The sequence below is a fragment of the Cryptomeria japonica genome, chromosome 3 (genome assembly GCF_030272615.1).
Source record: "Cryptomeria japonica chromosome 3, Sugi_1.0, whole genome shotgun sequence".
Lineage (NCBI taxonomy): Eukaryota > Viridiplantae > Streptophyta > Pinopsida > Cupressales > Cupressaceae > Cryptomeria > Cryptomeria japonica.
In genome coordinates this window covers 131,547,974-131,620,062 of record NC_081407.1, presented here as the reverse complement: position 1 = coordinate 131,620,062, position 72,089 = coordinate 131,547,974, and positions in this window count along the sequence as shown.

Below are 72,089 nucleotides of genomic sequence, written 5' to 3'. Positions count from 1 at the left end.
TATGAGAGTGGTTTTATTTGTTTTGCATAAGTATCTTTGTAAAACAACTGAGTTAATAGGTGTCTTTATAAACCTTTAACTCATCTTGTTACTTTTAATGAAAATGAGTGCATATAGAATTAGTTTGAGCTGTTTGCAGACATAGGGAGGGTATCTAGGAGATTTTAGTTGACTTTTGAGAGCTTTTAGGGAGAAGTTTGGAGTATCTTTGTGTTTGGTAAAGTCAAGCTTGACTTTTGACCCATTTGGAGACATTTTGGAGGGAATTTAGGAACTATTCTTGGGCCTTTTTGAGGACATCCTAGTTGAGATAGTTGAGGCTCCTATCTTCTTGGGATTTGGGGGGGAGTTTGTAGTGACTCCATATAGTAATATTTTTGACTTATTGTATTCAATTTTGGATTATGCATATTTGGGCCTTAGTGACTTTTGACAATCCTTTGTCCAGTTTTGGCATATTTTTGTAACTCATATGATTTGATATTTATAGAAGCTACCTTGGAGACTTGTGAATATTTTATTACCATCTTTTCTTGCAAGAGTTGTGTGTTTCAAGTGTTTGATCAAGTTGTTAGTGGGTAAGTACACAAAGTTGTGTCCACTTAGTGTGGAAGTTTTACACTTAGAAAAAATGGGCAAATTGCATGGAGTACATGAGAAACGAAATGAGATTCTGAACCAAAATTTGAAACGCGATCCCAAGCCTAGATCTAAGAAATGAGATCCTGTTTCAAAAGAAAACCCATTTCAAAAACAAAACAAAATCCCGTTTCCCTTTTTTTTGTTTTTTTTGAAATTTTAAAGGTTTTTTTTTAATAGAAAAAAAAAACCAAGCTATGTATACATGAAATATAACATTTAAGTATAAGTCACATTTATCTATCTTTTCTTTCCTTTGTTATACTTTAATTTATATTTCATGTATATGTTAGGATTAATGATAGCCCCAAAGACACTGAGAGGGGGGGTTGAATTAGTGTTTGACCGGTTTACAAAATATTTAAACTTATTAAGAACTTTGCATCTCAAAATAGTGTACTAGTAAACAAGAATTAATGTAGTAAATAAGAAAAACAAAGACATCATAGAGAATACACCATAACACAAGATATTGCAAATTTGTAGAAGCAAGACTTCATCGGTGAATGATAAAAGATCAAAGGTGACAAGAAAGGCACATTCTATTTTGGAAACCTTTTAGTATGTTTAATGTTGTATTTTACTAATGAGATTCCCAGTACAGGACCCAAAGAATTTGGTTATGACATACCAGTAGGAAAACAAATATAGGAAGCTTTCACCAGCATGGAAACTGCAAAAGACAACAACATAGTTGAATACTTTAAAACTTTCCAAACTACGATGAGAGCTATAGAAAGATTACCATGGAGTATAGTAGAAAAGTATGATAAAGAAATCTGTTTTGTTATCAAGAAAGATGAGACATGGATGGAAGTTGTACTACCTAGGACTATATGGGTAACTGAAATGGGATATGAGGTAGATCTAAACATTCTTGAGACATATGATAAGGCATTTCTAGAAGCACCTATAGAACCATCAGAACAAATTTTTGGTAGTGCAGAAACCATTGAAGGTAAGGCAAAAATATTGAAGCAAAGGAAGAAAAGAGAAAAATACATTAGAGATGCTTCAAAGAAAATAAAGGAGATCAAAGAAAATGTAATGAACTTTACTAGGTTATCATCTAGTGACCTTGAAGGACTACAACCAAGAGGCACACATTTCATCAGTTGACACATCTTCTGGAACCGATAGCGACAAGGTAGCTGAGTTCAAGAGAGTAGAAAGAAGGAAGAGAAAACCTTCACCAGTATCCTCTCCTTCACCTAAGAGAACAAGGACATTGAGGAAGAAACAACAGGTAGTAAGAGAACCAGCTAAGAAGTTATCTCCTCAGAAGAAATAGAAACTGGTCACACCTTCATTGGATGATTTGTTAAATGAAATAATTGATGATGCAAATTTGGCTAATGTGAGAAAATTGTACAATTCATTTAATTACTCTGACAAGGAAAGCATTGAGAATAGTATTATTTTATACTTGGCAATATTTAAGAAATTCTTAATTGAAGTTGTGAATGATTTACCAAGTGAACTTTATAGAAGATTGGATGCAAAAAGGTTAGCAGTTATAGAGTTGGATAAAAAGTTAAAAATTGAGAAACTTCTAGCTGTTCATCTTGTGAACTCTAGAGAGGAAATTGATGATTTAATATTTGAGGCTAATAGGTCCATTTTTGTTCGTGGGCACCGATAGGTAAGTTTAATGGCAGGTAGAGTAAATGAGATTGCAGAGGAGACTGCTAATAAATGGGACATATTCTTTGTGGAGAAAGAAAAAAAAGAGGAAAGGAACCGACCTAAAAAAACATTCAGAGTATATCGGAAGGACAAGGATAAGGATGAAGGAAATATTGGTGGAATTTAGAACATAAAGATAGCATATAATCTATCACCCCCCTTGGATACTACACTGGTACATACTGATGATCCATCGGTTGCTGATATTGAAGGTATCACACATGATGATACAAATCCCGATTCTGAGATATTATTCACCATGAAGTTGGACACTCAAAAAGTAAATATTGTTGTGGATAAGGATAGTATAGAGGTTAATACTGATAATGCTGAGAAATTGGTAGAGACTATTGAGGTTGAGATTCCCACTCAAACTGAGAAACCATCAGATACAGGTAATCCTACCAAAGGGAAATATGTTGACACAAGGCCACTAGAGATAGAGGTACCAATAGTTGTTCACACTAAAAAACCTACTAAGGCAGAGAAACCAAAAATCATTGAGATACCTAAATAATCAAATAAGCCTTTACTGGTTGAAATCCAAATTCAGAATGATCCACCAGAGATGAACACAAGAAAAATGGTTACTAATGATGGAAGCATAGAGGTAATTAAGGTAACTGGTCAGACATCTGACACTTCAAAAAGTGAATTCAAACCTACAAATGTTACTGAGGTACTTCTAGACTCAATCAAGAAGATAACAGACTACAATGCATTGGCCAACAAGGTAATTGATGACACTTTACCAGTTTTGAAGTTGATTGCACCAAATTGTAACACTAATCACATCAATGATTCTATAAGAAAAATGGATACACTATCAAAATTCATTGTTTATAATGTAATAACCATTGACAAGGCGAATGAAGACACCTTTAGGGAGAAAGTTGAAAAGGAGAAAGAAAAATTATTTGGAGACACAATAAAGAAGTACACAAAACAAATGAACACTCTGTTACAGGCACTGAATTCTACAATTCTGGAATACAAGGAGCTCTACAAAGAAACATGTAAACCCCATCTTTTGACAAAGGACTTAAAGGAAATTAGCACAATACAGAAAGAAATAGATATCATAGCTGATGGAATAATTGCTTCATCTAGACCTTTATCAGTTATTGAACAGGAAATAGAAGGTTTTGAGGAAAAACTGGAGAAACTTGAGAAAGAGAAGGCAAGGATTAAGTCTAAAGCTAGAGAACTAAAATACAAACTTGGTCCCAAGTTTTACAATCTTCTCTCTCTAAGAAATGAAATATATAAGGCATTAATTCAAGGAGAGTTATCACTAGAAGAACACATGCACTATCTCACCAAAAAGATCCAACAAACTCAAGCAACCCTGACTGACAACAAAACATTCATGCAGAGTCTAAATTTGGTTTTGGTAGACATCTTTTAGATTGTGACCACCCGGCTACAAAATTTGAGGTGAAAATTTTGCACTCATTTGACTATTTTTGATAACCTTTGTCATTAATGTCAAAGGGGGAGTAGTGGAGAGAAAAATATTTCTTCAGAGAAGATCAATTGCTGAGGGGGAGCACATCCTTTTGGAAACTTTTTGGACTTCAGTTTTTGGAACAGTTTTTGGATTTTTCTCATGAGTGTTGCCATCAATGCTAAAGGGGGAGATTGTTGGCATTGTACACTCTAATGAGAATAGTTGATGTTGTCATTGATGACAACCATCTAGCAACCAATTGGAAAGCCACTGGCAGTTAATGACACTAGCATAGACTTCTACATACACCAGCAGGCACTTCACCGACAACGACAACATTGCATACCGACACCTGAGGTAGAGCATCATGGAAAACCAACCAACCATCAAGGATCATGCTGATCCAATCATTTGAACAATATTTTAGAGGCAATTCTCATGTAACAACACAACTTTTCATTGAATCAATAACAAATATGTCAGGTTCCACAATCTTATCAAAGATATTTAAAACCTTTGCATTCCATAAACTTAAACATTCAATAAATAACCTTAAATTAATCACAAAACTTTCACAATATTGTTATAATACTCATACCAATCAATCATGAGTCCATCCAATTCATGCTTCCAATCACCCTCCAAATGTGTCCCAGTGGTGATAGTTTTGATACCCTGCATTCTGTTACTCACATCTTTCCAACCCGACAACAATTTTGAATCACTCTAGTGGAGACATAGATAAATAGTCTAACTAAAACATATCAAACATTCAAGAAAATCCAACAGTGAAATAAATATTTATGACCTCTGCACCGAGACCATTTTGACTGTTATAGAAAACAAGAATTGTGCATGTACCGTCTGCCTAGGGCATCAAATATCTCCCAAAATACAAACCCATTTGATGTGAAATAAAATCCATCTGAAATCCACTTGAATATACTCTCAAGATAACTAAGATTTATATTTTTCCCATGGTTAAAATCTGAAATATGATCAAACCCTTGCACACACCTCTGTAAATGAGGGTTTGCAAACCGTTTTTACAAAAAACTAACATAACTCATTCATTCCTTCATAAAAAAACACCAAACAAAAGCCAAAAGAATGTTAACTCATTTCCCTATCTTTTCATAATAATTATACACCATTTATAGGCCTTACATGGCCATACAAGGCCTGGAAATAGAGAAAATAACTGTTTTAGGATTCCAAAACAAAAGTTTTTGAGTTCCCAATTTCAATCAAAATGTACTCCTTCTTTCCTCTTCAGTTTGGATCAACATTACATCATTTAAATAGTGATTCCCATACTTTTTAATGCTCATAACTACCCTTTAACCAATTTGGAACTCCTCATTTATGCATTTTACATCCTTATTACCCTTTTTTGGGTCTTTTAACACATTTTGGAACACTTCAACCTCATGAGGACCTTTTGGACAATTTAAGAAAAATGGCTTACATAGCCTTACATTATGATTTACAATGACTCAAATAAACCTTATAAACTCAAACATTATTCAAATTACTCATGACATCACTCTTGAACTCATGGAAGCTCCTGAGACTAGGTGCTCTTGCACAAACACCCCAACCGACAACGAATAAACTTTTGTTTATTGTATTTTAATGTAATTATATTTTGTAAAAAGTAGACATGGTATATTGTAATAGACTCATATATGTATGTTGTAAAGAAAGATAGAGAGATTTTTATATGTGTGATGGATAGGATAAGAAGATAGATGATATTTTGACAGCGAAGGTTTCGGTTATAGATTGAGCTTAAACCAATAATGAACCTGGCATAGTTGATGCTGATTTGAAGCAGTACATTGTATTGGATTTCATAATCCACTTTTCTAGTCAGTATGATTCTTATTGATTAGTGAGCTCTAGGCAGTTGGCCTTCCTACATGTGCAGGCCCCTCATTGTAAGTAATATTTATTCATTGGCCAGTGAGTGAGTATTGTGGGTCACAAATCTCACTGAGGTTTTTCCCACAATATTCACTCATTGGCCAATGAATAAATATTACTTACAATGAGGGGCTTGCATATGTAGGAAGGCTAACTACCTAGAGCTCACTGCTTAATAAGAGTTACACTGACTACAAAAGTGGATTATGAAATCCAATACAATGTACTGCTTCAAATCAGCATCAACTATGCTAGGTTCAATATCAGTTTAAGCTCAGTCTATAACCAAAACCTTCGCTGTCAAAATATCATCTGTCCTGTTATCCTATCCATCACACATATAAAAAATCTCTATATCTTTCTTTACAAGATCTCATACATATATGAGTCTATTACAATATACCATGTTGGCTTTTTACAAAAGATAATTACATTAAAATACAATAAACAAAAGTCTATTCCCTGTCGGCTGGGATATCGAGATGCAATGTTGCCACTGCTAGTGAAGTGCCTACCGATGTATGTAGAAGTCTATGCCGGTGTCATTAACTGGTCGTGGCTTTCCAGTTGGTTTCTAGATGGTTTCCATCAATCACAACATCAACTATTCTCATAAGAGTGTATAATGCCAACAATATATATTGGAAGTATGTTTGAGAGTGGTTTCAGATCTCTAAGAGCTATAATGCAAATTCTAGATTTTAGAAGACCTTATAAATTTTTAGACTCTCAAATTTTAGTAATCAGTAGTTCAATATTTGTTAACTCTTTTTATCTCAATCTCTTAATATTCCTTGAGCTCTAGACTCATCTCCCTCTATATATATAATGGCAAGATGTTTGAAAGTGATTTCAAATCTCCAGGAATGATTTTTGTAAATTCTACATTTTAGAAGATCTTATAGCAGGCTCCTATTAGCATATTCTATCTCTCTTTATCTTTCTTCAGCTCTAGATTCATCTCTCTCCATAGAAATCTTCCTCTACCCCTTCTCTACCTCTATATCTCACTTTTTTCTCTCTCACATCCCTAACTCTCTACTATTTATCTCCTCTCTCTCTACACACCTCCCCTCACTCTCTACCTATCTCTATTTTTCTACATATATACCTCTCTCTCTCTCTCTATGTACCTTTTTTACCCTCCCTACCAACTTATCTTTCTCTACATACATATCTCTTCCACTTGAGATATATATATCTCTCTCTCTAACCCTCCCTCCTTCCCTCTCTACTTTTATCTCCCTTGTATCTCCTCTCTACCTCTCTATCTCACTCTTTCCTTTCTCTCCTAGAATCTAGACTTATCTCTACCTCTCTCTCACATACTTAACTCTCTATCTCATCTCTCTCTATACTTCCCCTTACTCCCTACCTACCTTTATTTCTCTACACATACTATCTATATCTCTCTACATACCTTTCACTCCCTCCCTACCATCATCTCTCTCCCTCTATCTCTTCACCCTTCCCTCATTCCCTCTCTAATTTTATATCCCTTATATTCCCTCTCTACCTCTCTATCTCACTTTGTCCCCTCTCTCTCAAAATCTAAAACTATGTCTCTACCTCTCTCTCACATCTTTAATTCTTTACTCTTTATCTCCATTCTCTTTATACACCTCCCCTTACCCCCTACACACCTATATTTCTCTATATATACCTCTCTATCTCTTTCTAAATATACCATCTCTCTCTCCCAACCAACTTATCATTCTCTACATATATCATAATAGGTCCTACTAAGGGGTCTTATGTCATAATACATTCAAGTAAGAGGTATAATGTCATAATAGGTCCTCTTAAGGGGTCTTATGACATAATAGGTCGTATTATGATGTAATAGGTCATATTATGTCATAATAAGATGTATTATGTCATAATATGACCTATTATGTCACAATGAGACCTATCATGACATAATAAGTTGTATTATGACATTATAGGTCCTATTATCTCACATTAGGTCCTATTATGACATAATACCCCTTAATAGGTCCTAGTAAGGGGTATAAAGTCATAGTAGGTCCTCTTAAGGTGTTTTATGACATAATATGACCTATGATGTCATAATAGGAACTACTACATCATCATAGATCTTATAATGTCATTTCTAGTCCTACTATGGCATAATACCCTTTAATAGGTCCTACTAAGGGGTATAATGTCATAATAGGTCCTTTTAAGGGGTCTTATGACATAATATGACCTATTATAACATGACAGGTCCTATTAATGGGTCTTATGTCATTATAAGAAATATTATGTCATAATAGGTCTTATTATGTGATAATCGATCCTATTATTTCATAGTAGATCCTACTAATGGGTCCTATGTCATAATAGGTTCTATTTATTGGTATAATGTAATAATAGGTCCTCTTAAGGGGTCTTATGACATAACAGTGACATAATAGGTCGTATTATATCACAATAGGATCTATTATGTAACAATAGGACATATTATGACACAAAAGGACCTATTATATCACAATGGGACCTATTATGTCATAATGTGACCTATTATGACATAATAGGTTGTATTATGACATTATAGGTCTTATTATGTCACAATAGGTCATGCTATGGCATAATAACCCTTAACTCTCTCTAAATGTACCATCTCTTTCTCCCAACCAACTTATCTTTCTCTACATATGTCATAATAGGTCCTACTAAAGGGTCTTATGTCATAATAGGTCCTAGTAAGAGGTATAATGTCATAATAGTGTTGGAAAATGCACACTCTAATGAGAAATTGTAGGTGATTGAAGGTATTGTCATTGATGGCAACCCTACAATCATGTGACACAGGCAGGAACCGGCACTGACATATACTACATCGGCACATACTTCACCGGAACTGAAAAGAAGATTACCGACACCCTGGCCGATAGGAATTTTGTTTAAATATATTTTGTATTTAATTTTAGAAACCTTTTGTAAGCCAACTTGGTGAATTGTAAAATGATTCATATAAGTATGAGATCATTGTAAATCATTTATAGAGTGAAATATAGAAGGATATTGTGTAGACCTAGTATGTGAATTGTAAGGAAGATTTTGGATAAGGGTTTATGATTATTGCAGAGCTTAAACCGGTACTGAATCTAGCATAGCAAATGCTGATCTAAAGCAGTACATGACATTGGATTTGTATAATCCAATTTTGTAAGTCAGTGTGACTTCTTTTGTAACTGAACAGTGAGCTCTAGGAACTTGGCCTTCCTACATGTGCATGTCCGTATTGTAAACAGTAATATTCCCTTATTGTCAAGTAAGTGAATATTGTGGGTCACAAATCCCACCAAGGTTTTTCCCACACTAGGTTTCCTCATTAAAAATATTGTGTTATGGTGTATTTTTATGTTGTGGTTATTGTTCTTATTTATTGCATTATTTTTGGTTTACCAATACACAATTCTAAAATGCTTTTCAAGTTATACGTTAAGAAAATTCATATACCACTTAGATACTAATTCACCCCCCCTCTAAGTATATTTGGGAATCCTAACAATTGGTATCAAATCCTGGTCCTCTATTTTTAGAAGTCTAACAACTTGAGGAAGATCCTGACACTGGTAGAGATGGAAAACCTGAGAAAGCAATTAGAAACAACTCTTTCAGACTATGATGCAGAAAAAATGAAAAATATCAAACTTGGAGATGATCCAAAAGCTTCACAGGATATTAGTCAAGGACTTCAAGAAAATTTCACTAAAGCAAGAAACAAAAGAAGAGAACTTTGTGAAAAGATATAGAATGATGAAGATCAAAAAGAAACTCTCAATGATCTGGTGAACAAACTAAGACAAGAAAATAATACAGTGAAGAATGAGATGCAGGACATGACCATGAGATTTTGTAAAGAAATTGAAAATAGAAAGAAGAATGAAGATGACTTGGCTAGAAGACTAAATGCTGCAGGAAATGAAAACATAAGACTTAGCCATGAAAATGATATGTTAAAAACAAACTTGATACATACAAAAAATGACACAAATGAACTCATGAGACATAAAGGAATCTTGGAGAGTGAACTGGCTGTTGCAAATCAACATAAGGAGAAATTCAAGAAAAGTTCAGAAGAACTTGATGACATGTTGAAGAATTAGAACCCTAATGGTGATACAAATGGCCTTGGCTTTGAAATTGGTGAAAGCTCTAGTACTGCAAATAATCATGATCACAACAAACTGGTAAGACAACATAATGCTTACAAATTTAATGGGAAATTCTGTAACTATAGCAAGTATGGTCATAAAGCAAATCAATGTAGATCTAGAAATTATCAAAACACTAATATACCCATCGGTCAATGTTCCAAATACAACAAAGTTGGTCATAATTCAAAAAATTGCACAATGAATGTGAGATGTTATATTTGTGGAAGATTTGGACACTTATCTAATCAATGTAGAACACATACCAGCATAGGATATGGGAAAGCTATTCAGAAAAAAAATGTGACTTGTTATGCTTGTAACAAGATTGGACATATTGCCAAATTTTGTAGAAGGCATCACCGACAAATAACAAAGGACCCAGCTTGAAAGGAAGAGAAAAAGTTGAAGAGGTAAAGCATGAATTCTTAAAACAATGGATCAAAAAGTCAGATCAGAATGTTGATGAGAATACTCCTCCACTAGCAAAACAAAGTATCACTCCACCGGTAAGAGACTCTTCATCTAACTAAAGGAAAATCCTTTGGGGGTATAGCAACAAATTGAAAAAAAATGCTAATAAACCCTTAGTTGATGGTGAGAAGTTGAATTACTTCCTTATCGGCAGATGAGTTAAGTTTGACTTAACCAAAAAGCATTAAATATGGTATTTGAAATTTATAACACTATAAAGCAAGTGTTTTGGCTCTTTTTCGAACATTCAAATCTTCAGTGAGCGTGAAATTACCGAGCGAAGGCATCCTTAGCGCAAAGTGAAACAGTTCATTTGAGAATTCATCCTTAAGGAATATTGAGGTATTTATAAACTATGGCTTCTTCATCGGCACCTGAATTTATTGCAAACCCTATTGTGATTGAGGTTATCAAGCATCCTACATCTGTATTTAAACTTATTCCTCAAATTGCGAAAAAGGATGATACCCTAGGAGCATTTTTGAAAATACCTAAAGGAGTAGTTTATGCAGAGGATGCTATAATACACATACATTGTCATATTGAGGAATTAGGAGATGATGAAATCAAAAACATGTATAGGACCATGATTTGTGATGTAAATGGAAATGTCAAGCCAAAACACGAGGTTGTGGAAACTCTAGGTTTTGTGGATATTCTTAGCATTCCTAATTTTCCTAAAGATGTGATAAGAATAGTCCTAAGTAGAGTCCATGGAAAAAAATTTTGGTTGGATTCCATCCATAAGATCACTAGAGAGGCAATTAGGGCAGTAATTGGCTTACCTTCCACCGGTAGTAGGCCCGACAAAACTAAAAAGGTCCCAAATGACACTGTGATAAACCTAACTAGCACAACATTTGACAAAAGATCCCTAAGAGTCAATGATGTGAAGGACACAAACGTTAGATTTGTTAGTATGATTCTTGGCTATAAAGCTACACATGCAAATAGGTTAAATTTAGTATCTAGCCTTTGTATTAAAAGTGCATATGACATGGAGAGCAACAATGCAAGAATAGATGTATGTGAATGGCTTAAAGATGAATTGGTAGATAATTTGAAGATAATCAAAGGTGATAAGAAGGGAACTTTCAGATTTGGAAATCTGCTTGTATGTTTAATGCTATATATTACCAAGGAAGTACCCGATATTGGTAGGAAAGATTTTGGATTTGATATACTAGTAGGAAAGCAACTACTGGATATACTGAACAACGTGGGAGAAGACAGAGAGAATCATATAAATGAACATTTTCAAGCACTGAAGGCTTGAATGAAGACAACAATAAGGATGTCTCAAGCAATTGTTGAAAAATACAAAAAGGAGATATGCTTTGTAATTAAGAAAGATGAAATCTAGATGGAGGTAGTTATCTCTAGAACTCTTTGGGTAACCGAGATGGGATATGAAATAGATGATAATTGTTACTATTTACTAGTTGTCATTAGTTTTATGTCCAAAGTCATTCTATATTACTCTAGTCGGTTAGTACTACCGAAATACTCAGTCGGTAAGCACTAAAGTAAGTCGGTAACAAAAGGGAGAAATCACAGAGTTAATATACACCGAGCTATCTACCAAGTAAAGTTCTATGTCTACCGACCACTAAAGATGGTATACCGATTTAATATGAACCAAGTGAAACATGTTACCAGATTCATTGAACCTAGACATATATGTGAAATGTGTTACAAAGATCAAGGACCAGGAAACCGTTATTACATTAGAAATTGCACCTTAAGATTTTGTATGATTTTGAGGTCATCTATCCAATCAAATAACTTGTATGGTTATTCATTTAATGAATCATGTTTGTAAGATCGAAGAAAGATTAGATCATCATCATAAGAGATCTATTTATACAGCATGAATTGAGGATCAAAATGTGTGAAAGCAAGACTTATGTGTTAGATAAGTTGAAAAGCAAAAATCATGAAAAAGCATAGAGTGTTATGACTGTTATGATTGATAGAGTTATTCAGAGGTCACCAAGAAAGATTTCAGAGAATAGTCAAGCAATAGAGTAAACAGAAGGGTTTACCAAGTTGATTTATGAGTTACCGAGGTATGCTATGAGTAAGGTAATTTTATATTGAGCACATAGAATCTGCTATAATATTTCAGATGTGAAGTTGTAGATATTTTGTAAAGATTTAATTGTATTACTTTGTAGTAAGAGAAACCTTTAACAGGGTAAAAGACTCTAACAAGGTCTATAAATTGTAAAACCTTTAACCAGGTGTAGTAGTTAGTATAACTGTTGTAAAATTCTTTACCAAGGTAGATCTAAAGAGCTTGATACTCCTAACAGGGTAAGCTATTAGAAATAGCTAAACATGTAGCTCTAACCGAGAAACCTTTATTATTGCAGTAGTGAAGTTGTGGGTGTCATCCCCACTGTAGTTTTTCTCTTTAACGAGGAGTATCTGCATAACCAAAATATATGAGTTATGGAGTGAATCATGTATGAATGTTATTTATATGTTTTATGTTATGTTTCAGCAATATTCAGTTTATGCTTAACAGTAAAGTTATTATTGAAGGAAAGTTTTGAAGTACGGATTCATCCCTCCCCTCTCAGTACATTAGCTTTCCATATTGGGCCTAACAATTGGTATCAGAGCTGTAATCTTGGAAAAGGGTTTAACTACCTAAAGAGAAAGATCTTATCAATGGAAGGCTACAAACAATCTTGGAGAATTTTGAATCTTCAAAATGAGTTGGATCATGCTAATCAAGTGATCGCAGACATGCAGAAACAAATGCAAAGATCACTGAAAGTTAGAAGAAGGTTATCTAATGATTTGCAGGACTCATAGGAGCTAGTGGAACAAATTAAGACATCATCTGAGAACAGTATGTCTGAAGAAACTGAATAAATGATTGCAGATCTAAAGGAAAAGAACAAAGCACTGACTGATCAGCTAAAAGCAATGAAAAGAGAACATGAGCATTTCAGCACACAGATAACTAAAAATCTTGATGCATTGAGGATAGCCAAGGATAAATTAGGAGATATAGAAAGAGAGAAACAACAACTTGAAACATTAGTATCTGAAAAGAATGATCAAATCACTAGGATGACTGGAATTCAACAAAATCTATCTGATCAATTGGGTTATGCACATCATGAAGCAGATCTGAAAGACAATGAGAATCAAGAATTGAAACTTGAAGTTTTTAGGTTGACCGATGAACTTGAAATAGAGAAGAAATCCAAGAAACACTGAAGAAAAGCTATGAAGCATCAAAGATGTTGGATGAGCAACTGAATGCAAAATGACCCAACAAAGTTGCAGGACTCGGTTACAAAGGAAGAAACTTACCAAGAAAGGAATCCACACTACTGATTTGGAGAATCATCAAAGCAAATTGGAAATAAGAAGAAAATCAAAGGAAAGAAGCCTATGTGAAACTACTATGGAAAACAAGGACATACTGCCAACTTGTTACAAATCCGAAAAGGTAAGCAACTGAATGTCACTAGGTCTGATGGTTATTGTTACAATTGCAATAAGTATGGTCACAAATCCAATCAATGTAGGACAAAGACTGTTAGCAATTATCAAAATGCAATATTCAAAGGATTTTGTAAAAACTGCAATAGATATAGACATAGTACCGAGAAGTGTTGGTTAAAGTAGAAAAACTATATGTGGTATGCACACCAAGCAAATACTAAAGGCTACCGAACTCACATAGATCTTAACCGATAGTATACTTCAGTACCATGGGATTACAATACAAGTATATGGTGTGAATGTTGTGGAAGATATGGACACATAAGTGCTAACTGCTTTATAAGGTTTGGAATGAACAAACAAAGATCATGGAGAAATCCTGGTATGGTATGTTTTCATTGTCACAAAGTTGGACACTTGACTAAAGATTGCAGATATCAACCCAAAGAAGATACCAAGGAAATAAAAGGGAAATTACCAATGATTTGGAAAAAGAAATAAAATGTATCAACAAATGAAGAAAGCACCTTACCTACCGAGTTAGGTGCATTTGTTCCAAATTTATCGGTAAAGGTATGAAGGGACTACATTCTCTCAAGATCATATCTTAACATTTTGTATCTTGTCATGTACTTAATTTCAAAATCTGCATAGCTAAGATGCAATAACATGTTTAGAAATTTTAACTATTTTTTAGAATGCTAGTCAAGTCAGTAAACACAGGAAGCTTGTCTAGTCGGTAAAAGGGAAGGTAATTGGTTTAAATTGAACTAAGTGCATTTAATGTTTTCTGACCTACCTGTATAGAGCCCGAGAAGGGAAAATGTGTACTTAATGACTTTTGCACAATCATTTTACACTTACCAAGTTTTCAAGATACAAAGAGAGCGATACAAAGGTGATCAAACTCTTTCGAAGTGAAATTTCAAGGTATTTACATCAATCATAACGCATTTCTCAGAACTAGTTAACTGAATCATATTAGCTATGAAAATCTATTTTGTTTATCAAATTGATAGCGTTTGCTAGTTAAGTTGTCAAACCCTAAGATTTTTTTTTATCATCCAAATGGCCCCTAAAATTTAGAACCCTATTGTTGTTGAGAGCATTGAGAAGCCCTCGCTGGAATCTTCTCTAACTCCCAAAGTTGCATGTGAACCAGATGACAAAACTACATTTTCACTCATTCCAGATAGGGTTTTACTAATTGAGGATGTTAGATTCTTCACTAAGTGTTGAATTGAAGAATTAGGTCATATAGAGATCAAAGACAAATATGATGAATTGTGTACCGATGGGAAGCTAGATAGTAAGTATGAACATATCAAGATCAAGGGATTAATCGAAGCCCTAACCTACCCATGAGTCTTCAAACCCCAATGGGTTAAGTTTGTTTTAAGAAGAGTTCATGATGACTTCATGTGGTTAGAGGAGAAACCATTTAAAATCACCAAGGAAATAATCCACTTGATCACCAAATATCCCATATTTGATCATGCCTGAGCCCAGAAGATGATATCATAGAAAGAACTAATTACTTTAAACAGAGTTGAATCTGATTGTAGAGGTCTAAAACTGAACAATGTGATAGATGCAGAGTTAAAGTTTGCAATTAGAGTCATAGGTTATTGTTTCTTTCAATCGGTAAGGGGAAATAGTGTACCGTGTGCAGATGTTGATATGGCATATAAAATTGTGAAAAAGGGAATGAAAATTGATCTATGCGAAGTATTGTTGAAAAACTTGTTTGAAAATCTCAACACCATCAGGAAGCCGAAGAAGAACAACTCGACAAATACACTGAAGTTTGGATCACTTTTGGTATGCATGTTTTTCTACTTTGAGAAATTCTTTCCATTAGTCGGTAATGTAGTTTGGGAGCTACACCAACCAATCACTCACTAGATAAGTGACTTCATCAAGTAGCTAGGTGATAAATTTAATGAAATCATGGATGACTATTTTAGCAAGTTTCAGGAGAAAATGCATAACAAGCACAGGATTCCACCCTAGTTAGTGGAAAAATACAAGAATGAAATATGTTTTGAAGTAGACACTGACTACTACTATGTCAATGTAGTAGAACCAAGAATTCAATAGTTGCAACCAATGTGTTATGAAATTGATTTTGACATAACACAATAGCAGATAGATGCCTTTCTTTCACTTCCAAGGCATGCTACTGAGATCTGGTATAGTACTTACGAAGAAGTAAAGGAAAAAGTTAAGATGAGAATTGTAGTACCTAAGGCTACAAGGAAAGCAACAAAGATGATCAAAGTTCTAATAGAGAAATTTGAAGAAGGTTCATCCTCTACACATGTCAAGATCGATCAACTCATCACCAAGGAGGAATCTAAAGCCCAGGAAGCAGCAATTACATTGAGTACCGAGTTGCCTAAAAGGAAAATTTTGAAAAGGAAGAAACAAGATGCATCATAGGTATCACCGACTCCTCCCATGAAAAGACCAATTAAAAGATGATTTGTAGTGTCATCGAGTAAGAAAGAGAAAAATGTTGCTATGCCTAAGGTAACAAAAACTTATAAGAAGTCCACTTGGGGACTCATTTTGAGTAAAGAGTCTAGTGAGACTGAATTAGAGGATGTAAGTAAATTTTAGACTGTCAAGAGTAAGAAAGAAAATGTACATAGTGTTGACAATTTTTGCACAAACTTCAAACAATATGGTGGATTTGAAGCATTCAGGTATGTAAAATATGACTCCAAGTCTGATGCAGAAAAGAGAAAAATTGAAGAAGCCATAATCAATACACTTCTTAAATTCAGATTAGTACCATTGGAAGTAACTAATTCTCTTCCAAAAGAATTGTATTTACACATTGACAACAGGTGGAAATATGCTCTGGAATCGGAAATATAGATGAGAGAAACATGTCTGGTACACCTCTTTCCTGACATTTCAGTAGATGAAATAGTAAACATCTGAAAACCCACCAAGCAAATTTTTTGGTTAAACAAAGAGCCTTGAAACTGATGAATGGCTTGTATATTGACGTGGAGAAGAAAACCATAGAAAAATGGGAAAACATTTTCAAAATTAGGCCTGAAGGAACCCAAAGTGAAGTTGAAATAGTTGATATCACTGAGCAAGATCCTATGTCAACTATAGAACTTGATGAGAATGTCATGGACACTGAGGCACAAGAAACATAAATGATAGAAGGCAATGTCTATGCCAAACTAGTATCTAGTGAATCAGTTTTGGAGCAAGTCAAGGCCTATCCTCCGATGACTCCACATGTTTCATCCGAGACACCTCAGGACACCGAACAAGGTACAAATGGTCAATAGTCTACCAAAGGAGAAGCTACTTCTCAAGCCACTGGGGAATAAACTTCTCAAGCACAAACTAGCACCAAGACCGTTGCAACTGAGACCCCAAGCAAGGAAACACCACAAAGTACAATAGAGGCTAAGGAAATAGACAAAAGTGTTGTCTCTACCGAGCAACCTACCAAGGGTGTACAAGCCTCCCAAGCCATTGTACTAGTTCAACTGGTGAAAGCCTCATCCTCTAAAGAAAAGAAAATGAGGAAGCCTAGTTTCAAACTAGATTTGTCCAAACCGATTGTGTTGCCAAATGTAGACATATCTAAACTAAAAGGGCAAGCACTCATTGAATTTGGTGAACTATGCAAAGCCAAAGAAGAGCAAGAGAAACAAATGGCTATACCAAAGAAAAATAAAGTACTTCAGAAGGTAAAAGCACTATTAACAAAAATGCTACCTGAAGCTATTGTGACAAAAGATGCAGCCATCCATGTGCAATTGGATGAACTTCTTACAAAATTAGAAGCATCTGGAGTAGACGCATCTAAGTACGTGAGAAAATTGAAGGACAAAGAGCTCACAACAAAAATGATTGAAGAGGTACAAAAGGCCATTGCTCTATGTAAAGTTAAGCTAGTAGGACTCATTGCTGAGTTGACCCCTCAACTCAAACATATTCTTTATTTATTTCAAAAGCTCTGCACATTTTCTTTATTCATTAAAGATGTCAAGAATAAAACTGATGCTATTGAATAAGAGATCACTGATCTCTCAAATAAGCTGTCCACCGAGCCAAATTCTATTCAGAATTTTAATACCAAGTTACAATCCCTCATGGCTCAATAGTTGGAATTTAGGAATGAGGAGCACAAAATAAGATTGGATGTAATGACTCTTCAAACCTTATTCATTCCACACTTTTCCTCCGTTCAAAAATAGATCAACCAAGCTACCTTCTTATCAACTCAGCAAGAGGGAAGCACTTTAGAGGGTTTGATTTCATTACTAGCTGACATTACAGCTCAGAATTCTTTAATGGACAGTGTCAAGACTGCACTCTCTATTGCCCTCACCAATGTAAGAACCAAGTATTTATAGTGTATACAAGCAGATCAAAGTATCAGAATATACAGGTGAATTTGATAGGGGGAGTAGAGCAGTGAATAGCAAGTAGTGAACAAGGATCAATGAACACCGAGCATGCAAAATCTGAGTTCTGTATAGTATATTTATAAGGGGGGTATATTTGAGTATACCAATTATTGACAATTGTATATACTATCAGTTTAATCAAAATTTTGTAAGTATATAGATTTTTTAGTTATGACTTTGAAAAGAGTTTTGTCAAACATACAAAACTAATGTGAAAAGGGGAGATTGTTACTATCTACTAGTTGTCATTCATTTTATGTCCAAAGTTATTCTATATACTCTAGTTGGTAAGCACTAAAGAAAGTCGGTAACAAAAGGGAGAAATCATAGAGTTCAGTATATACCAAGTTGTCTACCAAGTAAAGTTCTATGTCTACCGAGTAGCAAAGTTGGTATATCGAGTTAATATGAACCAAGTGAAATGTGTTACCAGATTCATTGAACCTAGACATATATGTGAAATGTGTTACAAAGATCGAGGAACAAGAAACTGTTATTACAATGGAAATTGCACCTTAAGATTTTGTATGATTTTGAGGTCATGTATCCAATCAACTAATTTGTATGGTTATTCATTTAATGAATCATGTTTGTAAGATCAAAGGAAGATCAGATCATCATCATAAGAGATCTATTTTTACAGCATGAATTGAGGATCAAAATGTGTGAAAGCAAGACTTATGTGTTAGATAAGTTGAAAAGAAAAAATCATGAGAAAGCACAGAGTGTTATGACTGTTACGATTGACAGAGTTATTTAGAGGTCACCGAGAAGGATTTCAGAGAATAGTCAAGGAACAGAGTAAATAGAAGGGTTTACCAAGTTGATTTATGAGTTATTGAGGTATGCTATGAGCAAGGTAATTTCATATTGAGCACATAGAATCTGCTATAACATTTCAAATGTGAAGTTGCAGATATTTTGTAAAGATTTAAGTGTATTACTTTGTAGTAAGAGAAATCTTTAATAGGGTAAAAGACTCTAACAAGGTCTATAAATTGTAAAACATTTAACCAGGTGTAGCAGTTAGTATAAGTGTTGTAAAATCCTTTAGCAAGGTAGATCGAAAGATCTTGATACTCCTAATAGGGTAAGCTATCAGAAATAGCTAAACATGTAGCTCTAACCGAGCAACCTTTATTATTGCAGTAGTGAAGTTGTGGGTGTCATCCCCACTGCAGTTTTTCTCTCTAACAAGGAGTTTCTGCGTAACCAAAATATGAGTTATGGAGTGAATCATGTATGAATGTTATTTATATGTTTTATGTTATGTTTAAGAAATATTCAGTTTATGCTTAACAGTAAAATTATTATTAAAGAAAAGTTTTGAAGTACTGATTCACCCCTCCTCTCTTAGTACATTAGCTTTCCATATTGGGCCTAACAGATAACATCATTGAAACTTATGCAAAATCCCTCCTTGAAGCACCAAATGAACCATCTGAGAAAGTGTCTAGCAATGCTAAACAAAATGAAAGTGGCATTCAGACTAAGAAAAGAATAAAGAAATTTGAACAGACAGTGAGGAAAGGTAGTCGACAAGCTAAAGCTATTAAGGAAGATGTATTGAAGCAAACTGTTAACAAGGAAAGTGAGTTGGAAGGACTTCAACTGGAAGCTCATCTTTCACTGGTTGCAACTTCTTCAGAAAGTGATATACCAGCCAAATTTAAAGGGTAGTAAGGAAAAGAAAACCCTTACTGGCACCCTCACCTGTACCCAGAAAAACAAGACAAAGACAATAGATAGTGAGGCCTCCAGTTAAGAAATTAACTCCAAAGAAGAAGAAGGTTAAACAAGATATTACTACATTGGACAAACTTGTAAATGAAATAACTGAGAATGGAAAGCTAAGAAATATTAGCAAGTTGTATAGCACGCTTTCTATTGATAACAAAGATAGCATAGAGAATAGTGTAATTTTACACTTGGACATATACAAGAAATTTCTGATGGAAATTGTTGATGAAATACCAAATGATTTGTACAGAAGATTTGAAGCTAGAAGGGTAGCTATTGTTGAGATAGACAAAAAGATAAAAAATGAAAAATTACTAACAGTGCACTTGATAAACCCACCTAAAGAGATAGATCAATTAATCAGTGAGGCTAACCGAATAGTATTCTCAACTACTCACCGACACGTTGCACTTATGGCAGGAAGAGTGAATGAAATTTCAGAAGAGACTGCAGATCAATGGGATATATTATTTGTAGCAAAAGAGGAACAAGAAGAACTTAAAAGACCCAAGACCATCAGAGTATATCAAAAGGACAAGGATAAGGGGAAAGGTAAAGTAGGTGGACCTCAAAGCCTAAAAATAACTGATAACTTACCCACACCTCTATCTGATACTCCACCAGTAAAAATTGTTGACACACAATTGGCTACAAAGAGTATGGAGACTCCTCATGAGGATACAAATCCTAAGTCAGAAATATTATACACTATGAACATAGACACCCATGAGGTAAATATTGTGGTAGACAAGGAATCAACTACAAAGACAAATATGGCTATTGAGCAACCAACTACAAATATTGAAGTTGATAACATTGGAATTGGGGAACAACATCAAACTAAAGAATCAAATGATCCCCTAGACACTAGAATGACAGAAACTATAGATGTGCATACTATTGCATCCACTGGACCACCAACAACTATAGAAACTGAAAAACCAATTGAGTCACCAACAGTAGACAATGTAGAAGTGATCACAAAAAAACCCACTGAGGCATAGATTAAGGAACTGGAACACAAATAGGCTGAAGTACATACCAAGTCAGCGCCACTGACAATAGCTAAAAGGCCTAAACCTTTGCTTGTAGAAATGCAAACACAAACTGACCTACCAGAGGTGGAAACCAGCAAAGTTACTACTACAAGCGACAACATGGAGATTGTGAGAATAGTTGGGCAGACATCTGGAAGTCCAATGACATAATTCAGACCAATGAATGTAATAGAGGTATTATTAGATTCTATTAAGAAATTCACTAAGTGTAATGCACAAGCCTACAAGGCTATTGATGACACCATTCCTATTCTTAAACTAATAGTACCTAAGTGCATTGTGGAAAGTAAAGATTCTTAAGGTCAACTAGACACATTGTCTAAATACATCATCGGTAACACCTTGACCAAACAAGATAAATGAAGACACATTCAAAGAGAGAATGAATAAGGAGAAAGTAAAATTCTTTGAGAAAATAGGGAAGAAGAATAAGGAACAAATGAAAACCTTATTACCGGCACTAGGAGAAACAATTTTGGATTTCAAGAAACTGTACAGAGATACCTGCAAAACTGATATTTTGACAGGAGACATAGATTCAAAGATCAGAAAAGCACAAGATGAAATCAACAATATTGGTGGCAATTTAATAGGCACATTAGATCCATTTTTGGAAATTGAAAAGAACATTGCAGACCTTGAAGAGAAAATTTAAAAGTTAGAAAAAGATCAAGGAAAAACAAAGGTTAAGGCAAAGGATTTCAAATGTAAAATAAGTCCTAAACTAGATTACCTCATTTCTTTGAGAAAAGAAATCTTCGAGGCTCTGGTTCCTGGACTTAAAACACCAGAAGAGAAAATGCTCATACTCACTGGTATAGTTCAGAGAACAAAAATGACATTAAAGGACAACAAAAAGTTTAGCGACAGTCATCATATTGTAACCCATTGATTACAAGGATCTAGGTAGGAATCCCATTCCACAGACAATGAATGACAACCTCTGACATTGATGCCAAAGGGGGAGTACTAGAGATGAGAAAAATTATCAAAATAAAGACATCATCAGCTCAGGGGGAGCACACTTTTTGACAACAGGTTTTGGTAAGAAAATTTTGGTAAAACATTTTTGGATAAACTTTATGGATATATAGTTTTGATTTTACTCATGAGTGTTGCCATCAATTCCAAAGGGGGAGATTGTTGGAAAATGCACACTCAAATGAGAAATTGTAGGTGATTGAAGGTATTTTCATTGATGGCAACCCTACAATTAGGTGATACTAGCAGGCACCGACACCAACAGATTCTACAATAATAGACAGTTCACCGGCACCGAAAAGAAGATTACCAGCACCCTAACTGAAAGGAATTTTTTTTTTATATATTTTGTATTTAATTGTAAAAACCTTTTGTAAGCCGACTTGGCAAATTGTAAAATGATTCATATAAGTATGAGATCATTGTAGATGATTTATTGAGTGAAATATAGAAGGATATTATGCAGACCTAATATGCAAATTGTAAGGCAGATTTTGGATAAGGGTTTATGATTATTGCAGAGCTTAAACCGGTACTGAATCTGGCACAACAGATGCTGATCTAAAGCAGTACATGACATTGGATTTGTATAATCCAATTTTGTAAGTCATTGTGACTTCTTTTTTAACTGAGCAGTGAGCTCTAGGCACTTGGCCTTTCTGCATGTGTAGGCCCTTATTGTAAATAGTAATATTCCCTTATTGGCCAGTAAGTGAATATTATGGGTCATAAATCCCACCGAGGTTTTTCCAACACCGGGTTTCCTTGTTAAAAATACTATGTTATGGTGTTTTTTTAATGTTGTGGTTATTGTTGTTATTTACTGCAATATTTTTCATTTACCGGTACACAGTTCTGAAATGCTTTTCATGTTATAAGTTAAGAAAATTCATATACCAGTCAGATACTAATTCATCCCCGCCTCTTAGTATCTTTGGGATTCCTAACAAATAGGTCCTCTTAAGGGGTCTTATGACATAATAGGCCCTATTGTGTCACAATGGGACCTATTATGATATAGTAGGTCATATTATTTCATTATAGGTCCTATTATGACATAATACCCCTTAACACATCCTAGTAAGGGATATAAAGTCATAATAGATCTAATTAAGGGGTTTTATGACATAATAGGACCTATAATGTCATAATAGGACCTATGTTGACATAATAGGACCTATTACATCATCATAGATCCTATTATGTCATTATTAGTCCTATTATGACATAATGACCTTTAATAGGTCCTACTAAGGGGTATACTGTTATAATAGTCTATGTTAAGGGGTCTTACATAAGATGACCTATTATGACATGATAGGTCCTCTTCTGGGGTCTTATGACATTATAGGAGCTATTATGACATAATAGCTTATATTAAGTGATAATCGATCCTATTATGACATAATAGGTTCTATTATGTGATAATCGATCCTATTATGCCATAATCGATCCTACTAAGGGGTATATGATAAGTTCTAATACTGAATGTAAAGTACAAATGCCAAGCTAACCAAGATGGGGGGGGTGAATTATACAAACTTAAACTTTCATAAAAACAATAGATTCAACCTCGGTAACCTTATTAGAAAAACATTAAAGCATGTAGACCCATAAACAGATAAGATCACAAAACATATAACACCAGATTTAACGTGGAAAACCAAATAGGGAAAAACCATTGTGGGATTTTGGACCCACTAAGAAATATACTCTTCTAGAGTATGCTTGGTTAAAAGCAACTCTTGTTAAAGATTACAAACACCTTGCTAGATGTGACCCGGTTAAGGGATTTCCCTCAGATCTATTAGGATCTTCACCTTGTTAGAAGTGACCTTGTTAAAGGATTTCAAACACTCAATCAGAATGTCACCTTGCTAGAGGATTTTACAAATAAGACTGTTAAGTCCACTCGATTAAGAGATTTTCTGTTACTTCACAAAATAACAGTAATAAGAATATATATCTACAACTTCACATCTAAAAATGCTAAAGCAGATTCTTATTTGCTTAATACAATCTAGACATAAGATTTATCTAGTCCTCTGCTGGGCACTATACTCTGTTATTCAAATAGGTCTTCAAGCTTCTGTGCTCAGTAATCACTATGTAGCATCCTTGTGCTTACATTTTCCCACATACATTGTTTATCAACAATTCCTTATTTATAAACAATTTGCTAACCGCTTAATCTCCTTGATCACATTTCCCATGACCAATCATAGCGATCAGATCTTCAAACTTGACTAGGTTCAATGTATCCTTCGATCTGAAAAATGTTTTACCTCGCCTTGGAACTTTCATACATTTCTTGGAACTTGTGCTAAGGTATTGTGGTTCAATCTGAGCTGTAGATCTTCCTGCCAATTTTCCTTTGCCATAGATCTTTAAAAAACTTGATACACATTGTATCAATCATTTAATCAACTCTAGCTCATGAGCTTCCATCATTAAATAACTCTTGTATTCATTCAATGCATTTTGTTATTACTCGGTTGCAACTTGGTGAATACTAAAATTTACCCGGTAGACATTCTGCCTTCATTAACTGATAGCGATAACCTTAGTGTTTACCAACTAGGTTCTTTAGGGTTTACTGACTAGGTTCTTTGCTTAGTAACATAGTATAGTATTAACCTTGCAATTAACAACATATGTAGAATATTAAAACACTCTAAACATCATGATCCTATCATAGTCTAACTCAGTAATAATTGCCCATTGAATAACTTATTCATCCCCTTATTCATCATATTCTTTTTGTGTCTTTTACCGACATCTTAATTCTCTTCAAAACATACTTCTTAAGATATGGCAACATCATACTGAATTAGAAAATCAATTTCTTGACATCAATGACAAAATAATAATATTAAGATAGTAAAACATCCTTAATCAATTATATCCATAATCTTCAACATCCTTCTCAATATCCTCATTGAAATGCCAACAATCTCCCCCTTTGGCATTGATGGCAAAACCAATTGATTTGACCTAATTGATTTCGGATTGCTGTGAAATTCTGAAATGTTTTTGAAATACAAATACTCTCCCCCATACATTAGTCTTCTCCCCCATTCTACAGTAATCTCCCCCTTTGAAAACAATGCCAAAAAGTAAAAGAACTGAAACATGATTTCTTCCTCTAAGAAGTAATTCCTTTGCTGTTCGATATCAACTCAGTCTCGGTCAGAGCATTTTTGTCTTTAATTCTTGTTCCTTGTATTATTTCCTATACACCTTTAGAAAACCTCCTAAAGTGTGTATATCAACATCAACTCCTTAAAGATATTCTTTAGAGTCATCTAATTGATGCTTTCACTGAACTCAGTCAGTGAGTGGAAGATAGGGGTAGGACCCCTAACTTGCTTCTGAGATACTCAAAAGTGTCCTTTGGCAGTGGCTTGGTGAAGATATTTGCTATTTTTTCCTTTGTGCTAACATACTCCAACACCACTTTCTTCTCTTGAACTTCTTCTTTAAGATAATGATAATTGATAGAGATGTGCTTTGTCTTAGAGTGCATAACAGGATTCTTTGAAATGTTAATGGCACTAGTGTTATCACAAAATATAGTTACTGGCTTGGTAACTTTCTCATTTATACCTCCAACAATTGTTTGATCCATGCTATATTGGTACAATTCAATGTTGCAGCAACATACTCAGCTTCTATTATTGACTATGAAACACATCCTTGTTTCTTGCTAAGCCAACTCACTAGTCTTTTTCCTAAAAAGAAAGTTCCTCTACTTGTGCTTTTCATGTCGTCTATGTTGCCTACCCAATCAACATCAGTATAAACTCTTAAATCAAAATCATTTCTCTTGTGATATACTAAGCCATAATCCTCAGTGCCACTCAAGTATCTGAAAATTCTTTTGATTGTTGTCATGTGTGTTTCTTTTGGATCTGCAGAAAATCTTGCAACTATACCTACTGCATGTGCTATATCTGGCCTTCTATGAACAACATATTGCAACTTTCCAATCATAGATCGGTAAAGTGTCTCATCAATAGATGCAGATTCATCATTCTTTGGTAATTTACAATTGGTAGTCATAGGAATGCTTACAGGTTTTGAATCCTCCATTCCAAATTTCTTCAAGATTTCCTTTAGGTACTTGGATTGGGTAATGAAGATCTCATCTTTCATTTGCAATATCTGTAAACCTATAAAATACTTTATCTCACTGATTAGTGACATCTCAAATTCTTTGCTCATTTCATTTCCAAAGTTCTTGCCTAGAGAGTCATTACCACAAAAGATTGTGTCATCAACAAATATGGCTGAAATCAATATTCCATTTTCATCATTCTTCATGTATATATTGTTGTTTCCACTTGTTCTTATAAAACCAATCTTGATCAAATAAGAATGTAATATTTCATACCATGCTCTAGGTGCTTGTTTCAAACCATATAATTATTTGGTCAATTTACATACCTGATCTTTATTCTTGTCTTCAACAAATCCTTCAGGTTGTTCAATAAAAATTTCTTCTTCTAATATAGAATTCAAAAATGCAGATTTGAAATCCATTTGATATACTTTGAAATTATTGAATGCAGCATATGCCAACAATGTTCTTACTCCTTCAAGTCTTGCCATAGGTGCAAAAGTCTTACCATAATCAATTCCTTCTTCTTGTGCATATTCTTTGCAAACTAGTCTTGCTTTATTTCGAATGACCTCACATTTTTCATTAAGCTTGTTTCTAAAAATCCACTTTGTACCGATTACATTTTTGTCCTTTGGTCTTGGGACTAGTGTCCATGTGTCATTCTTCTTGATTTGATCAATCTCTTTTGTCATAGCATTTATCCAATCTTCACTATTAAATTCCTCTTTCACTATTCTTGGTTCAAATTAAGATATTAGACATGTGTTATGTCTTATTTTATTCCTTGTCATCACTAGATCATCCTTATCTCCTATAATCTAACTTGATGCATGATTTCTTCTGACATACTTGGCTAATACAGGCTCACTAGGCTCTGTATGATCTTCTTCATCACTCGGTAACTGAATATTCTTGGCATTTCCTTCAATAGTCTTCTCGCTAGGACTTCTCGGTTGAACATAGACAAATTAATCATAATCTTCTGGTTCCTTGGAATTTCCTTCATCATTTCTTTCTGGAAATTCATCAATTTTCACATTTGCACTTTCTACTATTTTGTTAGCTGATTTGATCAGACATTTAAATGCTTTGCTTCTAGAAGAATAACCTAGAAATGTTCCTTCTTCACTTTTCTAATCAAACTTTCCATTTCTATCATCTTTGTGAACATAGCATCTACTTCCAAAGATTTAAAAATAACTTACATTATGTTTCTTATCATACCAGATTTCATAAGGTGTCTTCAATGTTCCTTTCTTCAGTTGTACTTAGTTTAGGGTGTAAACTATTGTGCTTATTGCTTCTCTCCTAAATATTTATGGCACTTTCTTTTCAATCATCAGGGTTCTGGCACAATCCACAATAGATCTATTTCTTCTCTTAGCTATTCCATTTTGTTGTGGAGTTCTCGGTGTAGAGACTTGTCTTTTAATACCGTGATCATTGCAATATAAGTTAAACTCATCAGATGTGAACTCTCCTCCTCTATCCGATCTAAGACATTTCAATTGTCTTCCTGTTTCATTTTCAACTCTTGCCTTGTACCATTTAAACATTTGAAAAGCTTCTAATTTTTCTTTTAAAAATATAACTAACATCATCCTTGAATAGTCATCCACAAATAATATGAAATACTTGTCACCATAATAACTTTGAACATTCATAGGACCACAAAGATCAGTATGCACAAGATCTAAAATTCCCTTAGAAGTGTAAGACTTACTTGTAAAGATTAATCTTGTCATCTTACCCATCTGGCATCCTTAACACATAGCAGTCTCAGGTTTCTCAAGACTCGGTAGACCTCTTACTCAGTGCTTCTTACTTGTTTTGATCAGATTATCAAAATTTACATGACAAAACCTTTTATGCCATAACCAGGTATCATCTATCTTTGCATAGAGACAATTATTCTGAGTTGAGTCAAGATGAAATGTCTTACCTTTTTTCTGTGTCCCAGTAGCAGCTAACTTTCCATGTTTGTCATGAACTTTGACAATTCCTTTCTGAAATTGTATTCGGTAACCTGTGTTGTTTAGCTATGCTACACTCAAAAAATTATATTTCAAACCTTCAACCCAATAAACATCATCACATTTAGCATTGTCAAGAAGTGTTATGGATCCTTTACCTTTTACTGGACATGGTGCATCATTACCAAATCTTACATATCCTTCATCATAATCTTCTAACATAATAAACTTGTGCTTATCACCTATCATGTGATGTGAACATCCACTATCTATGATCCAAGAATTATTTTTACTTATATGAGATACTAGGGTTTTTTCTTCATACCTTTCTTCATCTGTTCCATCTTTGATAGCCACATAAACTACTTCCTCTATATCAGTTTCATGTGATTTATCATCATTAGATTCCTCATCAGCTATTTGGCATGTCTTCTTATCTCTTCTCTTGAAGTCTTGGTGTCCTCTGTAACTATTATCTTTTTGTTTGTCATCTTAGTAATCTCTCTTTTCACTAGATTCTTTGTTAGGACAATTAGAAGCCATATGTCCAATTCTATCACAATTAAAACATTTCAAAGGTAGTTTTCCTTTATACTTACCTTTTCCTCTCGGTAATCTTGTGGCTAATAGTGCTTCAAACTCTTCTTGCTTTCTGATTTCCTCATATAGTTTGTGTACTTTTTCCATATTCTTGTGAAATCTTTCACTTGCTCCACTTTGATCTCCTTCAGAGTACTTACTCATTCTATAATTGTAATCATCAGGATTCATCAAGATGAAAAGAACTGAATGGAGATTCAACTTTATTTACTGAAGACCCACTATTATCATTGTTACTTAACTCAAATACATGTAGCTTACTGATAGTAGAATCTAAAGAAACTGGCATATTGGGTACAAACCTCAATTCATTGATTGCTGATACTCAGATTGCATAAGCTGGTAGAAGGGTTCTCAATAACTTACTTGTTATATCTTTTTCTTCAATAGTTCCACCTGCTCCTTTGATTTGATTGACAATCTCCTTTAGTCTTGTACTGTATTGGGTTATGTTCTCACATTCATTCATCCTCATAGATTCAATTTGTCCTCTTAAACTATCTACTTTTGCTCTTGAACATGTTCATCATCACCATACAAAGATATGAGCTTGTCCCACATTTCCTTTGCATCATTTCAGCCTTCTAGATCATTAAACTTTGAGTTGGTCAATGTAGATGTTATTTCAATCATAGCTTGAATATGTTCTTGTTTTGCCTTTATCTCTTCCATTGTTAATGGATAGGTTCTTGGTGTAATGAAATCATTCTCTAGATAATATACATCATATTCTCCAACTCTTGATAAGTGCAACTTCATCCATTTCTGCAATGTAGAGAAACTTGACTTGTTCAGCTTCGGTGCATCCCTCTTATACATCTTTGGATCTTTGCCTCAGGTGCCTTTAAACTTTTCCTTCCAGAGTCCAAATCTTTGATACCAATTGATAAGTTCTAATATTGAATGTAAAGTACAGATGCCAAGCTAACCAAGATGAGAGGGGCGAGTGAATTATACAAACTTAAACTTCCATAAAAACAACAAATTCAACCTCGGTAACCTTATCAAAAAAACATTAAAGCATGCAAACCCTTAAACAGATAAGATCACAAAACATATAACACTAGATTTTACATGGAAACCCAAATAGTGAAAAACCACTCTGGGATTTCGGACCCACTAAGAAATATACTCTTCTAGAGTATGCTCGGTTAAAAGCAAATCTTGTTAAAGATTACAAACACATTGCTAGATGTGACCCGGTTAAGGGATTTCCCTCAGATCTATTAGGATCTTCACCTTGTTAGAAGTGACCTTGTTAAAGGATTTCAAACACTCAATCAGAATGTCACCTTGCTAGAGGATTTTACAAATAAGACTGTTAAGTCCACTCGGTTAAGAGATTTTCTGTTACTTCCCAAAATAACAGTAATAAGAATATATATCTGCAACTTCACATCTAAAAAAGCTAAAGCAGATTCTTATTTGCTCAATACAATCTAGACATAAGATTTATCTAGTCCTTTGTTGGGCACTATACTCTGTTATTCAAATAGGTCTTCAAGCTTCTGTGCTTGGTAATCACTATGTAGCATCCCTGTGCTTTCATTTTCCCGCATACATTATTTATCAACAATTCCTTATTTATAAACAATTTGCTAACCGCTTAATCTCCTTGATCACATTTCCCATGATCAATCATAGCCATCAGATCTTCAAACTTGATTAGGTTCAATGTATCCTTTGACCTGAAAAACATTTTACCTCACCTTGGAACTTTCATACATTTCTTGGAACTTGTGCTAAGGTATTGTGGTTCAATATGAGCTGTAGATCTTCTTGTTAATTTTCCTTTGGCATAGATCTTTAACAAACTTCATACATGTTGTATCAATCATTTAATCAACTCCAACTCATCAGCTTCCATCATTAAATAACTCTTGTATTCATTCAATGAATTCTATTATTACTTGGTTGCAACTCAGTAGACATTCCGCCTTCATTAACCGATAGTGATAACCTTAGGGTTTACTGACTAGGTTCTTTAGGGTTTACTGACTAGGTTCTTTTCTCGGTAACATAGTATAGTATTAACCTTGCAATTAACAACATATGTAGAATATTAAAAAAATCTAAACATCATGATCTCATCATAGTCTAATTCGGTAATAATTGCCCATTGAATAACTTATTCATCCCCTTATTCATCATATTCTTTCTGTGTCTTTTACTGACATCTTAATTCTCTTCAAAACATACTTCTTAAGATATGGCAACATCATACTAAATCAAAAAATCAATTTCTTGACATCAATGACAAAATAATAATATTAAGACAGTAAAACATCCTTAATCAGTTATATCCATAATCATCAACATCCTTCTCAATATCCTCATTGAAATGCCAACAATCTCCCATTGTAATTGGAATGCCAACAATCTCCCTTTCTCTGTTATAATGCCAATAGTATAATGTTATAATAGGTCCTAAGAAGAGGTATAATGTTGTAATAAGTCCTCTTAAGGGGTCTTATGACATAATAGGACCTATTATGTCACAATAGGACCTATTATGTCACAATGGGACCTATTATGACATAATAGGTTGTATTATGACATTATATGTCCTCTTATGTCACAATAGTCATGTTATCACATAATACCCCTTAACAAGTCCTACTAAGGGGTATAAAGTCATATTAGGTCCTCTTAAGGGGTTTTATTACATAATATGACCTATGATGCCATAATAGGACCTATGTTGACATAATAGGACCTATTATGTCATCATAGGTCCTATTATATCATAATCAATCCTATTATGACATACTACCTTTCAATAGGTCCTACTAAGGGGTATAATGTCATAATAGGTACTCTTAAAGGGTCTTATGACATAATAGGACCTATTATGACATGAATGTTAGGTCCCAGAGACAACTGAGACGTGGGGGTGAATCAGTTGTCTAATAGATTTAAACCAAAAACAAGTTTACCAAACCTAATGATTAGTAGCGGTAAACAAAACTTTATGTCGGTAGATAGCTTGTCAGTTAATTGCAGTACCGGTAAAGATTAATGCATGAAACAGAAAGACAAAAACATCCACAACACATAACACCAAAGTTTGTACGTGGAAACCCTGTAAGGGAAAAACCACGGTGTGAAACCTTAACCACGGTGCATCTACACATGCAGAAAGGCCAAGGGCCTAGAGCTCACTGCTCAAACACAAATGGGAGTCACACTGACTACAATTGGGTGGTTAAATCCAATGATGATGTACTACTCAAAATAGCATCTTAATATGTTGTATTCAGTACTGGTGTAGTTCAGACTGTCTTCACAAATACCTTCCTTTAACCTTCAAATGATGTCTACGTGTATAGCTCTGCTTAATCTCGCATATACCTTCACACATTTCTATTTCACATTCCACATGACACATTCGATCTTACATATATATCATAACCTAAGACAAATTTTAGTAGGACAGCTCTAAAAGATATTACAATAAAAGTAATTTACAAATCAATAACCGATGCAATATCCAATTCAACATGTCAGCTTAATGCATTTACAACATTAATAAATCATCTCCAAAATGTGTCATGTTGATCTGGAATAGATAAGTCTACCGGTGCATATTTTGGACCTATTTGCTGATAATAGCAAATATGCAAACTTGAATATACCAATGAATAATTCTCCAAGACAAAGTGTCCAAACAATGTCTTCAACATAACCAAGTGTTCTTCATGTCATTCCAAGTGCCTATAAATAATATATCTTGTCGGTGGATAGAATACCGGTGACTGTGCATAAGTCACTTGCTTGCTGGAGTTGATAAGTGTTGACATCAAGTGTAGACATCAATGACAAAACCACATCAACATATCCAAAATACCAACAATGTCCCCGTTTGGCATTGATGGCAACACAAGATAGAAAAACCATCAAAGTGCCAAAATAGAAATGCCAAATACCAAAAACAAACACTCCCAAAAGAGATCATAACCAGAAATAAAAAATCTCTCCCCTTTAGGAATATGTGTTTTCCTTATGTTTTTCCATATCAATATCTCCCCCTTTGACATCAAATACCAAAGAAATAAAAACCTAGGTTCAAAATACCAACCAATATACCAATAGATCAACTTCTCCCCCTGAGAAGTAGCTTCCTCATCAAAGCCGGAATAAAAGATTTCTCTGTTAATTCTACCGGTTGATGAAAAACATCAACTTTCTAAGTCTCTACCGATGGGGGTATGACCCCAATCTGGTCTCTAAGATATTCAAAAGTCTCCTTAGGGAGAGGTTTCATGAAAATATCTGCTCCAATCATAGACATCTCAAATTCTTGTCGCATCTTTATAGAAAAGTCTTTACATAATCCATCTTCTCCTCCAATGATTATATCATCAACAAAGACTTATATAACCAAGATATCATCCTTTGTTATTTTATAGTATAAATTTCTGTCAGCATTACCTTTAGAAAAACCTATCTTCAAAAGATATTTATCCAATCTAGCATACCAAACTCTTGGAGCTTGCTTCAATCCATACAAAGCTTTCCTTAACCTGCAAATCATGTCTTTATTATCTATCAAAGAAAATCCATCAGGTTGCTCAATATAAACTTCTACCTCAAGATCTCCATTCAAAAATGGACATTTAATATCCATCTGATATACTTTATAGTTCTTGTGTGCTACAAAAGCCAAGAATAATCTTATAGCCTCAATTCTAGCTACCGGTGCAAAGGTTTCATTGTAATCAATTCCTTCTTTCTGTGAGTATCCCTTACACACTATTCTTGCTTTATTTTCAATTACCTTACCATCTTCATTTAGTTTGTTTCTAAATACACATTTTGTTCCAATAAAATTTTTATCTTTAGGCCGGGGAACTAATGTCCATGTATTATTGTTCTCTATTTGTTCTAATTCTTCTTCCATAGCTTTAATCTAGTGTTTATCTTCACATGCCTCATTAATTGATGATGGTTCAATTTGAGAAATAAGACATACCTCTTCATTTGCCAATTTTCCTCTTGTTATAACTTCTTTATATTTGTTACCAATTATCTGATCTTCAGAATGATTCAGTCTTACATACCGAGGTGTCTTCTTTTGTTGTTGTTCTTCAGTGACTGTTGAATTTTTCAGATGATGTCGGTGTACCTGGATCTTCATTCTGTACTGGTGGATTCACTATAAGTTCATTTACTAGAATCTTTGTTGCCGGTTCAGAGTCTATAAACCTTGAAATTCCTCTAAACTATTCATCAATTTTCATATTTGTACTCTCAATAATTTTTTGCAATCTCTTGTTAAAATGTCTATATGCCATGCTCTTAGATGAATAACCAAGAAATGATCCTTCATCACTTCTGGGATCAAATTTACCAATGTACTCATCTCTTCTAATATAGCATTTACTTCCAAATATTCTGAAATACTTAAGAGTGGGAGTAATACCAAACCATACTTCATAAGGGGTCTTACCAGATTCTCCTTTGATGTGAACTTTTTTGAATGTGTAGACCACTATACTTACTGCCTCTCTCCAATATACATGTGGTAGATTTGCTTTAGACAACATACTTCTAGTTGCTTCTAAGATAGTTTTGTTTTTCTTTTCTACAACTCCATTTTGCTGTGGTGTTCGGGGTGCTAATAGATGTCTTCTAATTCCATTCATTTCACATAATGTATTAAATTTTTTAGATGTGAATTCACCTCCTTGATCTGATCTTAGAAATTTGATTTTCTTTCCAGGTTCATTTTGTACCATTTCTTTGAATAGTTTGAACTTCCCAAATGCTTCTAATTTTTCTCTGAGAAAAGTAACCCAACACATTCTACAATTAAACATCAATGATTAGCATGAAATATCTATCACCTTGTAAGCTTTGAGTTATAGCTAGACCACATAGGTCAGTATGAATTAAGTCAAGAGCATTATTTGATTTTTCTATAATACTTCTAAAATATGCTCTAACCTGTTTTCCAAATTGACATTCCTTACATACTAGATTGTGTGGTTTAACAATCTTAGGTAAATCTCTAACTGCCTTAGTTGTATTGATTTTTACAATGCAATCAAAATTTACATGACAGAGTCTCTTATGCCATAACCAACTTTCATCAATGTATGCAATCAAACATGTGTTTTCATTACTATTCAAATGAAATATATTACCTCTAGTTTGATTACCGGTTGCAATTTCCAAGCTGGTTCTGTTCATGATTTTGCATTTTCCATTCTTGAACTATAACAGAAATCCTTTTTCAACTCAACACTCAGTAGATTATGCTTCAAACCTTCAACATAGTAAACATTGTTAGTATTATGCTTACCATCAAAAGATATTGTACCTTTACCTTTGATTGAACAAGCTTTATCATCTCCGAATCTTACTAGACCTCCATTATATTCCTGAAAGGATAAGAATTTACTCTTATCTCTAGTCATGTGATGTGAACATCTTGAATCAATGATCCATTCATCCTTAACTTCAACTTTAGCTGTCAGGGCCTGTTCTGCTAGTTGAACAGTAGGTGTCGGTTTATCTTCTGTTAACGAAACAAAGACCCATAAATTGTTTGCCAGATCCACATCAGAATCATCAGCGACTCCTTCATCAACAAGATAACAAGATTTTTCTTTACTCTTCTTAAATCTGTATCTCTAATATTCAGGGTTAGGCTTATATGTTCTTCTAGCTTCTTATCTCAATCTTGCATGTCTTTCAGGACATCTTGAAGCCATATGACCAATCTTATTACAATTGATTCATTTAAAGGGTGCTTTACCTTCATACTTACTTCCAACTAGACCCTTAGGCATTTTCCTTGCAAATGGTGCTTCAAGTTCTTCAAGCTCTTCATTTTCTCTCCTACTTTCTTCAAGTTCTCTTGCATAAAAGGCTTTCCAATCAGATTTGTCAAATGATGGTTCAGATGCCTAAAAAGATAAATCTGTCTTTATAGTAGCAACAAGACCAAATTCCTCAATTTCAAAAGCTAAAAGTTTTCCAATCAATGTATCCCTAGTTACTGATGCACTAGGTATTGTTCTCAGTTCATTTGTAGTAGTAACTATCATTTTGTATGCCGGTGAAAATCCTCTTAAAACTTTTGAAACAATTTCACATTCACTTAAGGTTCCTCCACAACATTTAATACCCAAAACAATTTCATTAACTCTTTCCATAAAAGCACAAATCCTTTCATCTTATTCCATTTTCAGATTTTCATACTTGACTCAGAAGCTTTAAAGTTTTGCAATTTTGACTATGGAATTTCCTTCATACAATGTTTTCAAATGGTTCCAAATAGCTTTAGCAATAGATCTATCCGATAGTCCCATAATTTGTTGATCTGATAATGCACTCAAAACTGCTTCTCTTGCCTTGCAATCATTTTCTTCATCTTTAGCCGAGTTATTTGGAGCAGACTAACCTTGAATAGTAGTAGTATAGCCAATTAATGTAACATCCCAAATTTCCTTCCCAATACAATTTAGATGTGTGTCCATCCCGATCTTCCATATGCCATAGTTATTTCTATCAAGTTTCAAATTGTCCTTCCTGAAATAGTTAGTAGACATTTGATCTCCTCAAGTTGTTAAAATTCTGCAAAAGGAGGACTAGGCTCTGATACCAATTCCTAGGTCCCGGAGACAACTAAGAGGGGGGCTGAATTAGTTGTCTAATAAATTTAAACCAAAAAAAACTTTACCAAACTTAATGCTTAATATCCGTAAACCAAACTTTATGCCGATAGATAGTTTGTCAGTTAATTGCAGTACTGGTAAAGCTTAATGCATGAAATAGAAAGACAAAAACATCCACAACACATAACACCAAAGTTTGCACGTGGAAACCCTGTAAGGGAAAAACCATGATGGGAAACCTTACCCATAATCAGATGATACTAATGCAGATAATATGTGTATACAAATGGGGTTTGCACATGCAGAAAGGCCAAGCGCTTAGAGCTCACTACTCAAACACAAATGGGACTCACATTGACTACAATTGGATTGTTAAATCCAATGATGATGTACTACTCAAAATAGCATCTTCATATGCTGGATTCAGTACCGGTGTAGTTTTGATTGTCTTCACAAATACCTTCCTTTAACCTTCAAATGATGTCTCTATGTATAGCTCTGCTTAATCTCACATATACCTTCACACACTTCTATTTTGCATTCCACATTCCACATTCGATCTTACAAATAAGATCTTACATATATACCATAACCTAAGACCAATTTTAGTAGGTCGGCTCTAAAAGATATTACAATAAAAGTAATTTACAAATCAATAACCGATGCAATATCCGATTGAACGTGTTGGCTTAATGCATTTACAACATTATTAAATCATCTCCAAAATGTGTCATGCTGATCTGCAATAGATAACTCTGTCGGTGCTTATTGTGGACCTATTTGTTGGTAATAGCAAATATGGAAACTCGAATATACCAATGAATAATTCTCTAAGACAGTGTGTCCAAACAATGTCTTCAACAAAAACAAGTGTTCTTCATGTCATTCCAAGTGCCTATAAATAATATATCCTACCGATGGATAGAATACCGGTGATTGTGCATAAGTCATTTGCTTGCCTGTGAATGCTACCAGAGTTACTTGCCAGTGAATATTGCTAGAGTTGATAAGTGTTAACATCAAGTGTTGACATCAATGACAAAACCATATCAACATATCCAAAATACCAATAATGACGAGTCCTCTTAACGGGTCTTATGACATTATAGGACCTATTATGACATTATAGGACCTGTTATAACATAATAGGTTCTATTATGTGATAATCAGTCCTATTATGTCATAATAGGTCCTACTAAGGGGTCTTAAGTCATAATAGGTCCTATTAAGAGGTATAATGTGATAATAGATCCTCTTGAGGGCTCTTATGACATAATAGCACCTATTATGACTTAATAGGTCGTATTATGACACAATAGGACCTATTATGACACAATAGGACCTATTATGTCACAATGGGACCTATTGTGATATAATACGTTGTACTATGACATTATAGATCATATGATGTCATAATTTATAAGATCTTTTATAATATTGAATTTATATTATAACTCCGAGAGATTTGAAACCACTCTTAAACATCTTGCCAATATATACATGGAATAAGACATAGGGAAATGTGACTTATACTTAAATGTTATATTTCATGTATAAATAGTTTGTTTTAAAAAAAAAATAAAAATAAATGTATATATAGTTTGTTTGAAAAAAATTAAAAAATTAAAAAAAGGTAAACAGGATACCGTTTTGTTTTTGAAACGAGATATTGTTTTCTAGTGTATTTTTTCTGGATTCGATTGTGTTTGCTAAATGTGTTTTTAATTATTAAAAAAAATGAAATGGGATCTCGTTCCCATTTCTAAAAATTTCATATTTTGGTTCCCTTGTAGCTTCGGTTTTGGCTTGGGAAATGGCTTGGAGAGACAACCCTTTGGCTTGGACCTGGTTTGACCTGCAACTTGAATGCCAAATCAATCTTCATATAAAAAAATGACTTCAAAAATATATTTGAACACCAAATTTTCAGAATTAAAAAAAAAAGAAAACCTTTTATAGTTTATAGCAGAGACTGTCTAGATTCTAAATATGTAATCTTTCAAGAAAATGGATCAATATTTTTATTTCTAAAATAATTACTAATGGAAGAGGTCCATAAACTTGAAATAACAGGGTTTGTTAGTTTTTTAATAACTTTTTTGTCTTTAATTTTTTTAGAAAAAAATTTATATGACATCAAACTAGAGACAATTATATATAGTTTAAAAAAAAATCAAAAAATGTTAACTTTAGGTCAAATTATAATTGCTGTACACAAGGATTTTTCAAAACAATGATTATACCCAATAAAAAATTAACAAAAACAAAATATGCAGAAAAAAATTACAAAAAAATATTCTCGTCAAAGGTGACTAGGTTACAAATCTTTTCCCAAAAGAATTTATAAAAAGACTTTCATTTAGGTCAAATTATGCTTGTCGTACACGTGCATGGTATGGTCCTAAAAGGTGACTTTTAAACTATAGGTTTTAGTAATGCTTATTAAAAATTCATTTTTAAGATCTGGGTATTAAAATAAACTACATATTTGGAAACTAGACTTCGAGCACTACATTTTCTAGTACTGAATTTTTCCAAGATTCATTTTTAAGTGCATCAAATCTTTAGGTCAAAGATGATGAAATATGAAAAAAGGGAAAAAACTTCCACTTTTTGGCCAAAAAGTGGACACAACTTCTTCCAGGTACCTTAGTGAAGATTATGTTAATTCCTTATGATTTTGTCTTGCTTTTTTATACCTTATCTATAAAGTATTATATGTAGGTTACAAGTTGTGTTAAGCAACTGATATGAGCTTAGTTTTGCGAAGTTTTCCTTCCTTTCTTGGGAAAAATCATTAAAACCTTCTTGTGAAGCACTTATGCACATGCATGTTTAAGATAAGTTGTGTGAGTTAGTTCATTGCTATCATCATAGTATTCAAAGTGTTTTGGATTCCCGATTCTCATAAGTTCAGAAATTTGGTGTATCACTTAGTTATTTTCATTTTAGTTACAATAATTAGCCTTTACTTTTTCAAGTTATCTTCCTTCCCTTTTCCCAAAAAATTAGTAGTTTTAGAGTGATGACCAACTAAGAGTCGACCTTATCTAGAGGTTCAATCCAGGTATAGGTGACCCACAATCTTGGAGCAATCACATGTTTCTTTAGCTTGCTAAGTTACTACAACTTAGCTAAGGTGCAAAGTTTGGAGATAATAATTATTGGTACACCCGGTGGGACTGTTGGGCTATTTATAGTGCATAGAAGGCCACTTTGGCTGCTGCTTTGGTATGTGCAGTAGTCCATATCATTGTTTTAGAGATTTTCCTTATCATACCTAGCAACTCTGAGTTTTAGTAAAGAGATTTAGTGCATTTGTACATTATGAGAAGAGTGTAAACAAGAAGAATCTCTTCATCTTTTGATTAGTGATAGTTTTCACCTCCTAGGAGAAGAGGAAGGACTAGAAAAAGAACTCATGTTTAGTCAAAAGGGGTTCAATCAACACCACCCAAATTCATACTAGCAAGTCTTGCTGTGTTGTCAGTTACCATAGCCATTTACCCAGCTCAAGCTAATCCATCTTAGGTTGTTCTCATGGATAGACAATAGCCTTTTGTGCCACTAAATGGAAAAAGGCTGTTAAATTTTGTCCAGCATGATGCTATTCTTATAGCTACTTTGAAAAGCTTGCCCTTTTTCATAGGAGAAGATCAAACTACTCTTGTAGAATATATCAGAGATATAGCTTCCTTATGTGGGGTGAATAACATCACACAAGAGAATGTTTCCTTGAGGTTACTTGCTTCCTCTTTTAAGGGAAAATTTCTTCAATGGTTTAGAGGCCTACCAGTTGGTTCAGTTGCAACTTGGGGTGATTTTTAAGAAAAGCTGCATAATCAATTTAAGGAAAAGTCTAACCATTTGTCCTTGTTGAGCAGATTACCACTGTCAAAAGACCACCCTAAGAGTAGATTTCGTATTTTAATTTTAATTTTCAGAAGCCTTGGGACAATTCCTGGTACAGTTAGGCCTTCTACTAAATATGCTTTTCTATATTATTTAAGGGCTCTAAATAGTGACATCTCGATGATGATTCAGTCAATCAGAGGAGTTTGACTCTTTGATGCATATGAGACAACTATCAAGGGAGAGAACAACTTGATACAAGTTAGAAAGATTGCACCTAGACCTCCAATGCCATTTTTTTCAGATTTCCAGCCCAACAAGCCTCTTCAAATCCTAGCATTAGCACCTTTTCCTATTGTTCCAATGTTACTAGCTTCTTATCAAGCTACTACTAGTAAACCAACTTCTACTCAAGCCCCATCTCAAGAGCTTCAGTAGATTAAAAGTCTACTTCAAACTTTTGGTAACAAGTTGGTGAGTTTGGAGAAGAAACAAACTAATTCCAGTCTGTACCAGCATCAAAACTTGGCTTCTAATCAGCAGTATCAAGGGAAATAACAACAATATCAAGGGAATAGATAGCCATATTAGCAAGACTATCAACGTAATTATCAAGGTCCTACATAGAGTGTAAATGCAAGGCCTTTTCATGGATATAATCTTGCCCCAATTAGTAAAACAAAAGATATAATGCCTATCCAGAATTAGTGTACCAATATTACCTGATGATGTACCCTCACAACAATAAGATCAACCTACAAGTGAGACTACCTTCCTTAATTGGCAAGGAGATAATTTTTGTGGATTGAACAACAATCATACCCCAATGGTCGCTAATACTAGAGCCAAGAAGAGGGCCCTTGTGCTTGAGAAAACAAAAAACAAAGGCAAAGATGTTGTTGATCCATCAAGACAACAAGCACCACAAATTCTACAATGCAATCAAGGCACTAGTAAGGAACAACTAGTGACTATCAATGTTTCAAGTCAATTTTAGGCCGACAATGTTGATATAAAAACACAACAAAAGGTGGATATTCCTGCACCTTTCAACATTGTTGATAGTATGAATAGAATGAATGTTTCACTATCAATGTGGTCTTATTTAGCTATCTCGGGCCAAAGGGACCTATTGTAGTCTACCTTATCCAAACCTATTGATTTGAATACCCCAAATGAAATTCCTTTGAGTCAAACTAAGGCAATTTTGACAAATGCCACTTTGGATAGCTCTAAACAACAAGGTAAGGATGCTAAATCTCCTCCATTCTATGTTTCTTTGATAGTTGGAGACAAGTTAGTGGATAACTGCATGGTAGATAGTGGGGCTAGTAGTTTAGTCATGCCAAATAATATTATAGACCTTTTACATATAAAATACCAGCAACTAGAAAAGGGAGTGCTTTAGTTAGATGGGACTATAGTTAATACTTTAGGGGTGATTAAGGACTTGAGTTTAACTCTACACGCTTGTCCAAATTTATCAATCCCTCAAGATGTGTTTGTGATAGATTTACCCCCACAGTTTTCTTTGTGCTTATCTAGAGACTTCACTTCTACGATAAGGGTATATTTGTCATCTGATTAGTCCCATATGCTATTCAAGACTAGGCATGGTACCAAAGTGACCATAAAATATGAACCATTTTCTAAAGATCACATTGAGCCTTACATGCCTAGTACTATTAATGTAAGTTGTGTTACTTTTTAGGATAGTGAATATGCTAAAGCTCAAGAGATTCAAGCTATGAGTATACCAAAGGTGCTCTTAAATGCTTGGGAAATAGAGAATGTAGTTGATAATTCAAATAAATATATTCATGATGTTGGTTTGGGAAATTATGTGCTATATGAGCTCAGAGGAGAGATGCCTAACCTTGAGAAGTAGGTAGAGAACCTAGTTGAATAACAAGATGGGTTGTGGAAGATGTTTTTTGATGGTTCCCATAGAAAAAATGGAGTTTGTGGGGGTGTAATATTGATATCCCCACAAGGTGAGCATTATGTTTTATCTTTTTCTTTTTCTTTCTCCTATACTAACAATACTGTTGAATACGAAGGTCTAATTCAAGGCCTAGAGAGGGGAAGGAAAAGGAGGATTAGCTACCTTCTGGTGTTTGGGGATAGTGAGGTGGTTATGAATCATATGAGAGGGTTGAATGTCACTAAGAATGATAGGTTGAAGTTCTATAAACACAGAGTTTGGGACGCAATTGAATAATTTCATGCCTTTAACATTATTTCTGTTCCTAGAAAGGAAAATCAACATGCAGATAAATTAGCTACAATTGGTGCACAGTTTGACATTCCTGATTTAGTTAGAAATCATAATGTGTCGATGTATAATAAGGTTGTAGTGAGACCTTTAGTACCTGATAATGACACTAACTGGCAAGTGTTTGAGAATGATGAGAATATTATGAGTTTTCTACTGTAGGAGGATTAGTTTTCTATAACTAATCAAGATAAGTTAAAACAAGATTTTGATGATCAAGTCATTTAGCTAAGAACTAACAAGATGCCCAAGGTTCTTGTGACCTTGGAATCCATATTCAACACAAATGATTAGTTGACTAAGAATAAAACTGATATGCAGATCAATGAGAAGCACTATGAATAGCTTGAAAGATTCAAAGGTAAATTGTTGAAACTTGGTAATATTTACTCCCCTGAAAAGAGACAAGCTTTTATTGATTTATGTAAAGATTATCAAGATGTTTTTACTTGGGAATACTCAGATTTAAAGGGATATGATCCTTAGATAGCCCAACACACTATTGACTTGGATTCAAATGTGAAGCCTTTCTGGCAAAAGAAAAGGCCTTTAAATCTGATGTTAGAACCACTTATGGTGAAAGACTTAACCATGTTAATAGAAGGAAACATAATTTACCCAATCAAACACACCTCTTGGGTCTCAAATCTGGTTCCTATGAGGAAGAAGAAAGGGGAAATTAGATTGTGTGTTGATTTTAGAGATTTAAATAGGGCCGCTTTGAAGGATCGTTACCCTCTGCCATCAACGGAACATATCTTACAAGTAGTGATATGTTCTGAGAGGTTTTTACTTCTTCGTGGGTATTCTAGATATAATCAGGTGTAGGTCAAAGAAGATGACCAGCATAAGACAACATTCACCACAAAGTGGGGCACAATGGCCTATACAAGAATATCTTTTAGACTTTCAAATGGTGGCTCAACTTTTTAGAGAGTCATGAATATGGCCTTTAAGGGCCTAGTGTATAAACTTGTGCTTTTCTATTTGGATTATATTATTATTTTTTCAAGGGATGCCAATGCACATTTGTTGCATTTGAGACAACTTTTTGAAAGATGGGAGGATTATGGTATATCCCTTAACCCCAAAAAGTGCATATTTTTTGTTCATGAAGGCAAGAAATTGGGACATATTGTCTCAAAACAAGGTATAATCATTGACCCAGAGAGAGTTAAGGCAATTCTAGAACTGCCTTTGCCTAATCCTAAAAAGGGGTTGCAAAGCTTTATTGGCAAAATTAATTTTGTTAGGAGGTTTATTCCATATATTTCTAACCTCTTAAGGCCTTTGACTACAATGTTGAAGAAAAATGTTGTTTATAGTTGGACGAAGGAGGCAAAAAACATCTTTCAAGCCATCAAGGAGGCTTTAGCAACATCTCCAACCTTGGTGAACCTATATTATTGAAAGGAATTTATCCTTTATGCATATGGAGGTATGGATACCATTTTTGTAATTCTTGTACATCAAAATAATGAGGGCTTTGAGCATCCCATTGCACTCTTTAGTCAAGGTTTGGTAGAATATGAAGAGAGGTATAGGTTCATTGAGAGACATGTACTTTCTATAATACAAAGTTTGAAGAAATTTAAATATCTAGTCTCTACCATATTTACCAAATTTGGAGTTGTGGTAGTAAGATCAGAGGGAGAGAAAGAGGTAGTTTTAGTCTCAATCATGTTAGAGGTATGAGAGGGTAAAGGATTAGTGAAAATATTAATATTTTGATTAGGAGGAGCCATTGATTTGTTTCCCTTATCATTCACACCTACCACAAATATAATATTATTATCAATCAAGTCTTGAATCTTTCTTTTTAAAGCAAAACATTTTTTAGTATCATGACTAGGTTGATGATGAAATTGACAAAATTTTTTTTTATCAAAGTAAGGTGAGGCTACCTTAGAAGGGTCAACTAGTTTTATCAGAGGAAGTTAGATAACATTTCTTTGTAACAACTGAGAAATAATAGTATGTAAAGATTCATTCAAAGGAGTAAATTGTCTTTCTCATTTGAATTTTTTTGAAATAGGAGGCACACCAGTTGTACATTCAAATTGTTGTTTTTGATGGTGTCATTGAATTTGATGAATCCTTTTCTTGGTTTTAACTTTGCAAATGGTTGTTGATAATTGTGAAGTATTGCACACAACTGCAGAAAGGAAGTAAACTCAACAAGCATAATTTTGTCCCTAATGTCTTTTGTAAATTAGAAATGAAAATTCTTTGAATATCACTATCAGGAACTTGAAAAGAAATTTGAGAAAACAAATTCATATATCTACCAATGAAATTAGTTTCTTTTTCTTTAATACCTTTTTTACAATGCATTAAATCAGTGAAAGTGATTTTAAGACCTATGTTGTTCTAAAATTGTTGAATAAAAGAATTTACTAATATTTGAAAAGAAGTAATAGAATAGGAAGGAAACGAGCAATACCATTTTAAAGCCTTATCTCCTAGTGTTCTAGTAAATAATTTGGGAAGCAATCTTTGATCATAAGTAAAGACAATACACAAAGTTTGGAGTGTCTTAACATGTGTTAAAAGGATCACCTTTTCCATTATAGAATTCCAATTGAGGGACTTCAACATGTTTACGAGGGACAACTCTAATAATATCAAGAGAAAGTTGGTTTGCAACATCAAATGTTTGCACACTAAACTTGGATTGACTTATAGAAGTGATTTGTTGTTGCAATGATGACAAACTTTGAGTAAGGTTATTAATGGTTTCTTCAGTTGAGGAATTTGTGTTAGACATGTTTGATTGAGAAGGTGGTGTGATGTTTTTGTAATAAGGAATTGATGGAGAATAAGGTGGAGGAACACTATGGTAATTAGTCATAGGTGATGATTGAGTAGGAAATGGAACACTAAAAGGAGGGATATAATGATTGGATGAACTGCCCCCTTGTGTCACATTGATTGGTTGTGAGAAAAGCATAATACTTATTGAAGGCCTAGATAAATATGGAGGATTAATTGAAGAAGAGGGATTTCCCCCATGACTAATAACTTTGTACATACAACATTTTAAGTTGATGTAGCCATGATGTTTGAAGTGAAGGTTGAGATGCTAGTCATTAAAGTGGTCAAATGAATAGAATGATTTATTTGTGTAGAAGGTTGTGAATAACCTAAGTTCTTGATACAACTCTTTATAGGCATGAAATTAGAATCAACAATATGAGCAATGCCATGCAATATATCAATTGCATTCTTATCACTTTGAATTATGTGCTTTAGACTTTAAATTAATGGAAGAGCTTCACTATTAGGGTATTCTTGGGAAATCCATTGTTGAAAGTTGTCAAATTAAATTTTCCAATTTTGATAGTTGATCTATGGATAATCTAGTGAAAGCTTCTTCTTCATCATTGGAATTACCAATTGGGTAGATAGGGATGTTATTACGATGAAAAGAATTAGAATTATCCTCATTGAAGAAGTCACCCAAATTAGGCACCATCTCTGAGGGAATTAAACCTTGAGAAGCATTAATTCTAATGCTTTATCTAACAGGGATAGTATAGGTAGGAATAATAGTGGTAAAAGTCATGCTTTAGAGGGAAATTTTGAATTTTGAAATTTGGGAACAAATTTTACAAAATTGAATAATGCAAAATTCAAGAAAATGATGATTATACAATTTGAAATTTGTGAAAAGAGGAAAATGACACAATCTCCAAGAAAATTTATGATTAAAAAAAATTGAAACTCTAAAATTAGGGCCAATGAGACACCACTTAATTTTAAAATTGATCGAATTAGTATTATTAAAATTAGGGCAGATTATAATTAACCACTTAATTTAAATGTTTCCTTGAAAGCTGTGATGTTGAAATTGGGAATTGTTTTTTATTTTAGTGGGATAAAAAATGGACAAAATTAGCCAATTTTTTTTATTTAAGCAATTAAATATAGTCATAACAGTCTCTCGAAATTTTGGGAAGAAAGCCAAGGACTAGGTTGAAAGTGTACTTGGTCCACCCAACTTTGTTGGAATTTTTTAGGGATGAAAGTTACGATAATTTTAAAGCTAACCTCAAAAAATTGATTGATTTTATGATCTTTAGATAGGAGAAGTTAAGGTTTGTATTTCAAAATAGGACCTTATTAGGGTTTTGAAAAAGATAAGAAATTGAATTGCAAATTTGAAAAAGGTCAAACCTAATGGATAGGGTCACCTTGAATAATATTTAGAAAACTGAAATTGATTGAAATTTGCACAAAATCCAAGTGAATTTGAAAATTAGGGTTATAAGACCTAACCACTAAATTTTAAAATTTTGAATTTTGGAAAAGGAAGGGAAATTAAAATTTCGAATTTTAGGCAAGAGGACAAGTATGAAAAATAGTTCCAAATCTGAAAATTAAATGTAACTACAATTTTTGCACAAGTTCAAGTTGGTTTTTGAAAATTAGTGTTTTGACAATTAACCACTTGATTTTGTAAATTTGATTTACAAATTGAACAAGACAATGAAAAAATGGAATTTGACAAGCAATACAATTTTCAGATATAAAAGAATAGATAACAATTTTTGCAAAACACAAGTTCAATTTTAATTATAACAACCAGGGTTTTGAATGAATTAACCACTAATTTTTGCAAGAAAATTAAACTTGTAAGTGAAAAATATGCAATAATTTTGAATGTAAATCATGTAAGATGTCGAGTTCACCAAAATTAATATGGATAAAAGGTGATGAGGAGATCAAGTGGAAAGCTTCACCCCCCTCAAGAAAAGAGTAAGAGTTTCATAAAGGATTCTCTTCAACCTCTCATGCACATTACATTTAAAAGAGGGGGGATGAATTCACTAGATCCAACCTCAATAGAAAGAGATTGAATGCTAAATGAATTGACAAAATACCTCTCTTTTAGAATGGATAAGTGGAATTAAGCAATTTAAGTCTAAGTGTAAAGATGATAAGGAAATGATTATAACTTGAGATAGATATGCAAGATGAAGTTGTGCATCTGGAATTAGCAATAAGATGTTGAGATGAAGCTTCCCTACAAATTTGAGCAAAAGTTTTTGGGACTGGGTTGAAAGTGTACTTGGTCCTCCAAAAAATCTGTGCGCCAAAAAGGGTTTTTTTGCCTCTAAAAATGAAGTCTAAATCTGCAATTATAGTTGCGCACCTACAACCTACACATAGTATTGGAGTTGCGAAATACAACACCACAAGAGCCCAAATGATCTCTGCAAGCTGAAAAACCTGTTACAAGGAGAAGTAAGGAAGCAAATCACAAAAGGAAAGAATACACAGGAAAAATATGCTCCAAAAAATGAGAGCTCAATATTCACAAAATGTGTATTGCCAATAATAATCCTTCTTCATACAATGAAAAGAATAAACTCAACCTTTAATAGGTCAAGAAACCCAAAAAGGGAAAACCTAGGATTGCACATAATAATTAAATAAAATAATTAATTATATGCACCTAAAGTTAGCTTAAGTGTAAAAGAGATAAAGGGAACTTAAATAATTAAACAAATATTATTTAATTAATCAAGTAAATACCTGAATACTCTAACACCCCCCCTTAAGCTAGACTTAGGGAGAAGCTAAAACCTAGAACAACTACTGAAAGCATGAAAGATGGGTCTCGGCAACAAGGCCTGATCAAGTACCCAAATACAATGAAATCTCTATGAACTGGAGAAATAGAGAAAACTATGTGGGAACAAAACTCTACTCCAAAAAGAGATGGAAAAGAACACCACTGAAGCATGAAGAACCTACAAACTCTATCGAAGAATAACTGCTGATCTAAAGAATCTCCACTAAAAGAGAACATGAGCAGGTAGAGAAGACTATAATCCGTATGAGTGCCCTTAAATGACACTACTCGAATCAGAAAGAAAACAAGGCAAAAAACTAAAATCAAAGATATAGATCGCATGAAAATACCAAAGCTTGAAGAGCTGATCAATCAAACCATGGAAACAGTAGAACCAACAGGATAAACCTTCCCATAATGCGCAAGAGGGAGAGGGACAAGAACACTCAAAAGAATAGCCAAGAAGAACTGCATGATGAAGAACCAGGAACATCAACTGTGCTGAGACAAGTACATGGTGTCATGAAAGGAACACTCCCATGACACACATCATGATGTGAATGTCATGGAAGGAACACTCACTAGACAAAGGAAGATGGAAAATAATAGGCAAACATCAACCCCCCCATGGCACTTTATCAATAGTGCATGTACAACAAGGCACAAGATGGAGAAAAATACATGGTGTCATAGAAGGAACACTTACTTGACACACAACATGAGGTGAATGTCATGGAAGGAATGCTCACTTGACAAAGGTGGATGGCAAACAACAAGCAAACATCAACCCTTTCATGGCACTTTAACAAGAGTGCATGTACAACAAGGCACAAGATGTGCATGATCCCAAGTAAACAATGCATGATGACACTTTAACTTAGTGCATCTGCATAAATACAAGCTACAATGATAAAAATACTAGAAATAGAAACAAGAACCAAAATAGAGACATCCTACCTAGAGAAGAGATACTGGGACCTGAAAAAACCAAGATATCAACTAGAGTGCTGAAAAGCAAAAAACTGAATAAAATATTCTTGGAGTAGAATATGGAAATAAAACTCAGATGGCTAGAAAATACATAGTACACGCTTTCCAAAAATATAAAATTTTCAAAAAATGAAGGTCGGATGCTCGTTCTATGGCTCTCAGAGTGCAAAAACAAGACCTCACTTTGACTGGGAAAAAACATAGTCAAAAAAAAAAATTGGAAAAAAGTACCAACACCATGAGGTCCAGCTCAGAACCACCTTTCTGATGCCTATTCATTCACCAAAATCTGACTCTGGATGCACAATCTAAGCCCAAAAAACCAACCCCCTCTCAAAAAAGACTAGAGAGGAGGAGGTGGAGGAGGTGCGGCTTGGGCTGAGCAGAGCGTTGGCTGGGCGGAGGTGACAACAGTGGTCGGGTAGAGGTGGCATGACCCAAGCTATGCAGAGCTCGACGGGGCAGCCGAAAGGGATGACCGACTGCCAGGCGAGGGCCGTTGGGGCGGCGGACGGTAGGCGGCGGCCGGAGCGCAGGGAGGTCGGCGGCGGCCAGGGCGCAGGGAGGCTGGGAGCCGGCAGGGGTCCCGAGGGCCGGTGGTCGGCAGGAGTGGAAGCCGAGGCTAGCGGGGCTAGGGGCCGGACTGACAGGTCCAGTTTCCGTACGGTGGCAGGATTGTCAGTCCGGTACCCTGCGTAATGCAGAAACCCCCAAAAAATTATTATTATTATTATTTAAAAAAAAAAAAAACAATTATCGCCTTTTGATTTTTTTTTTTTAATTTTTTTCAAAAATATCAAAATCCAACCTGCATGCCATAAAAAGGCAAAATATATTTTTTTTTAATTTTTTTTCTCGATCTGCGTGCCAGGGTCGTACGACTTGGATCTAAGAAAAAAATACTCCTAGAGGCTTAGGAACCAAAATAGGTCAAATTTTATATGACCATAGAGGTTTTCAGGCCTTTTGAGCATGATGGTGAGGTCCATTTAGGCCCAAAGTGCTCAGAAAATAATGTCAAACCGTAGGTACATAAAAAAAAAATTTGAAACCCCATATCTGCTTCCAATACAAAAATTCTCAAAACAAGAATAGGTAGTTGTAGATCTGATGCTCCGATACCATATTGGAGTTGAGAAATACAACACCATAGGAGCCCAAATGATCTCTATAAGATGAAAAACCTGTTACAAGGAGAAGTAAGGAAGCAAATCACAGAAGGAAAGAATACACAGGAAAAATATTCTCCAAAAAATGAGAGCTCAATATTCACAAAATGTGTATTGTCAATAATAATCCTTCTTCATATAATGAAAAGAATAAACTCAACCTTTAATGGGTCAAGAAACCCTAAAAGGGAAAACCTTGGTTCGCACATAATAATTAATTAAAATAATTAATTATATGCACCTAAAGTTAGCTAAAGTGTAAAAGAGATAAAGGGAACTTAAATAATTAAATAAATATTATTTAATTAATCAAGTAAATACTCGAATACTCTAACACACAAAAGAGAGAGAAAATGTTGCTAGGATTCAGGGTTTGCCATTAGGTCAAACCCCAGTTTGGAATTAATCTAAAGAGAGGATGCAATTGAAGTGTTGATAGAGTTGTCTAAAAGGATATGTGAAATTGAATGCTTTGAATGTTGAAAGAGATATCCATTTTAATGGTTGAGTCATTGACTTGAATGCAACATCTAGCCTTGAAAGGAGATTTGAGATGCTCAATTCTTGAAAGGAATGCTTGGATGCTTGAATGCTTTATTTTTCTTGTGGTCAATTTCTCTTATCATCAACTTACTTATTGTCAATAGGAGTGGAAAATGCTCCTTGTATACTTGCCAATTAGGGTTTGTAACTGATTTTTTTGTCTTAGGCCAACATACGAAAACCTTTTCCCACTCATGATTGACAAGTCCAATGTAAGTTTTAGGGAAAGGGGGCCCAAAATAGGTAAAGGATGGGGGCACCATGCCCATGTCCTATGGGGGATAGGGGTACCATGACCCTATCCTACTCTAGTTTAGGACAGAAAGCAGGAACACGTAGTGTGAGGTGCAAGGAAATGCATGTTTGAGGAGGTATGAGCATGTCTCGAGTCTCGAGTGACTCTTTGGGATTCCTTCACCATTGTTAAGACCCAAATATGGTCAAAGTTTGCATGGTCGCAATTTTATGATGCTACACCATCCAAAGTAGAATTGATCATTAGAGAATACACAATATTAGCACAATAAACTAGCAAAAGAAACTTGCCACCAAAAAAGCTAAAATGAACAAGCTCGCATAGGTTAGAGAGGAGAAACCAACTACTACCAAAAAGATAGAAGAAAAGGCAAACATGAAAAATGCCAAGATAATCCAAAACAAGGATAAAAGAACCCATTCTAGGTGCCTAGAAATAAAAGTGTGTAGGTTCATCAAAGATCTTCCTATCATCACCAAAAAATTGGAACCCTTGGCCATGAAACACCACAAAAATTGATAGCCATCCAATTATGACAACCATGGGATCAGAAAAAACAAAAACCCAAGAAGCAAAGGAAATAAAAAACTCAAATACATACACCACAATGGGAACATCCAAGACAAAAATAATCCAAAAAAATAGATCTCTAAGTCAAAAAAATCACAAAAAATAGCCTCCTACTCAAACAATTCCCATCTTGCCTCTAGCTCATGCAGGTCATAGAGGAGAAACAATGAGTTTCCATAGAAAAATAAGCAATACCAAACATGAAAAGGACATGAAAAGCCAAAGATGGAACACATAATCTCAAGTTAGGAGCTATGAAATAAAAGGGAATAAGATCATCAAAGAACCTACTAACCAATCCAAAAAGAATCAAACCCTTCTCCAGCTTACAAAACAAGAGCTAGTATCCATCCAAATATAGCTACCAAGGAATAAGAATTAATAGTAATCGTGGAAGAAAATCTCACTAAAAACACAAAAACAATCTTACCATAGCCAACCTCGAGTCACCAAGGCTAGAAACAAGAGCTATGGATTAGGAAAAATCCCATACTCTACAAAGGCAATAGAGACAAAAAAACCTTATCAAAGCAACATAAACTCCATGGATAAAGTAAAAAGTTGAGAAATTCATGAAGGACTAAAGCACACACCATCATTTCCCTCTCCACCAAACTATAAAGCAACCCTTCACAACACAAAGATCATGACTAGATTAAAAATGTCCCTACCACAATAGTGTTGAGACCAAATTCTGTCAAATAGAAAACACTAGCTTCAGATGGATCCACTATCTTGCTAACCATTTCTCTTTGTGAGAATAGGGAATCAATAATAGAGAGAGTGGTCAATCTAATATGAGCCACAACCTATATTGGGATGGTCGTACCCAAAAAATAGACTCCATCCATAACAAAGGAAAAAGAAAAAACAATTGTTAGAGACAAACGACCCAAACAATAGCCTTAGCCACAATTGGATCATCTCCGTCATCATCATTACCATATTTTGTAGCATATCCCTCTCTACAAACCCTCCCTTCACCACCTCTATCTCCTCCCTCACATTCTCTTTAGTCTTTTATGTGTTATTAAAAATGTTACTATATCATAAAAAATAAAATAATATTAAATTACTAAAATTATTTATTTTCATTAAATTTTAGTAATTTTGAATGTTTATGTATTAATGGTATAAATATACAAAATTATAATTAAAATATATCTCAAATATCTATCTTATATATTAAACTCTATGAAATTTATCTCTATATCTATATCTAAAACTAGAAGATGGTTATGTTAACAATTAATATAATTATGAAAAATATATGTTTGAATTACAAAATTATTCAATTAAAATAATTAATAGATTTATTTAATAATAATTAAAGTCAATTTTCCTTGAATATTTGTTTCTTACCGATAAAGATGGCTCTACGTGTGCGTGGGTGTTGAGTTAGGGCCGATGTTCCCTAGCCTATGTCCTGCGCTCTTCTTGCTTCATTCCAGGGGGGGGCTTTCCTACTTGTTGGGGTCGATTTTTGCTTGCCCGTGGTCGGGTTTTATGGGTTGTCACAGGGTTGTTTTTGTAACCCTTTTCTATTTCTTCTCCTCTAGGTTTCCATTGGGGTGTGTGGGGTTTTGGGGTTCGGTGTTTTACCCCTCTTCTTTTTCTTATTTTCGTATTTTCTTGGGATCCATGGAGAATAGAGGATTATCCTCTTCTCAGATGGTCTCTGGAGATCTAGATATGGTAGATCCATCTCATTTGATGCATGCATGTAGAAAGGAACACATTGATCATTCCCAATCAGGGGAAAGCATTTCTTCTTCGAAAGAGCCTTTTTACATGAAAAAGGGGAATGGTTGTTTGGAGAGATCCCAAGATCGTCTAGTTCTAGTTATTGAACCTGAGCAAATTTCAAAGGATGTTGAATATTGGTGCAATCATACTCTCATGTGCAAATTTATTGATCTTCACCTCTCTATACCTTTTTTAGAATCTTGGGCATGCCATGTCTGGAATCTAGAAGGAAACATGAAGTTACTTATGGCAGCCAATAAGTATTTTCTGGTTATTTTTTCCAACCTGGCAGACATGAACAAGGCTTTTGAGGGTGGCCCTTATTTTTTCAACCAGGTGGGACTCTTTATCAAACCTTGGCATATTGCCTTTAATTATGTTGATGATATTCCCTCTTGTGTGCCCATGTGGATTCGATTATCGAGGATTCCATTGGAATTTTGGAGAGAAGATATTCTTCACTCAATCTCACTACTTCTTGGGAAACCTGTGGGTTCGACTTCACAAACTCAAGATAGAAAGGTAATTTCCTATGATCATATATGTGTAGAAGTTGATTTAAATAATCCTTTGCCAAACTCTGGAAATCTTTTTGGGGACATCTTCTTGGATCCAACAGTTAGACTTTGAGACCCTACCATTTAGATGCAAAATTTGTCATGAATATGGTCATTTATAGTGTAGATGTCCTAGAAATAAATCTTCTAAACTAGCTATTTCCAATCATCCTCACTCTGTTCTAGGGGAAGATAAGGGGAAAACCCCTATTCCTAATGGTCCTGCTAATAAAGATGGCTTTATTCCTACGGAACCTCAAAATAAAGAGAAGGGAGAGAAGAGAACCTGGTTGGATAGGAAAAATGATGTCACCCTAAATATGTTTAAGGTTCTAGAGGATTTGGTCTAAGAGGAAGGAGTTCCAGTTGAAATGTCCTTGGGTGCCCAATTTTAGCATGAGGTTCTTGATGGAGATTCCAAGAAAGAGGGTCGGGCCCTATCTTTTGAGAATCAACAAGATGTTCAAATGGTTATGGATTTGCCTTCCCATGTTTAGGACAATAGAGATCTTAGTGAGTCATAGGTCCTTGAAGGTGTAGTGGTCATGGCGTCTACTCCTCCTTCCACTATAGTGGCCTCAGGTTCAGTGAAGAGTAACAAATCCCCACTTGTTTTAGGCTTGTAGAAGAAGATCCTCAAAAAGGGTTCTTGAGACAAACCTTTAAGGACTGGATGAAAAAAGGATCAAGAAAAGGTTAAGCTTATTGGTGATACATTAGTTGAGTCAGAGTTTGCGAAGCCCATTGATTCCCACTTCTCTCAACCACATAAATGATTGTGCTCTCTTGTAATGTAAGGGGGTTGAACAACATTCCTAGACAAAAGGTAGTTCACAGATTAATTGACTCTTGAGTCTCCTGATGTTGTTTTTATTTAGGAAACCAAGCTTTCAGTGGATGGTTTGGCTAGTTGTTCTTTGCATGTCTATGTTAGGCCCAATATGGAGAGCTAACATACTAAGAGGGGAGGGGTGAATCAGTACTCCAAAACTTTTCTTCAATAATAACCTTACTGTTATGCATAAACAGAATAGTGTAGTAACATAAAATAAAGTTAAAACAAACAGATAACAATCATGCATGATTCACTCCATAACACATATATTTTGGTCATGCATAAACTCTTGGTTAGAGAGAAAAACTACGGTGGGGATGGCACCCACAACTTCACTACTGCAATAATAAAGATTGCTCGGTTAGAGCTACATTTAGCTATTTCTGATAGCTTACCCTGTTAGGAGTAACAATATCTGTTAGATCTACCTTACTAAAGGATTTCACAACACTATATAAATGTTTCTCCTGGTTAAAGGATTTACAATTTATAGACTTGGTTAGAGTCTTTTACCCTGTTAGGAGTAGCTATTTTTGATAGCTTACCCTGTTAGGAGTAACAATATCTGTTAGATCTACCTTACTAAAGGATTTCACAACACTATATAAATGTTGCACCTGGTTAAAGGATTTACAATTTATAGACTTGGTTAGAGTCTTTTACCCTGTTAAAGGTATCTCTTTCAACTTCAAATTATTACAATAAGACTTTACAAATATCTACAACTTTACATCTGAAATGTTATAGCAGATTCTATGTGCTCAGAATAAGATTACCTAGCTTGTAGCATACCTCAGTAACCCATATTGTAACTTGGTAAACCCTTCTATTTACTCTATTCTTTGACTGTCTACTGATAACCTTCTCAGTGACCTCTCTATGTCTTTGTAACAGTCTTCCTTCATACATACACACACATTCATTTCTCTCTTCCCATGCTGTATAAATAGATCTCTTACAGCGGTGATCTAATTCATTGCTTTGATCTTTACAAAAAGATTCTTTGAATGAATAACTAAACAAAATATTTCATTGGTTAGATTGACCTTACAATCATACATAATCTTCTAGTGCAATTTCCAATGTAATAACGGTTAGATGTGCCTCGATCTTGTAACACGTTTTCATGTGCATGTCTAGGTTCAATGTATCTAGTAAAATGTTTCACTCGATGAATATCAACTTGGTGAGTTAACTTTACTGCTCGATAACCATGAAACAATACTCAGTAAACAGCTCGGTTTATACTACGTTCTGTGACTGCTTTCTTCTGTAACCGACTAGATTGTTCATACCGACTTCTCTGTGTGTACTAACTGCATGATTCGGTAATACTAACTGACTAGAACATATAGTATGACTTTGAATATAAAACTAATGGAAATTTGATAAGTAGTAATAATCTCCCCTTTTGACATTAGTTGAGATGTTTGACAAAAAACTACTTTCAAAGTCATAACTCAAAAACTATATACTTGCAAAATGACTACACTTGACAATATATACAATAGTCAAAGAAATAGTATATGCAGATATACTCCCCTTATCATTATTCTGTACATAACTTTGAATTTTTCATGTTTGGTTATGTTCTGTGCTTATGTGCTCTGAATGCTCTGTATATTCTGTTTGGTATACTCCCCTTGTGTATGATACTCAAAACTGTATCACTCTCCAAATATAATATTACTCCCCCTTTTCCGGGTATTACTTTCCTCTATGTAGTATTATAATATTACTCCCCCTTTTTGACAAACATCAAAAACTTAATTTCCATCTGGAGTTGGTAACTGATCAAAAATAGACTTATACTTGGTCTGGGCGTTGGTGAGGGCGACTGAGAGTGAATCCTTTACACTTTCCATTAATGAATTTTGTGCTTGAATATCAGCTAAGAGTGATATTAAGCCATCAAGAGTGCTTCCCTCTTGTGTAGTTGATAGGCATGTAGCTTTGTTGATTTGTTCCTATACTGATGAGAGATGAGGAAGGAATAATGTCAGAAGGGTCATTATGTCCATCCTAATTTTATGCTCTTCATTTCTGAATCCTAACTGTTGAGCCATGAGTTGTTGAAGCTTTGTATAAAAATTCTGAACTGAATTAGGCTCGGTGGTTAACTTAGTTGAGAGATCGGTGATCTCTTTCTCAATTGCATCAGTCTTATTTTGGATATCTTTAATGAATAAGGAAAATGTACACAGTTTCTAGAATAAATAAAGAATATGCTTGACTTGAGTGGACAACTCAACAATGAATTTTACGAGCTTTACTTTTCCTATAGTGAGAGCTTTTTGTACCTCTTCAATCATTTTTGTTGTAAGCTCTTTATCCTTTAGCTCGCTTAAGTACTTAGATGCATCAACTCAAGATGTTTCTATTTAAGTAAGGAGTTCATCCAGTTGAATGTGGATGGTTGCATCAGTTGACACTATTGCTAAAGGTAGCATTTCTATTAGAAGTGTCTTAACCTTCTGAAGTACTTTATTCTTCTTTTGTATGGCTAGTTGCTTCTCTTGTGCGGCCTTTGCTTTGCACAGTTCACCGAGTTTAGTGAGTGCTTGCCCTTTCAATTTGGAGATGTCTACATTGGGAAACACTATCAGTTTAGACAAGTCAAATTTGAAACTATGCTTTCTCACCTTCCTTTCTTTTCCTTTGGTCGGTTGCACTAAGACAAGTGCTTGTGGGGCTTGCTGACCCTTGGTAGGTTGCTCGGTAGATGCAACACTTTGGTCGACTCCTGTAGATGTTGTAGTGTCCTTTGGTGTCTCGGTGCTAGGGGTCTCAGCTATAATATTTGCAGTGCTCGATGGTGCTTGAGACATCTAATCCTTGGTTGTATCTTCTGCTGCTTCAGATTTGGTACATTCGATGCCTTGCTCTATGTCCTTAGGAGCTTCGGTTGAGACAGGTGGCTTCACCGGCAAATAAGGTTGAACTTGTTCTAAAACAAATTCAGTAGATACAAGCTTTGCATATTTAGTGCCTTCAATCATTTCCTACTCCAATGCTGCTTCATCCATGACATCTTCATCAATTTGAATAGTGTCAATCGGGTCTGGACCTTGCTCGATGACATCTAGATCTTGCTCGATGACATCAACAATTTCAATTTGAGATTGTTCACCGACATCCTTTTGTTTGAAGATCTCCTACCACTTGGCTTTTGTCTCATTCTCTACATCTATGTATATCCCATTCATCAATTTTAAGGCTCTCTATTTCACAAGAAATTTAGAATTGTATGTGGTCAAATGCTCCTTGATTTCCTGCTACAGACATATCAGGAGATAGATGGACTAGACTTCTTTCTCTTATTTGTCTCTCTGAGTCCATTGCATATTTCCATTTGTTATCAATATGTAAGTATAATTCACTTAGAAGTGACTTTGCTAGTTCTAATGGAGCTAGCCGAAACTTTAGAAGTGTACAGATGACAACTTCTTCAAATTTTCACTTCTCATCATTATTCCTAGACTCATACTTAACATATCTAAATCCGGCAAATCCACCATATTCTTTAAGATTGGCACAAAAATTTTCAACACTATGAATATTTACCTTTTTGCTTTTCACAATCTGAAATTTATTTACATCATCAGATTCTGTATCACTCAACTATTTTGCCAAAATGAGTCTCTGAGTAGATTTCTTATAGGTCTTGGTTACCTTGGGTGCAATAACACTCTTTTGTTTCTTACTCAGTGATGCAGCTAATGCTCTAGTGTTGGGTCTCTTTGTTGGTGGAGTCGGTAGGGCCTTTGAAATGTCCCGTTTCTTTCTTTTCAGAACTTTACCCTTCGGCAACTCTGTCCTTAATGTTATTGCTACCTCTTGAGATTCTGATTCCTCTTCGGTAATGGCAAGGTTGCCTTTGACAGGTGTAGAGGAGGATTCTTCTCCGAATTTCTTAGATAAAACCTTTATCATTTTTGTAGCTTTTCTTGTAGCCTTAGGTACTACAATGCTCATCTTTACTTTTTCCTTCACTTCTTCATATGTTCCATATCTTAGTGCAGTTGCATGCCTTGGCAATGATAAATAGGCATCAATTTGTTGTTGTGCTATATCATAATCAATCTCATAACCCATTGGTTGCAATGATTGAGTCCTCAGTTCAATAGCATTCATATAACAATAATCAGTGTCTACCTCAAAACATATATTATCCTTATATTTTTCTACTAGCTGTGGTGGAATCCTATACCTGTTGTGCATTTTCTCTTGGAACTTGCTGAAGTAATCATCCATGATATCATTAAAGTTATCACCTAACTTCTTGATGAAGTCATTGATCTGATGGGTCATAGGTCAGTGTAGCTACCATCCTACTTTACCGACTGAGGGAAAGAACTTCTCAAAGTAGAAAAACATGCATACAAGAAGTGAACCAAACTTTGGTGTATTTGTCGAGTTGTTCTTCTTCGGCTTCCTTATTATGTTCAGGTTCTCAAACAAGTTCTTCAATAGTACTTCACATAAATCTACTTTCATTCCCTTCTTCACTATTTTGTAAGCCAAGTCAACTACAGCATATGGTACACTATTTTCCCTTGTAGATTGGAAGAAATAGTAACCAATTACTCTAATTGCAAACTTGAGTTCTGCATCAGTGACATTATTCAATTTCAGTCCTCGGTAATCAGATTCTACTCCAGTTAGACTGATTAGCTCTTTTTGTGATATCATTTTTTGTGCTCGTGCATGATCATAGATAGGATACCCGGTGATCAGGTGAATGATTTCCTTAGTGATCTTAAATGGTTTCTCTTGTAGCCACATGAAATCATCATGTACTCTACTCAAGACGAACTTAACCCACAGGGGTTTGAACACATGGGGATAGACTAGGGCTTCAATTAATCCCTTGATTTTGATATGCTCAAATTTTCTATCCAGTTTGCCATTAGTGCAAAGTTCATCGTATGTGTCACTAATCTCGACATGACCGAGTTCCTCAACATGGCATTTGGTGAAGAATCTAACATCTTCTACTAATAAGACTCGATCCGGGATGAGTGAAAATGCAGTTTTGTCATCCGGTTCAGAGGCAACTTTAGGAGTTAAAGAATATTTTAGCGAGGGCTTCTCCACATTTTTGACAACTACAAGATCTTGGATCTTGGGCACCATTGTAGGTTTTGGGTAAGATTTGACAAATTATCCTTAGGGTTTACAAATGACTGATGCTTCACACTCAGTAGACAATAGCAATTTGACTAGATCAGAAACTAGCTTAACAGTGTGAATAGATTGATGTAAATAACTCAAAATTCGCTGTGAATGAAGTTTGAGCACCTTGATTCACTCTACTCTGCTTCTCGAAAACTTGGTGAATGAAAATGACCGTGAAAACACTTTTAAGTACTCAAAAATACCTTATCGGGCTCCATGCAAGTTAGGTCAAAATATTAAATGCACTCGGTTCACCTGTTACTGATTGACTCCTTTTTTTGTTTTAACTGAGTAACCAAATTTCCTTTATTAACCGACTTGACAGGTTTCCTATAAAGTATTATAAAATGACTAATTGCATCTTAACTATGCAGATTTTGAATTTTGTACATAATAGAATAGGAACTGTTTTCATTTAACCTTTAGAGAATGCAATCCCTTCATACCTTTTCCTGACTAATTTGAAATAGGTGCACCTAACTCGGTTGGTAAGGTTCTTTCTTCATCTGACCTATTTTCCTTCTTTTTCCAAATCATCTTGAATTTTTCTTTTATCTCTTCAGTGTCTCTTCTAGGTTGATCTCTGCAATCTCTAGCTAAATGTCTAGCTTTGTGACAATAAAAACATGCCATACCAGGATTTCTCCATGATCTTTGGTTGTTCATTCCAAACCTTATAAAACAGTTGGTACTAATATGTCCATATCTTCCACAACATTCGCACCATATCCTTGTATTGTAATCCCATGGTACTGCTGCATATTATCGGTAAGGATTTGTGTGAGTCCGATAACCTCTAGTGTTTGCTCAGTGTGGATACCGTATGTAGTTTTAGACCAGCACTTCTCAATACTATGTCCATATCTATTGCAGTTTCTACAAAACCCTTTGAATTTTGCCTTCTGATAGTTGTTAACAGACTTTGTCCTACATTGATTAGATGTGTGACCATATTTATTGCAATTGTAACAATATCCATTGGGCTTAGTGATATTTAGTTGCTTACCTTTTTTGATCTGGCATATGTATACATTATGACCTTGATTTCCATAGTAGTAGCAAATAGGCTTCTTCCTTTTGATGTTATTCCTGTTTCCAGCTAGTTTTGATGATTCTCCTCTCTCGGTAGTGTGAATTCCTTTCTTGGTAGATTCTTTTCCTTTGTAACCGAGTCCTCTTTCTTTGTAGGGTCGTCTTGTATTCAGTTGCTCATCCAACATCTTTGATGCTTCATAACTTTTCTCCAATGTTTCTTTGGATTTCTTCTCTGTTTCAAGTTTCAATGATTGATTTTCATCATTCTTTAGAATTTCTTCATGATGTGCATAACCTAGTTGATCTATCATATTTTGTTGAATCCCATTAACCTTATGATTTCATCATCCTTATCAGATACTACAGCTTCAAGTTGTTGTTTCTCTATTTGTAGATCTCTTGCTTTATCCTTAGCTATCCTTAATGCATCTAGATTTTCAGTCATCTGTGTACCAAAATGTTCATGTTCCCTTTTCATTGCTTTTAGTTGATCAGCTAATGCTTTGTTCTTTTCTTTCAACATTCCAATCATTTCTTCAGTCTCTTCATGTATACTGTTCTTAGATGATGTCTCGATTTGTTCCACTAACTCTTGAGAATCCTGCAAGTCATCAGATAATCTTCTCCTTACTTTCAGAGATTTTTCCATTTGTCTTTGCATGTCTGCAATCACTTGATTAGCATGATCTAGCTCTTCTTGTAGTTACAAAATCCTCCGAGATTGTTTATAGCCTTCCATTGATAAGATCTTTCTCTTTAGGTAGTTAAACCATTTTCCAAGATTCAAGCTCTGATACCAATTGTTAGGCCCAATATGGAAAGCTAATGTACTGAGAGGGGAGGGGTGAATCAGTACTCCAAAACTTTTCTTCAATAATAACCTTACTATTATGCATAAGAAGAATAGTACAATAACATAAAATAAAGTTAAAACAAACAGATAACAATCATACATGATTCCCTCCATAACACATATATTTGGGTCACGCAAAAACTCTTGGTTAGAGAGAAAAATTGCGGTGGGGATGGCACCCACAACTTCACTACTGTAATAATAAAGATTGCTCGGTTAGAGCTACATTTAGCTATTTCTGATAGCTTACCCTGTTAGGAGTAACAAGATCTATTAGATCTACCTTACTAAAGGATTTCACAACACTATATAAATGTTGCACCTAGTTAAAGGATTTACAATTTATAGACTTGGTTAGAGTCTTTTACCCTATTAAAGGTATCTCTTTCAACTTCAAAATATTACAATAAGACTTTACAAATATTTGCAACTTTACATCTAAAATGTTATAGCAGATTCTATGTGCTCAGAATAAGATTACCTAGCTTGTATCATACCTCGGTAACCCATATTGTAACTTGGTAAACCCTTCTGTTTACTTTGTTCTTTGACTATTCACTAATAACCTTCTTGGTGACCTCTTTGTGTCTCTGTAATAGCCTTCCTTCATACATACACACACACTCATTTCTCTCTTCCCATGCTGTATAAATAGATCTCTTACAATGGTGATCTAATTCATTGCTTCAATCTTTACAAAAAGATTCCTCGAATGAATAACTAAACAAAATATTTCATTGGTTAGATTGACCTTGCAATCATACATAATCTTCTAGTGCAATTTCCAATGTAATATTGGTTAGATGTGCCTCGATCTTGTAACATGTTTTCATGTGCATGTCCAAGTTCAATGTATCTGGTAAAACATTTCACTCAGTGAATATCAACTTGGTGAGTTAACTTTACTGCTCAGTAGCCATGAAACAATACTCGATAAACAGCTCAGTGAATATTGCGTTCTGTGACTGCTTTCTTCTATAACCGACTAGATTGTTCATACCGACTTCTCTATGTGTACCGACTGCATGATTCAGTAATACTAACCGACTATAATATATAGTTTGACTTTGAATATAAAACTAATGGCAATTTGATAAGTAGTAACAGTCTGGTCCTAGGGCGTTTGGCAGGCAGTGAGCTCTCATGGCATTTCAAGGGGGGTTGCTTTCTTCTGGAACTCTTGGAAAGTTTTCCCTTTGTGGTGGCTTTCTATAAGGCCTTCCATTTCTATGGTCGCTTCTAGCTTTGAGACTGGAGAAAGATGCCTCTTCTCTAATACTTATGCTCCTACTAATCTTGTGGGTAAGTCTCATCTTTGGGTTCACATCAGTCTTTTCCAGGCTCAGGATCCTTTTCTCCCCTTGATTTTGGCTAGATATTTTAATCCCATTACTAGTTTGGAGGAAAAGCAAGGTGGGTTATTCAGGCTTGATCCTTCCTAAAATTTACTCAGATATAATATTGGTCTCTTGAATCTCATTGATGTGAAGCCAATGTCTTTACATGGAATAATAGGAGGAGTGGTGTTGAGGCTATCTTTGAAAGGCTTGATAGATTTTTGGTTTCTTGCCTTTGGGTGCATGATAGGTGGTCCACCAGTTCATAAATTCTTGATTGGAGGGGTTTTGATCATTGGCCTATTAAGATTTATATTACATCTTTTAGAACATCCAAAAATCCCTCTTTCAAATTTCAATTGATGTGGCTTTGTTATCAATCAGTGATGGATCTTATGGTTGATTGTGTTGCTATTTTGGATATGTTAATATGGTTTTGTCATTGATGTCAACACTTGATGTCAACATTTGATGTCAACACTTATAAACTCTGGCAATATTCACTGGCAAGCAAGTGACTTATGCACAGTCACCGGTATTCTATTGACCGGCAGGATATATTATTTATAAGAACTTGGAATGACATGAAGAACACTTGGTTATGCTCAAGACATCATTTGGACACTTTGTCTTGGAGAATTGTTTGTTGGTATATTCAAGTTTGCATATTTTCTATTACTGGCAAATAGGTCTAGAATAAGCACTCATAGACTTATCTATTCCAAATCAACATGAAACATTTTCGAGATGATTTAATAATGTTGTAAATGCATTAAGCCGACATGTTGAATTAGATATTGCATCGGTTATTGATTTGTAAATTACTTTAATTGTAATATCTTTTAGAGCCAACCTACTAAAATTGGTCTTATGTTATGGTATATATGTAAGATCTTATTTGTAAGATCAGATGTGGAATACGAAATAGAAGGGCGCGAAGGTATATGCGAGATTAACCAGAGCTATACACGCAGACATCATCCGAAGGTTGAAGGAAGGTATTTGTGAAGACAATCAGAACTACATCGGTACTAAATCCAGCATATGAAGATGCTATTTTGAGCAGTACATCATCATTGGATTTAACAATCCAATTGTAGTCAATGTGACTCCCATTTGTGTTTGAGCAGTGAGCTCTAGGTGCTTGGTCTTTCTGCATGTGCAGACCCCATTTGTATACACATACTATCTGCAGTAGTATCATTTGATTGTGGGTAAGGTTTCCCACCGTGGTTTTTCCCCTTACAGGGTTTCCACGTACAAACATTGGTGTTATGTGTTGTGGATGTTATTGTCTTTCTATTTCATGCATTAATCTTTACTGGTACTGCAATTAACTGACAAACTGTCTACCGGCATAAAGTTTGGTTAAGTTGTTTTTGGTTTAAATTTATTAGACAACTGATTCACATGCCTCTTAGTTGTCTCTGAGACCTAACAATTGGTATTAGAGCCTAGTCCTCTTTTTGTAGAAGTTTAACATCTTGAGGAGATCCAATGTCTACTAACTATTTCAGGAAGGACAGTCTAAAACTTGATGGAACCAACTATGGCATATGGAAGATCAGGATGGAGACACATCTAAATTTTAATAGGAAGGACATTTGGGATGTTACATTAAATGGCTATACTGTTGTTGTTCAAGGTCAACCTACTCCAGCTAACTTGGCTAAAGATGAAGAAAATGATTGGAAGGCAAGAGAAGCACTTTTGAGTGCATTATCAGATCAGGAAATTATAGGATTATCAGATAGATCTACTGCTAAAGCTATTTGGAACCATTTGGAAAAACTGTATGAAGGAGATTCCACAGTTAAAGTTGCAAAACTTGAAAGCTTCTGAGTCAGGTTTGAAAATCTAAAAATGGAAGAAGATGAAAGGATTTGTGCTTTTATGGAAAGATTTAATGAAATTGTTTTGGGTGTTAAATGTTGTGGAGGAACCTTATGTGAAAGTGAAATGTTTCAAAAGTTTTAAGATGATTGCCACCTGCATACAAAATGAAAGTTACTGTTATAAATGAACTGAGAACAATGCCTAGTGCATCAGTAACTAGGGATACATTGATTGGAAAACTTTCAGCTTTTTAAATTGAGTAATTTGGTCTTGTTGCTACTATAAAGGTAGATTTAGCTTTTAAGGCATCAACTTCATCTACACCATCATTTGAGAAATCTGATTGGAAAGCCTTTTATGCAAGAGAACTTGAAGAAAGTAGGAGAGAAAATGAAGAGCTTGAAGAACTTGAAGCACTATTTGCAAGGAAAATGCCTATAGGTCCAGTTGGAAGTAAGTATGAAGGTAAATCACCCTTTAAATGTTTCAACTATAATACAATTCATCATATGACTTCAAGATGTTCTGAAAGACATGCAAGATTAAGAGAAGAAGCTAGAAGAACATATAAGGCTAACGCTGAATATCAGAGATACAAATTTAAGAAGAATAAAGACAAATCTTGTTATCTTGCTAATGAAGGAGTCACTGATGATTCTGATGAGGATCCGATAGACAATGGATGGGTCTTTGTTTCTTTAACAGAAGATAAACCGTCACCTACTGTGCAACTGGTAGAACAGGCCCTAGTAGCTAAAGTTGAAGTTAAGGATGAATGGATCATTGATTTAGGATGTTCACATCACATGACTGGAGATAAGAGTAAATTCTTATCCTTTCAAGAATACAATGGAGGTCTAGTAAGATTTGGAGATGATAGAGCTTGTTCAATCAAAGGTAAAGGTACAATATCTTTTGATGGTAAGTATAATATTGACAATGTTTACTATGTTGAAGGTTTAAAGCATAATCTACTGAGTGTTGGTCAACTAGTTGAAAAAGGATTTTAGTTACAGTTCAGGAATGGAAAATACAAAATCATGAACAGAACCGGCTTGGAAATTGCAACCCGTAATCAGACCAGAGGTAATATCTTTCATTTGAATAGTAATGAAAACACATGTTTGATTGCACACATTGATGAAAGTTGGTTATGGCATAAGAGACTCTGTCATGTAAATTTTGATTCCATTGTAAAAATCAATACAACTAAGGCAGTTAGAGATTTACCTAAGATTGTTAAACCACACAATCTGGTATGTAAGGAATGTCAATTTGAAAACTAGTTAGAGCATATTTTAAAAGTATTCGATAAAAATCCAATAATTCTCTTGACTTAATTCATATTGACCTATGTGGTCCAACTAGAACTAAAAGCTTACAAGGTGATAGATATTTCATGCTAATCATTCATGACTATTCTAGAATGTTTTGGGTTACTTTTATCTGAGAAAAATCAAAAGCATTTGGGAAGTTCAAACTATTCAAAGCAATGGTAGAAAATGAAATCGACAAGAAAATCAAATGTCTAAGATCAAATCAAGGAGGTGAATTCACATCTAATGAATTTAATACATTCGGTGAAGTGAATGGAATCAGAAGATAGCTATTAGCACCCCGGACACCACAACAAAATGGAGTTGTAGAAAGGAAAAACAAAACTATCTTAGAAGTAGCTAGAAGTATGTTGCTTTAAGCAAATCTACCACATGCATATTGGAGAGAGGCAATAAGTACAACGGTCTACACATTCAACAAAGTTCACATCAAAGGAGAAACTGGTAAGATCCCTCATGAACTATGGTTTTGTATTACTCCCACTCTTAAGTATTTCAGAATATTTGGAATTAAATGCTATATTAGAAGAGATGAGTACATTGGTAAATTTGATCCTAAAAGTGATGAAGGAATATTTCTTGGTTATTCATCTAAGAGCATGGCATATAGATGTTTTAACAAGAGATTGGAGAAAATTGTTGAGAGTACAAATGTGAAAATTGATGAACAGTTTAGAGGAATTTCAAGGTATATAGACTCTGAACTGGCAATAGAGATTCCGGTAAATGAACCTACAGTGAATCCACCAGTATAGAATGAAGATCCAGGTACACCGACATCATCTGAAAATTCAAAAGTCACTGAGGAACAACAACAAATGAGACACCCCGGTATGTAAGACTGAATCATTCTGAAGATCAGATAATTTTTAACAAATATAAAGGAGTTATGACAAGAAGAAAATTGGAAAATGAAGAGGTATGTCTTATTTCTAAAATTGAACCATCATCAATTAATGAGGCATGTGAAGATAAACATTGGATTAAAGCTATGGAAGAAGAATTAGAACAAATAGAGAAAAATAATACATGGACATTAGTTCCCCAGCCTAAAGATAAAAATGTAATTGGAACAAAATGGGTATTTAAAAACAAACTTAATGAAGATGGTAAGGTAAGCATAAATAAAGCAAGACTAGTGTGTAAGGGATATTCACAGAAAGAAGGAATTGATTACAATGAAACCTTTGCACCGGTAGCTATAATTGAGGCAGTAAGATTATTCTTGGCTTTTGCAGCACACAAGCACTATAAAATATATCAAATGGATATTAAATGTGCATTTCTGAATGGAGATCTTGAAGAAGAAGTTTATATTGAGCAACCTGATGGATTTTGTTTGATAGATAATAAAGATATGGTTTGCAGGTTAAGGAAAGCTTTGTATGGATTGAAGCAAGCTCCAAGAGCTTAGTATGCTAGATTGGATAAATATCTTTTGAAGATTAGTTTTTATAAAGGTAATGATGACAGTAATTTATACTATAAAGTAACAAAGGATGATATCTTGGTTATAGAAGTTTTTGTTGATGATATAATCTTTGGAGGAGAAGAAGGATTATGTGAAGACTTTTCTAGAAAGATGCAACAAGAATTTGAAATGTCTATGATTGGAGAAGTAAAATTCTTTTTAGGATTGCAGATTTCACAAACTGATAATGGTATATTCTTGAGTCAATATAAGTACTTGAAGGAGTTGTTAAAGAAATTTGGTATGGAAAACTCTAAATCGATAAGCACACCTATGATTACAACTGATAAATTATCTTTGAAGGATGAATCAAAACCTATTAATCCGACAAGATACAAATCTATGATAGGAGGTCTATTGTATTTGACACAAACAAGACCTAATATTATGAATGCAGTATGTATTGTTTCTAGATTTCAGACTAATCCTAAAGAAAATCATGAATCAAAAGTAAAAAGGATTTTCCAGTACTTACAAGGTACAAAAATTCTTGGCTTATGGTATCCTAGAGATGAAAACTTTGATTTATGTGCATACATAGATGCAAATTTGGTAGGAGATGTAGATGACAAAAAAAGCACCATCAGAGGAGCATTTTTTATTGGAAATAGATTAATTTCTTGGTTGAGTAAGAAACAAAGTTGTACATCTTTGTCAACAGCTGAATCAGAATATGTTGCAGTAGCAACTAACTGTACATAGGTATTATGGCTTAAACAAATGTTGAAGGATATAAAGGTAAAATGCAAGGAACCTATAATCATCTATTATGATAACATTGTAGCAATTGATATATCTAAGAATCCGATACTACATTCTAAAACCAAACATGTTTCTATCAAACTAAATTTTCTAAAAGAGAATGTTGAAGTAAAAGAAGTAAAACTGGTTTATGTGAATACTAAAGAGCAGATTGAAGATATTTTCACTAAACCTTTGCCTAAGGAGACTTTTGAATATCTTAGAGACCAGCTTGGGGTCATACCCCCACTGGTAGAGACTTAGACAATTGATTCTTGTCATCAACCAACATAATTAATAGAGAAATCTTTTACTCTAGCTTTGATGAGGAAGCTACTTCTCAAGGGGAGAAGTTGATCTATTAGTATATTGGTTGGTATTTTGTATTTGAACCTGGTTTTTGTATTTTCTTTGGCATTTGACATCAAAGGGGGAGAGATTGATATGGAAAAATATAAGGATAACATATATTCCTAAGAGAAGAGATTGTTATTCTCTGTATCTGAATCTTGATTTCTGGTTATGATCTCTTTTAGGAGATGATTGTTGGTTTTTGGTATTTGGCATTTCTGTTTTGGCACTTTGATGGTTTTTCCATCTTGTGTTGCCATCAATGCCAAAGGGGTAGATTGTTGGTATTATGGATATGTTGATATGGTTTTGTCATTGATGTTAACACTTATCAACTCTAGCAATATTCACTGGCAAGCAAGTGACTTATGCACAGCCATCGGTATTCTATCCATCGGTAGGATATATTATTTATAGGCACTTGGAATGACATGAAGAACACTTGGTTATGTTGAAGACATCATTTGGACACTTTGTCTTGGAGAATTGTTCATTGGTATATTCGAGTTTGCCTATTTGCTATTATTGGTAAATAGGTCCAGAATAAGCACTCACAGACTTATCTATTCTAGATCAACACAACACGTTTTGGAGATGATTTAATAATGTTGTAAATGCATTAAGCTAACATGTTGAATCAGATATTCCATCGGTTATTGATTTGTAAATTACTTTTATTCTAATATCTTTTAGATCTAACCTACTAAAATTGGTCTTAGGTTATGGCATATATATAAGATCTTATTTGTAAGATCAGATGTGGAATGCGAAATAGAAATGTGAAGGTATATGCGAGACTAACCAGAGCTATACACACAAACATCATCTGAAGGTTGAAGGAAGGTATTTGTGAAGACAATCAGAACTACACTGGTACTGAATCCAGCATATGAAGATTCTATTTTGAGCAGTACATCATCATTGGATTTAAGCATCCAATTGTAGTCAGTGTGACTCCCGTTTGTGTTTGAGTAGTGAGCTCTAGGCGGTTGGCCTTTTTGCATGTGCATACCCCATTTGTATACACATACTATCTGTAGTAATATCATTTGATTATGGGTAAGTTTTCCCATCGTGGTTTTTCCCCTTACAGGGTTTCCACATACAAACATTGGTGTTATGTGTTGTGGATGTTATTGTCTTTCTGTTTCATACATTAATCTTTATCAGTACTATAATTAACTGACAAACTATCTACCGACATAAAGTTTGGTTTACTGGTATTAAGAATTAAGTTTGGTTAAGTTGGTTTTGGTTTAAATTTATTAGACAATTGATTCACCCCCCCCCCCTCCTCTTAGTTATCTCCGGGACCTAACAGATTGGTGGCATAAAGGGGTCCCTGCCCATGGGCAAGGTATGTACTCCTTTGGGAAGAGAGCACAACGTGTAAAATACAGGCTGAAGAGATGGAATGAACAATGTTTTGGGAACCTACATAGACATAATATGGCAGCTCAATCGAAGCTGGATGAGGTTACGCATCAAATTAGGGATCAAGGGATGATTGTGGAGATCAGTATGGCCGAGTCCCTTTCTCTGAAGGACTTAGAAGCATGGGAGTTGCGTGAGGAGATTTTCTGGAAATAAAACTCTTGTGTGGATTGTCTCCAAGAAGGTGATAGAAACATTTCTTTTCTCATAATCCTATTAAGGCTCGAAGGTATTATAACTCTATTACATCTCTCATTTCTTCAGAAGGGGTTCATCTTTCATCTAAAGAAGAAATTTCTACGGAAGTTGTCTGTTTGTTTTCTAATTTTCTAAATACCTAAGAGGATCATTAAGCTATGGTGGAAGAGAGGGCCATCTTGAATTTTATTCCTCCTCTTTTCTTTGTTGAAATGAATGATGATCTTTTGCACCCCATTTTGGTGTCTGAACTTGAGGGGATTGTGTTTCAAATGAAGAAAGGCAAGGCTTTTGGCCCTGATGGGTTTCCTATTGAGTTTTTTCAAGAATTTTGGGAGATTATAAAGTATGATCTTCTAGATGTGGTTAAAAAATCTCATAGGAATAAACAAATGCTCAAATCTAGGAATTCTACCTTGTTGGCTCTCATTCCTAAGAAGGAGGGGGCTAATAGCTTGGATCAGTACAAGCCTATTGCTTTACGTAATGTTGTCTACAAGATAATCACTAAATTGATTGTTGAACGACTCAAACCTCTCCTTTGCACTTGGTTTCTAAGGAGAAAGGTGGTTTCATTGATGAAAGATAGATCCTTGATGGATTTGTGATAGCAATGGAGGCTATTAATTCGATGGCTTCCTCTAAGGAGAAGGCTATGCTTATTAAACTTGACATGGCCAAAGCTTATGATAGGGTGAATTGGGATTTCTTACAGAAGATCCTTTTGGCTTTTGGTTTTGAGTAGGTGAATTGGGTTCTTATTTGTGTGACTTCTGCCTCTTTCTAAGTTCTTATTAATGGGGAACCCTCATAATTGTTTAGCGCTTCGAGGGGGATTCAACAAGGGGACCATTTATCTCTTTATTTATTTATTCTCATGGCTGAAGGTCTTGGTAGATTTCTCACTTCCCAGGTGAGACATGGTCTGATTTAGGGTTGGAGTTGGAGTAATTATGTACCTCCCTACTCCCATATTCAGTTTTTGGAGGTTTGATGGGTAGTGCCAGAATCAATGCGACAGTGAATTTTAGGAGAGCTTTGCATATCTATTGCAAAGCCTCAGGTAAGAAAATTAATGAAGATAAATCATCAATATATTTCTTTAATACCCCTCGGCCTATTCAAAATAGGATTGGGAGGATCCTTAGATTTCAGACGAGGTCTTTTCCTTTGTTGTACCTCAAGATTCCTTTAGATTTGGAGGTTTAGCATAGAGATTTTTGGCAAAGAATTTTGGATAAATGTAGTTGGAAGGTTAATCATTGGACTTATAGGTGGTTATCCTTTGCTAGAAGAGTGATTCTTCTGAAGACTATGGTGCAAGCACTTCCCATTTATAGGTGTTTTGTGTAGGCTACCCACTCCAGATTTGTGAGAGAGTTCGATGCTCTTTCCCATCAATTTATTTGGTCTGGTAGTTTTCTTTATTCTAAGTAGAGTTTAGTTAAATGGGACTCTATTTGTAGACCAAGAAATGCTGGGGGTCTTAGCCTCAGATCTATTCCTTTGCTTAGCAAGTCCTTGGCAGCTAAGTTGTATTGGAGGTGGTGTAATAGTCAGGATCAGGACTGGGCCAAGATTTTAATCTATAAGTATCTCCTT